The 72,089-nt window shown below is 44.5% G+C and overlaps 2 protein-coding genes across 3 annotated transcripts; both read right to left on the bottom strand.

The window, feature by feature from the left end:
• Positions 1-5,232: 5,232 nt before the first annotated feature.
• LOC138802418 (uncharacterized) lies at positions 5,233-11,068 on the bottom strand. 2 transcript variants are annotated; one of them, XM_069985697.1, is made up of 2 exons: positions 10,034-11,068; positions 5,233-7,658 (listed from the first exon to the last, which is right to left on the bottom strand). In XM_069985697.1, the coding sequence occupies exons 1-2, from the start codon at positions 10,491-10,493 to the stop codon at positions 6,688-6,690; spliced, it is 1,431 nt and encodes a 476-aa protein (XP_069841798.1). In that variant the 5' UTR covers positions 10,494-11,068; the 3' UTR covers positions 5,233-6,687. The 2 variants fall into 2 exon arrangements, with proteins under 2 accessions (XP_069841798.1, XP_069841799.1); XM_069985698.1 differs by having other exon boundaries at positions 5,233-6,664; positions 10,034-11,067.
• Positions 11,069-16,602: 5,534 nt separating this feature from the next.
• APLN (apelin) lies at positions 16,603-36,541 on the bottom strand. Its single transcript, XM_069985699.1, has 3 exons — positions 36,292-36,541; positions 20,775-20,938; positions 16,603-20,373 (listed from the first exon to the last, which is right to left on the bottom strand). Exons 1-2 carry the CDS (start codon positions 36,356-36,358, stop codon positions 20,775-20,777), a joined length of 231 nt encoding a protein of 76 aa, XP_069841800.1. The 5' UTR covers positions 36,359-36,541; the 3' UTR covers positions 16,603-20,373.
• Positions 36,542-72,089: the final 35,548 nt, after the last annotated feature.

Genomic DNA, 72,089 nt, shown 5'->3' with positions numbered 1-72,089 from the left:
TTGGGGTCTATATCATAGGGAGGGAATGCGGGGTTGTATGGTTGGGGTCCGTCTAATAGGGAGGGGGGTGGCAGGTTGTATGGTTGGGGTCTATATGATAGGGAGGGAATGGGGGGTTGTATGGTTGGGGTCCATCTGATAGGGAGTGGGGTGGCAGGTTGTATGGTTGGGGGCCGTCCGATAGGGAGGGGTGTTGTATGGTTGGGGTCTATATCATAGGGAGGGAATGCAGGGTTGTATGGTTGGGGTCCGTCTAATAGGGAGGGGGGTGGGGGGTTGTATGGTTGGGGTCCGTCTGATAGGAAGGGGGGGGTTGTATGGTTGGGGTCCGCTGCTTTCATCGGATCAGAAAATTATAAAGATTTGTAAATTACTTCAATTTTAAAATCTCCAGTACTTCCATTACTTATCAGTGCTGTATGTCCTGCAGGAAGTGGTGTATTCTCTCCAGTCTGACACAGTGCTCTCTGCTGCCACCTCTGTCCATGTCAGGAACTGCCCAGAGCAGCAGCAAATCCCCATAGAAAACCTCTCCTGCTCTGGACAGTTCTGCCTCCATATTCAGCTTTTATTAATGGAACCAAACTATATAGATATAAGAGGCCTGTATCAGATTTATTCATTTCCACCATAATTTGTTGGGGGGTAATGGTGGGAATGAGTAATATTACACAGTGGAGGACCAGCAGTCCCTGGTGCCCAGAGGGGCAGCTGCTTTCCAGTAGTGCAGAATATTTGGCGTCTTATACCTGTATACACTTAATGTGTTTCTGTCCTTGAGTGCATGAGAGTTCCTTCCAGTTGGGGGTCTCCCTGGGGTCAGGCAGAAAATGGTCCCTGTATTATACTGACATAGATTTATGAATATACAGGTTATTCTTTATAGTATTATAGAGAGGAGCCAGGCTGGAGATGGGTCACTATATATATATATATATATATATATATATATATATATATATATCTATATCATAAAAATCAATGTCTGTCTGTCTGTCCTCTATAGACTTCCAAACGCCTGAACCGTGTGACCCCAAATTTGGCCCACAGATACATTGGTGCCCGGGAAGGTTATTGCGAAGGTCCCGTCCCCGCCAGATGTACAGGAGGGGAGGGGGAGGGGAAAGAGAGGCGCCCCATAGAGATGAATGGGAAAATCTCCTCACTGCAAACACAGGTGATATAATTAGCTGCAGCAGACACGGCAGTTGGAGCCTTAGCAACCAATAGGATTACTGCTTTCATTTTCACAGGGAGCAATGGTTGCTAGGGAAGCTGCCTCACAACATCCACAGTAATAACTGGTAGACCCCCTACTCCATCTATACAGTACATGTATACAGGACCCCCTACTCCATCTATACAGTACATGTATATACAGGGCCCCCTACTCCATCTATACAGTACAGGTATACAGGGCCCCCTACTCCATCTATACAGTACATGTATATACAGGACCCCTACTTCATCTATACAGTACATGTATACAGGACCCCCTACTCCATCTATACAGTACATGTATACAGGACCCCCTACTCCATCTATACAGTACATGTATATACAGGGCCCCCTACTCCATCTATACAGTACATGTATATACAGGATCCCCTACTCCATCTATACAGTACATGTATATACAGGACCCCCTACTCCATCTATACAGTACATGTATACAGGGCCCCCTACTCCATCTATACAGTACATGTATATACAGGGCCCCCTACTCCATCTATACAGTACATGTATATACAGGACCCCCTACTCCATCTATACAGTACATGTATACAGGACCCCCTACTCCATCTATACAGTACATGTATATACAGGGCCCCCTACTCCATCTATACAGTACATGTATATACAGGACCCCCTACTCCATCTATACAGTACATGTATATACAGGGCCCCCTACTCCATCTATACAGTACATGTATATACAGGGCCCCCTACTCCATCTATACAGTACATGTATACAGGACCCCCTACTCCATCTATACAGTACATATATATACAGGACCCCCTACTCCATCTATACAGTACATGTATATACAGGACCCCCTACTCCATCTATACAGTACATGTATATACAGGACCCCCTACTCCATCCATACAGTACATGTATACAGGACCCCCTACTCCATCTATACAGTACATGTATATACAGGACCCCCTACTCCATCTATACAGTACATGTTTATACAGGACCCCCTACTCCATCTATACAGTACAGGTATACAGGACCCCCGACTCCATCTATACAGTACATGTATATACAGGACCCCCTACTCCATCTATACAGTACATGTATATACAGGACCCCCTACTCCATCCATACAGTACATGTATATACAGGGCCCCCTACTCCATCCATACAGTACATGTATATACAGGGCACAACAGGTATACCAAACTGTGACTGGGTAACACTGCTACACCAGACCTGACCAATACCGCCATACTGTGACTGGATAATACTGCCAGACCTGACCAATACCGCCATACTGTGACTGGATAACACCTCCATACCAGACCTGACCAATACCGCCATACTGTGACTGGATAACACTGTCATACCAGACCTGACCAATACCGCCATACTGTGACTGGATAATACTGCCAGACCTGACCAATACCGCCATACTGTGACTGGATAACACCTCCATACCAGACCTGACCAATACCGCCATACTGTGACTGGATAACACTGCCATACCAGACCTGACCAATACCGGCAAACTGTGACTGGGTAACACCGCCACACCAGTCCTGACCAATACCACCATACTGTGACTGGATAACACCATCATATCAGACATGACCAATACTGCCATACTGTGACTGGATAACACCGCTATACCAGACCTGACCAATACCACCATACCGTGACTGGATAACACCGCCACATCAGACCTGACCAATACCGCCATACTGTGACTGGATAACACCCCCATACCAGACATGACCAATACCGACACACTGTGACGGAATAACACTGCCATACGGGTAAATACATCCCTGCAGGTATACAGGACACTACAGGTATACAGGACCCCAAAACTATACACTACAAGTGCACGGGACCTCCACAAAACTATATACTACAGGTATACAGGACCCCAAAACTATATACTACAGGTATACAGGACCTCCACCAACTATATACTTCAGGTATACAGGACCTCCACCAACTATATACTACAGGTATACAGGACCCCAAACTATACACTACAGGTATACAGGACCCCAAAACTATACACTACAGGTATACAGGAACTCCACCAACTATATACTACAGGTATATAGGACCCCAAACTATACACTACAGGTATACAGGACCTCAAAACTATACACTATAGGTATAAAGGTCCTACACCAACTGTATAATACTGGTATACAGCACCTTCACCAACTCTATACTACAAGTATACAGGACCCCAAATATACTACAGGTATACAGGGACTCCACCAGCTATATACTACAGGTATATAGGACCACAAACTATACACTACAGGTATACAGGACCTCCACCAACTCTATACTATAGTTATACAGGACCCTCAAACTATTTACTACAGGTATACAGGACCCCCGAACTATATACTACAGGTATACAAGACCTCCACCAATTATACACTACAGGTATCCAGGACCCTCAAACTATAAACTACAGGTATACAAGACCTCCACCAACTATACATTACAGGTATACAGCACCAACTATATACTACAGGTATACAGGACCCCCAAACTATACAGTACAGGTATACAGGACCTTCACCAACTGTACACTGCAGGTATACAGGACCTCCCTCAACTATACACTATAGGTATACAGCCCCCCCAACTATGCACTACAGATATGCGAGACCCCTAAAAACTATACATTGTGGGTATACAGAACCCCTCCAACTATGCACTACAGGTATACACTAATTCCACTGATTAACTCAGATGAAACAATACCTTTAGCTTGGCCTCCTGGGCACCTTAGAACAAATCTAATTAACACACTGACACTTTACACCCAGGCAGCGCCGGGTACATTTTCTAGTATATATATATACATACACACACACACACACACCATAGCAGGGGGTTACTATAGCAACACCAGCTGCCTCCTCAGTGTACTACACCAACTAGGAGAAAGCTCCAGAAAGAGGGCGGAGCTATTTTAATGAGCTCCCTATAAGAGGCAGCTGTGGCAGAAATTCCCTGGTTAGTGGAGTGCAGCTGTGGTAGAAGGAGTAACATCATTACCTGAGGAGACTACAGCCTGGGAGGTGACTGCAGCCAGTAAGGAGACTACAGCCTGTGAGAAGATCTCTGTGAGGACACTACAGCCTGTGAGGTGACTGCAGCCTGTGAGGAGATGTCTGTGAGGAGACAACAGCCTGTGAGAAGATCTCTGTGAGGACACTACAGCCTGTGAGGTGACTGCAGCCTGTGAGGAGATTTCTGTGAGGAGACTACAGCCTGTGAGGAGATCTCTGTGAGGAGACTACAGCCTGTGAGGAGATGTCTGTGAGGAGACTACAGCCTGTGAGGAGATGTCTGTGAGGAGACTACAGCCTGTGAGGAGATGTCTGTGAGGAGACTACAGCCTGTGAGGAGATGTCTGTGAGGGGATTACAGCCTGTGAGGAGATGTCTGTGAGGAGACTACAGCCTGTGAGGAGATGTCTGTGAGGGGACTACAGCCTGTGAGGAGATGTCTGTGAGGAGACTACAGCCTGTGAGGAGATGTCTGTGAGGAGACTACAGCCTGTGAGGAGATTACAGCCTGTGAGGAGGCTACAGCCTGTGAGGAGATGTCTGTGAGGGGACTACAGCCTGTGAGGAGATTACAGCCTGTGAGGAGGCTACAGCCTGTGAGGAGATTTCTGTGAGGAGACTACAGCCTGTGAGGAGATGTCTGTGAGGAGACTACAGCCTGTGAGGAGATGTCTGTGAGGAGACTACAGCCTGTGAGGAGATCTCTGTGAGGAGACTACAGCCTGTGAGGAGATGTCTGTGAGGAGACTACAGCCTGTGAGGAGATGTCTGTGAGGAGACTACAGCCTGTGAGGAGATGTCTGTGAGGAGACTACAGCCTGTGAGGAGATTACAGCCTGTGAGGAGGCTACAGCCTGTGAGGAGATGTCTGTGAGGGGACTACAGCCTGTGAGGAGATTACAGCCTGTGAGGAGGCTACAGCCTGTGAGGAGATTTCTGTGAGGAGACTACACGGAAATGCAGCCCCCACACCCCTAAATAATGAAGGACAACAGTTGGAATAAAAAGGCCGTGGCACTTTATTATGGGTAAACACAATAACAATGTTAAGCCCAATCAATAAATAAATAAATAAATAATAAATAAATAAGTAATAAATACCATACTCAGGGCTTAACGATAAAACCATGTCCGCCCGAAGGCAGGGCGACAATACCCCCCACTAGTAAAGTGCCACGACAAACTTGACTTTAATAAATAAGGGAGGGAGGGCGGGAGCAGCAATCTTCTTCTCTCACTCCACGCCGACTGAGCAGCGCAGGGCAGGTTCCCATATAAGTACTGCTTGAATTCTCCCTCACAAACTTAAGAGCCAATCACAAGCGCGGGCAGATAGTTATTTTTAGCTCTCCCTTTTCCCGCACATTTCCCATGGCCAATCACAGTAGGGTCTGTTGCTGGCCAGAAGTCCACACACACCTGAAAGATAAAAAAGGGGGGGGAGGGGAAGAGAGCACAAACCTGACAAGAACAACCGTACCTAATCTAACACTAACAACAATAACTTTACCATAAGGGGATGAGGGGCGCAATTCCGTGTGTCCCCCTTTGATAAAGGGGGGCCCTTTCACGGAAATGCAGCCCCCACACCCCTAAATAATGAAGGACAACAGTTGGAATAAAAAGGCCGTGGCACTTTATTATGGGTAAACACAATAACAATGTTAAGCCCAATCAATAAATAAATAAATAAATAATAAATAAATAAGTAATAAATACCATACTCAGGGCTTAACGATAAAACCATGTCCGCCCGAAGGCAGGGCGACAATACCCCCAAAAGCCCGGTCAGTTTACTGACCGGGCCCCCCTTCCAATCGTGCCACGGCACCCAAATCCACCATGGACTGGAAATGGGCATTTAAAATATCTGACCCAATGCAAGATAGATGCACTGAGTCAGACCAATAAAAGCCAGGGACATATCCTTCCAACTCTAAATGCCTGAAGGATAAACCTCCTAACGAGGTGATGAATCTGGATACAGCATAGTTAATTCTCTTTCTGATTTTCTCATGGAAGTACAGTCCTCTCTTTATCCAAGCCAGACGGGGGATAATTTCAGAAAAAATTAGAATACATTTAGGAAAAATGCACTTGAATAGAGATAGGTCCCTCTTTATTTCACATAGCAAATCAAGAGTCTTAACCTTTCCTATGTCATTACCCCCGGCATGTATAATTAAGATGTCCGGAGGAGGCAGAGCAGCGGCTAAATTCTGAAGGATGCAATATAAATCCCTCCACCGGAGGCCGCTATATCCAAACCATTGAATCTCGAATTCATCTCTGTTAAAACTGAGGTTAGCCCCATATGTGCGCTGCTCCGCTCTTTTAGCAGCCCATACTACAAACGAGTGGCCCAGAATCCAGACCTGTTTTTTACCGCCTAGGAGAGAAAAGAGAAATTAACTACAAAACTAAAGCTGGCCTAATATACAACTTAAAACGATTAGAATCCCAACGGCCCAACCTCCTGATCAACTGTTCATCTAACCCTGCAGAAGCAGCCTCAGTAGCTGCACCTATGCGAAAAGAGTGACTGGTGAAGCGCAGATTACCCAAACCCAAATTAACTAAACATAATCTAAGTACTCTGTTGAATTGATACCGGGTTACAAAAGACAGGTCCTCATGAATAAAAAGCACACCATCAATAGCAGGTCTGATTGCTAGATATGAACTTAGACACTTGATAGGACATACCTCAGAACCAGAAAAAGCATTAATACGCAGAACAGAACCCCTACCCAGCTGATCTGTCTTAGAAAACCTAATCAAAACACTCAAAATACCAGAGGAAATAGAAACATCCGACAACAATAAACCAGAAGGGGAGATTTTGCTAAAAGATACCAACTCACCCAACCTAAAAGCACCGAAAAAGGCCAGAGAGAACAATGCTTGAAATAAAACGACTTCAAAGTCAGAAGAACAGACTGACACCAAACTACCATGTAATTTTAACAGAAGATCAACAGTAATAGGACGACGAGCGTCAGGTGAAACCCGCCCTTTCTTATATCCCTTTAAAACCTGCTTGACAATGAAAAAACCAGAAACACTGCTGAAGCCAAATAATTTAAGGAAGAAAGAAACACCAGCCAACATTTTTACAATAGCAGAATGTGAAAGATGTTTACTAATCAGCATATTAACAAATGCTAAAGTCAACCAGACATCGTGCTGCAGATAATGCTCCTGTAAGGACAAGCAAAATACCTTCCATTGAGACCATGCGGCTGAGTAAGCAGCCCATGTGCGCGGAGCTACTGCGCTTCTAATGAGCTGAGCTGTTACTCCAAGATCAGGGACCACAGATGACTTGGACACGCTATGCCCTCCACTTCTGCCTCCGGCGCCAGACGCCTGAAATCTGTGAACTGACCACGAGACAGTGCATCAGCTATGGTATTTTTAGACCCTTGCAAATGTACAGCTTTAAGCCAAATATTGCATGACATACAATACAATACTATATGCCGTAATAACTTTACCACCATAGGTGATTTAGATGACAAACAATTGATTGCGTAGATTACACCTTTGTTGTCAGATCTCAACAGAATACTTCTATTACTGAACTCTCTACCCCAAATGACTAAGGCCACTAACACAGGGAACAGTTCCAACAAAACGATATTAGAACAAACACCTGCCTGAACCCATGCATCAGGCCACGGTTCAGCAGACCATTTACCAGCAAAGAAGGCGCCATAGCCATGCGCGCCAGCAGCGTCAGTGTATAATGACAACGCATCCGCTTCCACAAATTCGGGTAAAAACACAGTATGCCCATTAAAAGAGGACACGAACTCTAACCACATGCTCAGGTCCTCTTTTAAAGGTTTAGTAAGACGGACATGAGCACGGGGGGACTCCAGACCCGCAGTAGCTGCGTACAACCTTTTAGAGAAAACCCGCCCCATGGGAATAACCCGCACAGTAAAGTTCAGGAGCCCTAAAAGAGACTGTAATTCCTTCAATGTCACCTTGCTTTTTAATAACATACGCTCCAGTACACCCTTCAGTTTGAACAATTTCTCAGGTGGCAAACGGAACTCCATTTTTAAAGAGTCCAGAGTGATGCCCAGAAACTCCAAACAGTGACATGGACCAACCGTTTTGTCCTCCGCCAGTGGGATACCAAAAACCTTGGAAAACCAATTAAAATTAGACAGCAAATCCGCACAAGCGGAGGAGTCAGAACGGCCAATAAACAAAAAATCATCTAAATAGTGCACGACAGCGCCCTCTGGTACGCTGTCGCTCACTACCCAATGAAGAAAAGAAGCAAATGTCTCAAAATAATAACATGATAAAGTAAAATGGGTAAACAGCAATCGAAGTAAAACATATTATCAAAATAAAAACCGAGGGAGTTAAAACCGTCTGGATTAACAGGGAGCAAACGAAATGCAGATTTAATATCACACTTGGCTAAGTATGAGCCCACACCAAACAATCGTAGCACTTTGACAGCATCAGATAGAGAAGCATAAGAGACAGAGGCTAGAGATTTATCCGCATCATCATTCAAAGAATAATGCAACGGATAAGATAAGTGGTGAATCAATCTAAAAGTCCCGGGTTCTCTCTTAGGGACCAAACCCAAGGGGGAGATACGAAAGTCAGGAAAGGGGGGTGCGGAAAAGGGGCCCGCCACCCTCCCCTCCAAAACTTCCTTTCTTATTTTTTTCCTGACTATATCCTCATGTATAGAAACTGACTTTAGATTATTGATAATAATACAACCTTTCCCAGAATATGGTGGGACATCAAAACCTATAGCGAAACCCTGAACAATTAAATTAGCCTTCTGTCTGTCTGGATATTTGTCTAGGTACGGTAACATTTTTTCCAGTTTCACTGGAGTCGATGCTTTTGGCCAGCAATTCTTTTGTAGAGGGCAGCCCCTGTCCAGCTTGTGCAGCTCGCTTGAAACATCGTGACATGGAGTGCTGACCGCCACAAAAGGAACACTCGTGGCGATAGCGACAGTTGGAGGCCCATTTACAGGATCCCTCATTAAAGGCAAAACAAGTGCCCTTACGAAAAGTACCCTGCACAGAGGCCGGTGGTTTGGAGGCAGCGCTCCTCTGGGGTAACATCAAACTCAGCCATAGGCCTACATCTTTGTTTCCCCATCTAAGATTAGGGTGTACAGTAAGCTTCTGTCTAAATGCCTCATCGTAATAAAACCAGGCCATACCGCCGAAGCTGCGGTACGCCTCTAGAATGTTGTCCATATGTTGAAATAATGCAGAGCATAACTCTGGACGTTTCTCACCCATGACTGCACAGTATATAGCAAAGGCATGTAACCAATTAAATATGTACCGGGGTGGTTTCTTTCTATCATCTTCAGACTTATCCTCAGTTTTTTTAACCGCTACTTCTCTATTAGACGGTAACAATGACAATAAATCAATGAAGTCACCACGCCATATTTTATCCTTTACATTTTGCTGCAAATGAAAACCCAGTGGGGAAACTTCGCAGGCTAGAGCCTCTTTAACACAACATTCTGGCACACCAGCACTCTTTTCTATCACTGGCGTTACATTAGAAGCAGAGCACTCTAAGCCTGACACACTCACATTAGGGGCAGCACTTGAACTCTGAGACCACACATTTAAGAGAGATGGGTTACTAGGCAAACCCTTTGCCACTAGGGCGCAAAACTGTCTCACTGCATCATTGTTAACTAAGGCAGACATACTAACAGAAGGGACAGGACCCACATGAAGATTCTCACCCACAGCTGCTGACTCTGCTGCACCTCCGTGCTGTGGTGTATGGCTGTCACTGCTGGGCTGCTGTGATGACTCATCTCTGTGTGCTGGAGATCTGTGCCGCCTCCTGCTGGAGCTGCTGCCATGACGACGATCCCCACGGGCCCGAGACTCTTCAGGAGGGGGGGGAGGGACGGGAGCTGAGCCAGTTCTCTTACTGCTGCTCCTCCTCCTCTTCTCAGGACGTTCCCCATGTCTGTTCCTGGATCGATGATGCCTCTCAGCAGGGGCATCCGCTTCCTGCTCAGCCGGATCTCTAGGAGGCAGTATCCGACAGATGACCCTTCTCGATGGCCCCGCCTCTTCCTCTTCTGGTCTGGCCTCAGCAACTGTAGGCACCGGTTCCTGAAGGCATCTACGCAGCCATGCCTCTCCGCCTGCTCCCTCAGCCTTCCTCAGCAACTCAGCCAGAAGATTCTCCATCCCGGCGATTACTATCTCTTGCAGCCAGAACCGACAGGTAAGACTGCTGCCCCGCCGCTGCCCGGAGCCTGCTCTTTCTCAGTGAACTGGCTATGCTAATAAGCACCACACCGTCACAAGTTAGCTCCTTTACAGTGAGCTGCGCTATGCTAATAAGCACCACACAGACACAGGTCAGCTCCTTCACAGGCAGACAGCAGCAGCAGCAGCAATCTTCTTCTCTCACTCCACGCCGACTGAGCAGCGCAGGGCAGGTTCCCATATAAGTACTGCTTGAATTCTCCCTCACAAACTTAAGAGCCAATCACAAGCGCGGGCAGATAGTTATTTTTAGCTCTCCCTTTTCCCGCACATTTCCCATGGCCAATCACAGTAGGGTCTGTTGCTGGCCAGAAGTCCACACACACCTGAAAGATAAAAAAGGGGGGGGAGGGGAAGAGAGCACAAACCTGACAAGAACAACCGTACCTAATCTAACACTAACAACAATAACTTTACCATAAGGGGATGAGGGGCGCAATTCCGTGTGTCCCCCTTTGATAAAGGGGGGCCCTTTCAGCCTGTGAGGAGATGTCTGTGAGGAGACTACAGCCTGTGAGGAGATCTCTGTGAGGAGACTACAGCCTGTGAGGAGATGTCTGTGAGGAGACTACAGCCTGTGAGGAGATGTCTGTGAGGAGACTACAGCCTGTGAGGAGATGTCTGTGAGGAGACTACAGCCTGTGAGGAGATTACAGCCTGTGAGGAGGCTACAGCCTGTGAGGAGATGTCTGTGAGGGGACTACGGCCTGTGAGGAGATGTCTGTGAGGGGACTACAGCCTGTGAGGAGATGTCTGTGAGGGGACTACGGACTGTGAGGAGATGTCTGTGAGGGGACTACGGCCTGTGAGGAGACTACAGCCTGTGAGGAGATGTCTGTGAGGAGGCTACAGCCTGTGAGATGTCTGTGAGGGGACTACGGCCTGTGAGGAGACTACAGCCTGTGAGGAGATCTCTGTGAGGAGACTACAGCCTGTGAGGAGATCTCTGTGAGGAGACTACAGCCTGTGAGGAGATGTCTGTGAGGGGACTACGGCCTGTGAGGAGATTTCTGTGAGGACATTTACTGCAGTCTGTATACCAACTAATGGAGATAGTGTGACCTATGGGAGTTGTGGAGCCAAGGAGCTTATATTACTGGAGAACTTACCAAGACAACAAGCCTGATCTACTAAAGGCCCTATTCCACGTAACGATTATCGGCCGTATTCGACCGATATCGGACGTTACGGACGATAATCGTCCCGCGGAATAAGAGGCAACAATTAGCCAACATCGTTCTTGTCGGCTGATCGTTGAAGTCATTTGTCTTTTAACATGTTGAAAGACAAACGAGTTATATAGCAACGATCTGCTGCCGTTGCTCCGTGGAATAGGAGCGACAGCAGCAGACCGCCACTATATCCTATGGGCTGCCCAGACGATCAGCGATTACCCGGGCAGCTCCCCCTGGCACTCCCCAGACTCAACCAGGGAACTAGGAGCAAACGAGTGCTGACATCGCTCGTTTGCTCCTCACTGTCGGCCCGTGGAATACGGCCTTTACTCATCAAGGTATCACACTGAGGGGCAACTCCTCCACATACCCTTATGTATTCTGGGATCTGAAATGTTGTGGCTTACAGCTGCCAGATACCATTGTAACATCAGTGACACATCTCTGGCAGTCGGCCATTTTATAGAGATATTAAAACAAAGAAACTGTTCAAGTTATATGCTTCTTATGCTTTAACTTTAAGTAAAAGTCACTGTTGCACCTCACTGCCTCCACTCCCTGTTGTCTGATTGTCTCTGCACCTCATCATTATCAAGGGCTTCTCCATTATCACCTCAGAAAGCAGTAATAGAGAAGCCCCAGGGAGAACTACAAGTACCGTCACCACCATCTATAACACCCCAGGGGGAACTACAAGTACCATCACCACCATCTATAACACCCCAGGGGGAACTACAAGTACCATCATCACAACCAATAACACCCCAGGGGGAACTACAAGTACCGTCACCACCATCTATAACACCCCAGGGAAAACTACAAGTATTATCATCACCATCTATAACACCCCAGGGGGAACTACAAGTACCATCATCACAACCAATAACACCCAGGGAGAACTACAAGTACCATCATCACCAAAGACCTACTGTAGGTGCAGTCCCTTCCATAACCTCTGTGGCAGTATTTACCTTAGGAAGAGGGAGAGAGTTATTAGCTCTTGGCCTGTGACAGGATATTTCTCTGATTTAATAATCATACAATGCTACATATTCTCTCAATCTCCGGGGGAGGATCAGAACTGGGCTGTTTCCTCTGAACTTTGCTCAGAGATGAGGAAGAAGCTTGACTTACCTAGTGAACAGTGCTGATCATCTCCAGCAGGCAGACTGGCTCACAGATTGCAGGCACTCAGCCCAGGTTCTCTCCCTTTCTCCTGCACAGAGCACAATCTAAGCCCCGCCCCCGGTTCCTGTGTTCTGTACTTGATGTAGCTGTTACTAGAGGCAAATCTCCCCTGACTACAGATTGCAGAAAAGTGAGACACCTGGTAGCCAAGAATGTTGAGCTGTATATATATATATATATATATATATATATATATATATATACTGTATATATATATATCTTCACACTTTACATTCAGTCTCCAGCAGATGACACATTTTCTCATAATTGTTTCACTCTTCATTTCTTTTATTATCGCACACACACCACATAATGCAAACACATCGCAGACACCACACAACCCGGCTGATAATACGGATATAAGTGAGTGGCCTGGAAAGCTGCGGGCGATTATCGTACCCCTCACATGCCGTTATTTGTGGTCGGCGTTCGCGGTCGGCAATGATTTGGACGTCACGTAATTTGCAGTTAGATTTATTCGCTTTGCGTTTGTGTTTTCTCTCTATTGTTTGAGTAAATCAGAAACACCACATGTGCGGTGAGGATCCCAGTGAGGGGCGGCCGTGGCGGTCAGGGAGTAATGGTCGGCAGATGCTGTGATTATAGAGGGCGACGTGTCGGAAAGCCTCACATGTTCTTCTGAAGTTTCTCCGTGTGTGGAGATCCGCGTCTCTCCTTCTAATGGATAATTATACCGAGTGAAATGAATAAGATGACGGTAACTGGCTATAATGTATCGAAAACGTTATAATGAGAGGTTGGGTTTACAGTAAGGACGATGGTCATGATAACCACTTAGTGACCACAAAACTTGGGTTCTGAAAATGAGCATATCCCGCCGATGTGCTGAGGCAGAGAGTGAAGGAGATCTCACACATGTGGCATTGAGTACAGATACTATGTAAACATCATGTTTCACCCTCACATTTATCATATATGCCAGAGCAGCAATACATATATTCTGTATTAACATACATGTTGGGTGTCTGTCAGCAGTACCGCCACTCTGCAGGAGGCTCCAGAAGAGAAGAAGGTTCACTGACACCCCTAGGAAAGCTCTGATTATGTAATTGCCCATATATGGTAACTGCCCATGTATGGAAGTTTCATCATCAGACCCTCCCCAGGGCTTCCCGTCTTTGAGTAGGGAATTCCATTAGAGGTCTATACTAGATCCTCCCACCCCCAACATGGATGTTCCCCGGAGGGTTAAAATGTGATGTGAACAGAAGATTTTCTTTTAATAATAGGATGGAAAGGAAATAAGAACTTCCTGTATCTTTCTTGTTGAAGCCCCACCCATGAGGATCACTTCTATTGATTTAGGAGAATTGTCATGGATTATTGATAACTGTGGACTCTCTAGTCTTTATCACTGCTATAGTAAAAGTCCAATCCTTCACACTGAGCTCTATGACTACCCATAATCCTGTGGTGGAGGAGAAAATGTCTCATACCTTAGGAGATAATAGTTGTTTCCATATAAAGTTGGAAATGTAAATCCACCACTCCTTTTTCTGGGGAACACTGCATTAGTAACCCCGTCCTTCACTTTGACATAATATATCAGGAGCCTGAGGCTCAATGTTCTGTAATGTGATATGGAGCATGACCACTACATGATCACATTGTGCACTCTCATTCTCACTGCTTGGATTGGGGAATATTATATTAGTCAATTAGTCCTTATTACCTTTTTGTTTGTTCTTTTATTACCTTTTAGTTGGTCTATAGACTAATACAGAGTCACAGCTTCAGCCTCCGCGTGAACTTTCCTTGCACTTTCCGACATCAGCTCCTCTGGAGCCAACATTGTGGCTGTCATTCTCCGCGGCCCTGTCCAAGTGCTTTTATGGGGTGTGTGACATATGTTATAAGTTCCTTCTAGCCGGGTTATGTCATACCATAGATGCTATGGGAAACTGGAGCTCTGAGAACGACTGCTGCTTTCCTTATTATTAGAGTCCCCTGTAAATACATTGGGTTTGATTTCCCAGGTTATATAAGAAGTATTGTCAGGTCAGAGACGGTCTCAGCTTTTCGTGCTGAGAAGACAGGGTATTTGCTCCAGCCTGGCTTACACCACGACATTACTTTCCCTGCACACTCTTATGTTTCTCTATAGCTTTGGATGATTTTGGCCTCCATATTGTCCATCATTCCCCAAGTGTGATCCTCTTTAAAGGGTCACCTCAGTTTCTTCTCTCCATGTGATCTTTTATGTGATTTCTAACAATTTAGTAAATCACTTCATTTAGCAAAAATGACTTCTTACCCCTAGAAAAAAAACACGTCTTGGCCACTAGGTGTCTCACTTATTTGCAGACTCCTATCCACTGCCTGTTGTCGGAGAAAATTTGTCTCTAGTAACAAATTGAACAAGACAGATTCCAGAAAAAAGGGGTAGGGGCATACCATGTGAGAGAGAGAGCCTCCAGAGGATATGCACTCTGCACTCAAGTAAAGGCTACCCTCTCTTCTCTTTCCAACCCTTTCATTGCTTTACTGCTGATGTTTCTTTTATTTCTGCTCATAAAGCACACTGCAAATCCAGCAAACCAGTCACCTCTTCTCCACCACATGCTATCTATACTACTATTGTGTATAAATCATCCCCCGGCATAGTGCAGCATGCCCAGTGCCCAGGGCTTAGTAATTGCTGTGATGTTGCTGTTTCTTGCACTTCTGCTTTTACTGCACCTTGTGAACCCAGTGCATCAGTAACCCCTTCTACCCCAAACTTGAAAGCTGACTATCAGGGGTTCGAGGAGCCGGACCTGTGACATGTCGCCAAGAACTGGTCTCCAGAGGAGGCAACTCCATCCATTTGTAGCCTTTATCACCCTGCGGAAGCCCGCCCAGTTTAACCCTGTCTTCTTCCAACCAAGATCAAACTCCTTGTATCTTTACTGGCTAAGCGGGGGTGGGGTATTATCACTTGATTATTCGGGGGTGGAGCATATCGTGCAGTATAGAATTCTCTTAATCTTATAATTATTTGATGAACATATAACACCGAACAATGTTATTTGTAGATTCAACGATATCATTTTATTCTATATATTTCTTAGTATCAGTCATTAGTTACAGTGATGTGACATCGGGGATTACACAGAATTATTATTATTATTTTTTTGTCATTATAAAATGTGTTTCCACCGCAAGAGATAAAGTCTGATAAATGTTCAGAAATGATCAACCTAGACCTGATCAATGGTCTATATCAATGCTCCAATTAGATCAATGACCTTTTATAAGGAAGTGATGGTTTTACAGGGGTACTCTGGTGAAAATCTTTTTCTTTTAAATCAGCTGGTTTCAGAAAGTAATATAGATTTGTAATTTTCTTCTATTTAAAAATTTCCAGTCTTCCAGTACTTATCAGCTGCTGTATGTCCTGCAGGTAGTGGTGTATTCTCTCCAGTCTGACACAGTGCTCTTTGCTGCCACCTCTGTCCATGTCAGGAACTGTCCAGAGCAGCAGCAAATCCCCATTGAAAACCTCTCTGGCTCTGGACAGTTCCTGACATGGACAGAGGTGGCAGCAGAGAGCACTGTGTCAGACTGGAGAGAATACACCACTTCCTGCAGGACATACAGCAAGTGATAAGTACTTGAAGACTGGAGGTTTTTATATAGCAGCATATTACAAATCTATATATTCAGTTGATTTGAAAGAAAAAGATTTTCGCTGGAGTACCCCTTTATTAGAAAGGAAGAAGAAAAAGAACAAGATAAAGTAAAGTCTTAGTACATCCCATATTTCCCACTGATAGTGAGTGGTCAGGAAAGGATTTGGGGGGTCCAGGTGATTCCATCATTTAGACCAAGAACACTGCCATGGACCCCTTTCACCAGGAGCTTATGTAGGTGCGTGGGAATGGATAAGCGTTAATAAAAGTAATTATTATACAGGATAGAGAACCCCTCTTCTTTCCCCTAGAAAAGGCCCCACATCTGGTCACATCTGGTATTGCAGCTCAGCTTATTAGACATAAATGGGTCTCAGCTGCAATACCAGGCACAACCTGTGAGCTGATGTGGCGCTGTTTTGCTTGTCTAATCCTGTACATCCCCTCAAAAGCTTAAGGAAAAGAATAAGAAGCAGTGTGGCTCCCTAGACTGGCCGACTCTCTCTGTGACTTCTCTCTGTCGCCCAGTAAAAGCCTCTCAATATATTTTACAAGCAGCCAAAGCATTGTAATAAGAGGTAATGGGATTCCTGTGCTGGCTAATGGGTTCCTCCATACACATGGGGGCTGGGTGAGCTCATTGTACATTACAGCATAGACCCCCACCAGATGCATTATACCCCATTATATACAGAGCACTACCGTATATGCAGATCATTTAAAGCTTATAATATATTGGCTATAATGGTGTACAGTATCTCTGCCGCTCTATCAATGGCCGCTCTGGGTTATAGGATTGGATTACACTAAGCGTGTGAGGGTAACGCGATCCCGGTGTCTGGACGGCGTCTTGTGATAATCTGGAAACTCCTGTATCAGGAATAATTCAGATGATATAATGTCAGACATGTCTGCACCATGGAAGCCGTCCAGTCATTGCATAACGCTGTGCAGATCTGCCATCCTCACCCGAGCAAAGCCAAATTACCACCAATACCCTTCCAGTCCACCCCACCCCCCGGGGCTGCAGCGATCACACGACTATATACCCAATGACTGGCACCAGTGGCCACATACTAATAAGACTAAAACAGCAAATTGAAGATAACTCAGACAACCCCTCTTATAGGAATCAGTCTGAGCTGTCAAGGAAAATTCTGATCTGTTTTCATTAGAAACCAGAAGAATTAGGATTGCAGCTCTGGAGCATGTCATAGGGTGTTGCTAATGTAACGAATTTACATAGTGAGTCAGCGTTTTACATGGATCGCTGTAGTTACGTGGATCATACCCTTTTTTACTCATTTGACGTCCATCATTTTGAGCCCAAATAACGGCCGTTATTTCAAAACAACAGCAGTTATTGTGTTATTTTTTTAAATAACATCCATTATTTGGCCTTGAAATGAGGCTCGTCCAAATAAAACTGCCATAATCTGCTCTTATTCTTGGCTTCATAGGTGATGATCTAGGAGAGCAAAAACTATACGGAAATGTTCTTTATTTGGACTTGGCAATGTCTACCATGGCGTCAACTGGTAAGCCAGGACTCCCAGACGGATAGAAGTTTTCAAAAGCAAATCTAGTTTCATGGGTATCCTAACATTTTCGTCATCAGACAGAAGCCGATCCTATACATGAGCTGTGGGTCCAACAATCTCTCCACCATCACCATGCGTCAAGCCCATTACAATGCGGAGAGGGGATAGCTAAATATCCAGGGACTCAGGGCGACAAGTCGACCTGACAAATATAAGAACCCGGCAATGGAGAAAATTCTGGGTTAATATTTTATTGATTATAAAAACAACATACAATCTTCTCCATTGCAGTTGAAGTGGTTGACGCGGCACGTATATCCGACAGTTTACATTGTAATACTGACATTCCTAGCGTTAGTTTCTATTATATAATAGCTGAGAACTATTTTGGTCATTCAAAAAAAAAATTGAATAATTTTTGTCAGATTTTTTTTTCCAGTATATTTTTCTAAAACAATGCAAAAAGTCCAAGAACCACAAATCCTTAACAATCGCTTTAAATTAAAATATCACAAAATAAATAGAATACAGCCATTTAAAAAAAATAAGAATTTTTCTTTCGAAGAGATACATACACATATATATACATATACACATATAAATCCATTTGCTTAAAGGAAGGGAAGGAAGGAATAACTTTTTTTTTATATATATATATATAAAGACAATACTGTTTCCTTTGTACTATATGACTCTGTAGGGGTATAGGCTTTTTCTTATAGAAAGTGCTATTATGAAAGGTTCGTCATTAATACGTTGTGCTCTTGAGGGCATTGAAGAGTTAACAAAGAACATGTACACACAACAATGATAAGTCCGTGATGAGATTTTCCCCTCTCGGGAAGGTCCCTGGTATCTGGTTTAATGGACGTTGGATGAGAAATGTTTGTCCTTTAGGATCTGGGCAAAGATGAAGAACTTCCAGTGGCCTAGGTGTGTTCTGGGTCTACTCCCAATGACTTCGCTGTGTAGACAATAAGCTGTGAGGAACGAGGAAAGTATCATTTTGTAGTCAAGATCTTATGTCCTACATAATCTAGTGGAAGATGATGTCCTACATTTTTGCACCGATGGTCTGAACTTGGCTGCAATAGGTCTTTTTGCTAGTACATTAGTAGATTTTATTCCGATCTGGTGGAAGCTGAAGGAAGTCTGTGACAACAAGTTAGAATAAATTGGCTGGTTGTCCTCCAGGTCTTCAAAAAATTGACTTGGCTGTGATGACAGAGCTGAGAAGAATAAGGTTACGACAGTTTTCTAGAGAAGACCTGATGTCCTACATGATTTTGATGAATAATTTTGGCACTGATGGCCTGGCCTTGGCTGTTATAAGTAATTCTGCTTAGTAGATGTTTTTGTTTTTTAGGACCTGGTGGAAGCTGAGGGTCCAATGTTAGATATGCAAGCTGTCTTCTGGTAGAGAACGTCTTATGTTATACATGATTTGTACAATACCAATGGATGTCCAACATATTTTGCACTGATAGACTGGTCTTAGCTTTGTATTTTTGCTTAGTAGATGTTTTGTCCTTTAGGATCTGGATCTGCGTTGGGGGGTGTTAGTCCTTTGTCATCTAGTGTTATGAATATTTTTTTTATTGATGGACCAGCCTTATCTGGGATAGTTTATGGGTAGAAAATGGTTTTGTCATTGGAATCTGGTAGAAGGTAAAGGGCTACCAATGTATTTTGGCTTTGGTTGGATTAAGTGTCTATCAGGGTCTTCAGGGCTGTCAAGGCAGTGAGCTCAGACGTATAAGGCAAAGACACTTGCATTGAGAAGATGTTAGCAAATTTTATTGTCTCATGAAAACCGATAGACCTCAATTTTTTTTTTTTGACTGGCCTACCATTGTTGGAAGCGATAAAAACTTCCAGATCTTCTGCAGTAGGCACAACCATAGAGATAGTGAGTTGGAGAGTATAAGGCAAAGACGTGGCATAGAGAAGACCTTAGTGCAATAGCATCTGAGCCGGTCTTGATCCAGTGGTAATAAAACAAACTTTCCTGAGGAAACAACAAAGACCAACTTAATTCATGAGAACAGATGAATGGCCTGGATCCTAGAAGTCAGACAATCCTTTTCCTGGAGCCACATCCCAAAATCCATCGACTTGTCCAGTGACCACCAAACACAGACGGATCGGAGAGACACAAGACAGGGGAACGGCTTTTCTTTAATGGTTTTCATTTCACCTCAGGGTCCATAGTCGCACAAACCAAATATTGCAGTGGAAAGGGACAAAGTTCATTCCAAGCCAACTGGAAAAAATCCAAAGCAAATGGTTTAGTCAGGATCACATAACAGAAAGGATGTTTTACATTCAACTCAACGTCGGTCTTCAGGGTTTATATATAGAAATTATATTAACGTCTTGACCTCTGAGCTGCAGACATGACAAGACTCACACAACATTAGCCTCTTTAAGTGACCATCTCAGTCCTGGAAAGAACAAACCTATTGAACGTTTCCCTCCCCAAAACCCAAACATGACCTAGGGCCACGTTGGGGCAGATTTACCAACACTAAGAAGAAGGTGAACCAACTTTACTAGAGGGGCTCAGGATATTTGGTAATCTTGCCACATCTCTAGTCTGTTAGTCTAATCTGTAGTCTGCAGTTTTAAGGTTATCTAAGGCAATGAACAGTTCTCTCTCCTTACCTAGAATGGCATGGGGCCCTTGTGGGACAGTCGCGGCCTTTGGCGTCTCAGTTTCCTGTAGGCTCCTTGACGCTGGGGCATTGCATGACGAGTGTTCTTTGGGTTGACCAACGTCCTTATATTCTGCTCTTCATCCTTTCTGTCTGATCCTTCAGCCAATGGAGCTAAAAAAAGAAAGATATCATAAAGATGAGATTCCAAGCCCTACTGGAAAACCATTTTGGACGCCTTAAAGGATTGTCTACTGTAAGCATGACAACTATTGTGCTCATTTCCAGAAGAAATCACAACTAATGTTGAGCAGAGAGATCGAACTGTCACTAGTGTCGAGCGGAGCAGTGGAACTTTTTGGGTTCGGAAATGTTCTCTAAAAACCCAACGCTCCCTATTTGACTCCATGCAGTTGCAGAAGTTGGATGCCACCCTAGGGAGTCCTGGAAAACATGGATACAGCCTATGGCAGTGAACAATTGAGCCTCTCTGCTCAACACTACTTGTCACCAGTGACCGATAAGGATTAATAGGATGGATGTCATCTGACCACATTGTCATTGGAATGCAACCTCCAATAGAGATCGAAGTTGCATGAAGGTATCTGCTCATATAGAGAAAGCAAAGGAACCTCAGAGCTCCTCTGACATAGCTTTAAACATATTGGTTTATAAGGGGTTAACACTTAACACCCTGCCCCCCCCCCCTCCATCCGCAGTAAATGAGGCAGGTCTAATACTTTCGAGTATTTTAATCCACTGCAAAAACCTTTACTTTGAAACATTGAATCGCTCCCACATATTGTCAGGACTTCAGACGGGGCAATTACTCTAATGACATTCGTTTTCCTGCGCTGAATCGGCTTTGTGAGCTGCAGTTTATAAGACTTCATGTAGTTACAATGGGAGCGGAACAGATACTTTATTTCTTACATTGTAACATATTGTAAACAGATGCAACCTCAATATATCACAGACATTGTTTGTTCCGCCCTGTGGCTAAATAAAAGGGTCTGGAGCTGGAATCTGGGGGGGCGGGTGGGGGATGCTAATCCTGTCTCATTCATTCAGATTTTCTCATAAATAATTCTTCCTCAGTTATCTGGGTGAGACGACCCCGTCCTGCACCCTCTCATTAGAACTGTAGCCTGTCTACATCTATTGTTGCACCGATCACTACAGATCAGGAGCTTTGCTCTACTTTCCGCTTTTGTTTATTATTTTAACAAAGAATTATAGAATAAAAACTATTCCAAAGAGTTAAAAAAAAGTTTTTCCCTTATGATAAATTGTGCATTAATTGTTGTGGTGCAGATATTAATTTGCATCTATTGGAATAGGAAGAACAAATTGCAACCACCAAGGGAAGGCTATGGGGTTTACCATAGGGCATATGCTTCTGCAAGAATTCTTGTTTTCAGAATCAATGCAATTTATAGATTCTGCCGAGTGTTTTTTTATATTTTATGGCACCATTGTATGAACATGGTGATAAAGCCCTTATGGGACACCCAGCTCTAAGTGCAAGGCTTGTCAATATGTCACAATCAATAGATGTACCTCACACCTTACTAATAGCAACAGCTCATGAGCTAAAGGGCCTGTATAGTTATCCCCAGCTATGGACATCCTATGTCTTCTGGACACTATGGGCCTCCAATCCTATATACTTCATTGTCCAATTTTTATATTTAACAGAATTAAAAAAAATTCAAAGGATACTGATAATCATCCAAAATTATACCACTAATGTAAAGTATACCACTAATAAAAAAAACCTACAAAGTGAGGATTATTAACCCACATGGTTAATAAATAAAAATCAGGCTTTGCAAGAATACTTTGTAGTCTTTGGATAACGCGCTTACGTAACGTAGAGCGGAGTAAGAGACTTGCATCTTACATAAGTGAGCGCTTCCTCTCCTCTTGTAAAATGTAAGATTTTTAATCTGCTCCCCCACCCCTCGCATTGTATAGGGATTACACAATGCCGGCAATTGAAGTCAGTTGTCGGCACAGCAGGACTTGCTTCCAATGATTGGGATCACAACCTTATGGCATGCAGCCTATATATGTAAACTGAGTTATTGTACACAATGGCACGCATAATCCTTCCACATATGTTGGCCTGTGCAGTTTTTTCTCCCCCTACATAAGACTTTTCCATGGAGATTTTCATTAATTATTCTTTTCAAAAGGGCACTTATACTACAAGCCGGGCCGGCAGAGCTCTGAAGCCCCCTTATGTTAGAGGATGTGGATTTAAGGCTTGCAGTCTGGTTGCTGTCATCTTATGTCTCATAAGGACGTGGGAATGAAAAATCTATTCTATTGTGCTCTGTAATGATTTCTGTAATGTGGAGGTGCACAGATTCTACTATAGACCCTATGAATATAGAATATTGCCTGTTAAGCATTAGATCTATATTGCCACTTGCCCCTAAGGGCAATAAATATTGTCCAATACCACTACAACCCAACAAAAGCATCTAAGCTCCATTGTATCCGTTCTGTGGGGTTGAAAAAGACCCCATTGCGGTACCAAACACCATCTATTACTATGGTAATTGTACATCTTAAGTTTCTAAGAGGCCATAAATAATTCCAATTGATTATGAAATACAATTGTAACTATTTATGGCCTCTTGGGAACGTCTAGAAGTATTCATTGTATTGGTCGGGATAGTGAAGAGTATACGCATCTTATCTCTGCTCTTTATTTGAATCTTTTTAACATGTTGAGCAATTTTGCAAATATAATTAGACATTAAGCAACAGCATTGCATGTTTCCTCCAGCTAGGCCCAGAGCTGCACTCACAATTCTTCCCAAACTGCTGTGAATTGATAAATGTGACTAGCAGAGCTCTGGCCATGCGTCCCTCGCTGACTGCACCACATATGTGACTGTATTGCTGGGTGTAACTGTAGTGTAAGACATACAAGACATACTCAGAGATAAAGTACAGTAAAGAGTGTGTATAGCTAGGCTTGTATGCGTCACCGCAGACTGTGAGCAGAACCTTATTCATCGCCATGTGGAAACATGATCATAAAACTTGTTTTCGCCCCTAGAATCTTCTGTTCCTCCAGCACTGACACTGAACACCGCCAGCCTGCCCGCTTTTTACGCTTTCCAGGAATCGAGCTCCAGTGACATGAGCGTTCAGTCCAGAGTTATTTTTGTGGCATTCGAGTAAGGAAATGAGATGGAGGGCGTCCCAGTATATTGCTCATTTTCCTGGATTACTCCAGTAATAGTGCTAATGATTGTCGGGCAACACAAGAGACATTTTCAGGTTTATTTTGCAGCCAAGAGGAAAGATCATTTGCGCTTTTGTATCATTTCTGGAAGCAAACTTTGTGAATTAGTGAGGAATCTGCTGTCAGTGCATGGAGGGGCCTGGCATGGCGCCAGCCTGGCACTGAGCGCTTGTATTGGAGCAGACAACCTAATTGTCATTACCCAGGCAGGAGTCTAATGGAGGGTTTTGTCTTGTGCCGAGGGCTTTGTATTTTACAATTATTTGGAGAGATGTTTTAACTTCGACTAAACTCTAATGACGCTTTCAACTTCCTATTCACTTTTCCGATTTAATTGACAGTGCGCTCCGAAACCCAAATTCCCAGTTGCGTTCACTTTGTTCATTGTATGAATACCTTTATGTAGGACAAAGGTCAGGTCCTAATTTCCTGTAACCATGCATCACGTCTTTCTATGCCTTCCACCGTACATGCCAAGCAGGGACCTAGATTAGCTGCTATTCGGGAGCGAAGAAGCTTTAGGCGATGTGTCGGGGAGAAAATAAAGGAAACTATCAATGAATCATAGATTTTTATTAGTCCATCTCCAAGTTCCTACAATGTTTGAAGTGGCTCCAGAGACCTTGGTCCTGAATATCTCCATGCCCACAACGTCCAACATGTGGAATCCATTTTCAATGTAAAAAAACTCTTGTCAGGGAAGTGTGGTCTGAGGTTATCCCCATTCACTACCCAATGGCATCAATGGGTCATTATTGAGCACTCAGGGGGTCTACCTTCTAGATGCATCAGACCTCTCTTTCAGGAAAGCAGATGACTTCCATCTTTGTTCTTCGACACTAAATATCTGACACAGAGTCTACCTGCACAGATGTGGATCCTCCGAATTGCTACATTGAGGATCAGAGTCTAAAGCGACATCTGAGGATAGAAGATTCTAAAGCAGATTCTAAGAACCAACATTTAGGATCAGAAGTGGATTTAGACAAGACAAAGTCAGGACAGGCACAGTTCACTCACAAACCATAGATGGGAAAGGTCAGGACAGACAGAGTTCTCCTATGGCAGTAAGCAGTCAAGAGGTCGGAATAGGCAGTATACAGACAGATGAGGTTAGGGAGGTTAAAGTAGAAGTGGGGGCCATGACTGCGAGTGACCACAACATTATACAGTGTAGCCATCTAGAAAAAAAAAAAATCTAAATGTATCAACTAACTTTTCAGTCATCTTCCACTTTTGGGTCATTATGGCCCCTTTTGCCCCTATTATTTGCCTAAATAAGCAAGTCCATATGAGGACAACCTTGTAGAGTAGATAGTAATATACTTGGGGTATAGTTACTGATTTATATAATATGAAATAGCAGAAGGCCCATAAATGTCTCCCGCGGCCTGGAGGATCAATGAGCCGCCGCGCTCCACCAGATCTGTGCCGGACCTTTAGTATTTCCAGGCTATGTGATATATCATCTCGCTCCAATGTAAATTATCATTACAAGAAATCACAGCAAGACTTCTGATCCAAGGAACTTCAAAGAGAAGCCGGCAGCGTAACCTTTCTCCAAGATCTGACATTTACTCCTCTATTTACTGATGATCCTGATTTGTGCTCAATAAAAGTTAAAAAAAAAAATAAAGAGAAAACCTTTCTGCCTCTGGTAACATTTGTTCTTAGAACATAAATATCCTGCTTGATCTTTGTGACTTTGTGAAGTTTGGAAGTTTACAGGTGTCTCAGATTAAGATGGAGGAGCGTCTGTCATTGAGCTCCTTGAGGAGCTGCTGGTGCGGAGGCACTGGTCTGAGCCCGCATACTGGTGTTTCTGTACTGGAGTCATGCTGGGCCAGGTGACAGAGGCTGGAATTCTGAGACAGGCGGCAGGTACCTGTGTTTACTGAAGACTTCAATGGGGTTGTCCATGCTGGGCTTTCTGGACTGGAATCTGAATGATGCTGAGAGATCTGGAGAGCGAATCCTTCGGCATCCCATCCATGTATCATATCTGCTTCTCAGACATTTACACACTGAAACTTCCAGACAAGAAAATGCAACACAACCCATTGATGTGAATGGGGGTTGTGTAATGCTTGATCTCACCAGTGGTGGCGCTGCAGGAAAACTGAACACTTACTGCTTGTTTCCTGATCACTGGTGGATACTTAGCGATCAGAATATTATCAAGGAACCCCGGTAACAAAATCGAGAACTCTGTGGGAATTATAATTCAATAGAAACGAGAGGAAACAAACGTTACCTCCAAGGTTAGAGATTCTGTATCTCCTACATTGCGTACGATTGTGCATCTCAATGCTTCAATGAAGCAAACACCAGACTTCTTCAATGCTCTGTTAAGCAGAATCCTATCACAGGTCACTGGTCTGGAACTTGTTGGAAGTCACTGAAACCAAGTAAGACCCCTGGCCAGATGTATCTTACAGCATAGGCTTATCGTCAGGTGTTCTGCTCTAATAGAAGGACCTTTCTGTAACCACAGTTGGGCTTCATATCTTGGCTTCTTCCTCAAGAACTCTGAGGTCATAAAGATCATCCAGTGGGTACTGCAGTACAGGCTGGGATGGCCGGTCTCTTATTACGTGTGAACATAGCCCTAGACAACCCATCCCCGTTATGTTGCACCATAGATGTAAAGATGACATGAAGCTTACTACTACTACTAGTAATAAAATATATTCTATCCCACTTCTCCTCTATCAGCAAGGCCCAGGGGGATCGCGTATAGAGAGAAGTTTTGGAGTTTCCATCTAATTTTGCATGTAATGAAAGGATGAGGTGGTGGATGTAACAGTGGGCGGTCTGTGCCACCGCCGGGTATCATCACCATCCTGCTCTTTGCTCTGTACTGGAATAACCAGACAAAATGAGTTTTGTTAGTGGAGTGAATGAGCCATTGTCTCCCAAGTGGGACAGGAAAAGCCGTGCATCACGTTTCTGTCCTCAGTCGCCCATCTCTTCTTTAACCCTGCGTCCCTGAAGTGTTCTCCATTCACAGCAGAGTCCCGAAAAGCGAGATCCATGAAGTGTCAGACTCCATCGACAATAAGAGAAGGGGGGGTTACATATAGTAGTAATTTATAATTCACCAGATGATGTTCACAACTATAGACCACACAGGGATGAAAGAAAGCCATAAAACGCCATTGATTATAAGGGGAAGCCGTTAGGTTTGTGTCCCGGCTACAACCAAAGACAATGGGGGCTCCAAGTGGCCTCATCCCCCTTCAGTCTGATGGAAGAACAATGAAACCTTTCATCATAATATTTATTAGATTCCGATACATTTAGTTACATTTCTCTATCACAGTAAACTTTCACAGGGAGTTCCCCTTTAAGCCTCTTGGTGTATGGCATCCCTCTCCCCTGCACTGTACGGTATTATTGGAGCGCTGCAGGTCGGTATATCTCAGCTCCATTTCTTCTGTAAACTTTCTGTTTGAGATGACTGATTACATTAAACAAACAGCAGAGTTCCTGCCATGGGTGTACAGTATATGTGAGTATCCGCACGTCCCGGCTGTAGGTACAAAGACTGAAGGGTATCCTATCCTCAAGGTCACTCCTGTATCTAAGCCGAAAATGTAACCAGGAGGCCCAATGACAGGTGTCAGCTCTGGCGGCAATGGCCTGACATAGGATATAACTCCGCTACAGGACTGTAATGTGCTGCTGAAAGACATGGAAGAATCCTCAGCCTCAGAAATGATTCACTCTGCGTGGATCCTATTATTATTCCACTGATGTTATTGTATATAGGGGGCAGTATTATAGTAGTTATATCCCTGTATATAGGGAGCAGTATTATAGTATTATATTCCTGTATATAGGAGCAGTATTATAGTAGTTATATTCCTGTATATAGGAGCAGTATTATAGTAGTTATATCCCTGTATATAGGAGCAGTATTATAGTAGTTATATTCCTGTATATAGGAGCAGTATTATAGTAGTTATATTCCTGTATATAGGAGCAGTATTATAGTAGGTATTTCCCTGTATATAGGAGCAGTATTATAGTAGTTATATTCCTGTATATAGGGAGCAGTATTATAGTAGTTATATTCCTGTATATAGGAGCGGTATTATAGTAGTTATATTCCTGTATATAGGAGCAGTATTATAGTAGTATATTCCTGTATATAGGAGCAGTATTATAGTAGTTATATTCCTGTATATAGGAGCAGTATTATAGTAGTTATATTCCTGTATATAGGGGCAGTATTATAGTAGTTATATCCCTGTATATAGGAGCAGTATTATAGTAGTTATATTCCTGTATACAGGAGCAATATTATAGTAGTTATATCCCTGTATATAGGAGCAGTATTATAGTAGTTATACGAACTGGAGAGAGTGGAACGGCTGCACATCCCATCTATGGCTGATACTAATGCCGCTAGGCCTATATTAAAAATCAACACCAGAGTGTCTGTATATGAATTGATCAAGCCATATTGCCCCGTGTACCACCGCGCAGGTCCTCTGGTCCACACGGGTCCCTACGCTAACTCCACACCGTGTCGGTCAGCGACCGCCAACCCCGCAAAGCGTGCACGTGCAGGGAAGGGAGGCCATGGAACGGCCCTGCAACCCCAATGTCACAGGACCAGACCCAAAAAGCCCCACCAAAACCCAGCCAGCACCACCGGCGGGGAAGGCTGCCCCCAAACGACACAAGTATGGATATGGTATTACACTTACCATTGCTGCTCTCACAGAATGGGGAAGACATAGGGTCCAGACATGTGAGCACAGACATATCCTGCTAATTTTGGTCATGTGGGTCTTATAAAGGAGTGCTAGCTGTTCAGAGAGGGAGAATTGTGAAACACGAACTGGAGAGAGTGGAACGGCTGCACATCCCATCTATGGCTGATACTAATGCCGCCAGGCCTATATTAAAAATCAACACCAGAGTGTCTGTATATTTTTTCCCATTCTGTTTGCTGCAGCTATGGTGAGCGCAATACCTTATCCAGACTTGTGCTGCTTGGGGGCGACCTTCTCCGCCGGCGGTGCTGGCCGGGTTCTGGTGTGGTGTTTTTGGGTCTGGTCCTGTGGCATGGGGGTCGCAGGGCCGTCCCATGGCCCCCGTTCCCTGGCTGTGCACGCCTGCGGGGTTGGTGGCCGCTGACTGGCACGGTGTGGACTTAGTGTAGGGACCCATGTGTATCAGATACCGGCACGAGGTACATGGGGCAGTATGGCTTGATCAATTCATACACAAAATTCTGATGTGTTTTTTATTTAGCCAAGCGGCACTAGTATCAGCCATAGGTGTGATGTGCAGCACTCTGTTTCTTCCCTGAGCCACATTATAGTAGTTATATTCCTGTATATAGGAGCAGTATTATAGTAGTATATTCCTGTATATAGGAGCAGTATTATAGCAGTTATATTCCTGTATATAGGGAGCAGTATTATAGTAGTTATATTCCTGTATATAGGAGCAGTATTATAGTAGTTATATCCCTGTATATAGGAGCAGTATTATAGTAGTTATATTCCTGTATACAGGAGCAATATTATAGTAGTTATATCCCTGTATATAGGAGCAGTATTATAGTAGTATATTCCTGTATATAGGAGCAGTATTATAGTAGTATATTCCTGTATATAGGGAGCAGTATTATAGTAGTTATATTCCTGTATATAGGAGCAGTATTATAGTAGTTATATCCCTGTATATAGGAGCAGTATTATAGTAGTTATATTCCTGTATACAGAAGCAGTATTATAGTAGTTATATCCCTGCTGTGAGCGCGTATGGCGTCCTCTCACTGTTTGTAACCAGTCTGTATTCCTATTTTGGATGAAATAAAGTGTATGCTATATGAAGACATCTATTGGTGAGTGCCATATCTCTTTATACCTCTCTTGGACAAGATATATTACTACTACATATAGATATAGAGCACCACCGATGTCAAGCAGTTTTTGCATCCACATAGTCCGTGTCCCCAGTACCTCTGATATCACAGCCGTAGTGCCGATTTCTCCTTCTACCCTGCTTGCTTGCTATAGTAGTTATATCCCTGTATATAGGGAGCAGTATTATAGTAGTTATATTCCAATATATGGGAGAAGTATTATAGTAGTTATATCCCTGTATATAGGAGCAGTATTATAGTAGTTATATTCATGTATATAGGAGCAGTATTATAGTAGTTATACTCCTGTATATAGGAGCAGTATTATAGTAGTTATATTCCTGTATATAGGGGGCAGTATTATAGTAGTTATATCCCTGTATATAGGAGCAGTATTATAGTAGTTATATTCCTGTATATAGGAGCAGTATTATAGTAGTTATATTCCTGTATATAGGAGCAGTATTATAGTAGTTATATTCCTGTATATAGGAGCAGTATTATAGTAGTTATATCCATGTATATAGGAGCAGTATTATAGTAGTTATATTCCTGTATATAGGAGCAGTATTATAGTAATATTCCTGTATATAGGAGCAGTATTATAGTAGTATATTCCTGTATATAGGAGCAGTATTATAGTAGTTATATTCTTGTATATAGGAGCAGTATTATAGTAGTTATATCCATGTATATAGGAGCAGTATTATAGTAGTTATATCCATGTATATAGGAGCAGTATTATAGTAGTTATATCCCTGTATATAGGAGCAGTATTATAGTAGTATATTCCTGTATATAGGAGCAGTATTATAGTAGTTATATCCTTGTATATAGGGAGCAGTATTATAGTAGTATATTCCTGTATATAGGAGCAGTATTATAGTAGTTATATTCCTGTATATATGGGCAGTATTATAGTAGTTATATTCTTGTATATAGGAGCAGTATTATAGTAGTATATTCCTGTATATAGGAGCAGTATTATAGTAGTTATATTCCTGTATATAGGAGCAGTATTATAGTAGTTATATTCCTGTATATAGGGGGCGGTATTATAGTAGTATATTCTTGTATATAGGAGCAGTATTATAGTAGTTATATTCCTGTATATAGGAGTAGTATTATAGCAGTTATATCCCTGTATATAGGAGCAGTATTATAGTAGTTATATTCCTGTATATAGGGGCAGTATTATAGAAATTATATTTTTGTACATTCAAGTTAATTTACATTTTATAAGCCATAGCAGATCTCAGACTGCCGCTGTAATAGCGTGAGTAAACCATTCAGTTAGATTAAAGTGTCTTGCAGTATTTAGGTTTTGATAGATAAGCATCCAGAATGTGGCTGATTCTCACTCATGATATGGGGCTGGAGCTCTTCTGCATTCGTCCTATGGCACGCACTAGTGATACTATCTGCCCATAATCCTTCCTGGTGTGTGAGCGCTGGCTCTACCTCTATATTACCTGACTTAGTTGGGTAAACAACCCATGAAGGAGATAAAGTCGAGGTCAGACGCGGTGTCAGGGGGGCATCTCCTATAGACCCTCGGGGTGTGTTCCCTGACTGATCTCGCTGTGTGTCTTCACTAATGGGATTTGTGGAGATCTCGGTATAAGTGGGAATTTTAAGTTGCTGCTGGTAGTAAACAAGGTTTTAGGAAAAGACGCTGAAGGTTTCATATGATGGAGACGTCAGTAGTCACACATGGATGAGTCAACTGGCATCCTGACGTCTTCTCCTTGTTTCGGGCTTTTCCCACCATCATCCATCACTATCTAGAGTATAAGGGATAAGTGACTGATCAGTGGGGTGATGGCTGCTGATCATAGGAATGGGATCCTGCTCCATTCCACTATATAGGCCCAATGAAAAGAGTTGAGGACTGTACTTATCCATCTTTCTCAGACCCAAAGGGTTGAATGAAGCAGCAATGCACATGCTCCACCACAGCTCCATTCAGGGGAACACCAGACCCCCATTGTCTTGGGTGGTAGGACCTCCACGTATCAGACACTGGTGGTGGGAAAACCTTAGATAAATTAATGGGGTACTCGAGAGAAAAAAATATTCTTTTAAATCAACTGATGTCAGAAAGTTATACAGATTTGTAATTTACTTCTATGTAAAAATCTCCTGTCTGCCAGTACTTATAAGCTGCTGTATGTCCTGCAGGAAGGGGTGTATTCTCTCCAGTCTGACACAGTGCTCTCTGCTGCCACCTCTGTCCATGTCAGGAACTGTCCAGAGCAGGAGAGGTTTTCTATGGAGATTTGGTGCTGTATTGGACAGTTCCTGACATGGACAGAGGTGGCAGCAGAGAGCACTGTAAGACTGGAGAGAATACACCACTTCCTGCAGGACATACAGCAGCTGATAAGTTCTGGAAGACTAGTTTTACATAGAAGTTAATTACAAATCTGTATAACTTTCTGACACCAGTTACTTTGAAAATAAATAAATAAATGGAGTACCCAAAAGAAGTAATATCAGATGGGGCTGGGTTCACACTTTGCAGTAGAGTTTTGCTGTGACTTCGGAAAGTTATGACAAAACCGTGACTTAACCTATCACATCCGAAACATGTGAACACAGCCTAATGTTCTATAAAAGTGATGGGGAACCTTGTCTCTCCAGCTGTTGCAAAACTACAACTCCCATCATGCCTGGAGAGCCAAAGATAAAGCTTTACCTATCCAGGCATGATGGGAGTTGTAGTTTTACAACAGCTGGAGAGACGAGATTCCCCATCCCGGGTCTATAACTTTCCAGACCAGAAACGTAAAGAAACTCCCAGCATCTGAGGCCAATCCTGAGGGAGTGCTGCGGTTCTCTCCCGGTAATCCGCACTGTCTGACCCCGGCTGGAGATTCTATTACTGCACCCAGCTGTGCGGACATCGGGGAGAGGAGGACCAGGAAATTCCAGCCTGATGGAACTGAGGGAATCTTCTCTGGTCACGTCTGACACCTGGACGGGAAACAATCTTACAGTAGTCGCTGACTTCCCTTTGGAACAACTTTCTTACATGTTTGCCAGAAGCTGAAGGGGGATTCCTGGGGGAAGGAAGGAACGACGTGTAACAAGAGGGATGGAGGAAGGACACAACTCTGATGGTTCCCCCATCCGGCAGGGTCCTGGCCTCCAGCAATGTCTGCCCCTTATGGGGGATACTACTGGGATGGTTCACATGATCAGATCTCCAGCCAGTCCTGTACATATAGTATCCAGTCCACCCAGTCCTCAGATACATTGTAGCGGGGGGATAGATGCTGTGGTATATAGATGGATAATTGGACTGAGACCCCCCCCCCCCCCTATGGATATGACTTCTTATAACCCTTATAGTAACTCTATATTTAGGCCTCGTGCGGTGGTGACGACTCGACTTGGCCGTCACCCAGAATAAGTTATAGCAACAATAGCTGCAACTTCATACAGATGTACAGCACCGCGCAGGGAGACGGACGCACGCTTTGTTTATTACAGGAGATTAACAGATCACAGACTAGTAAATGCGGTTTATACCCCGGACAACAAGTCCCAGGAATGGGGGATTAGCAGTTCAGCACTTTAAGCCAATGGTACATGCTTGCAAAGCTCCTTCTATGCAGATGCATTAGCTCATATGGGGGTGATAGGGAGGGGCCCCCAGCTCTGGGCCCTTTATTAGCAGCTAGATAGACATTGATGGGCACCATGTTCACCAGTGGCAGTTTTCCAAAGTGGACATGCCCTTTAAGGTCTCGCTGTGAGGTAACATTACTCTCTATGGAAGGAGATGACAATATGTCAGTAGGAGTGTGAGGAAAACCGTCCAGACAGCCATCAGGCTGAAAACCTGTCCGAGCTGCCAGAAACGTCTTATTCTCAGGCCGTTGGGTCTGACGGATGGAGGACGAAGCTTCTTCTATATTCAGCAGATCAGATTTCAGCATCTTCCAGGTGGTGACAATCTCCCTTATCAAGAGCTTCATCTGATCTGCTCCCATTCTAATGAATTGTCACCCCGAGCTGCGGATTAGAGGCTGGATGGGAAGCCGCACTATTATCCGCAGTAAGGAATACATTATAACCACCGCCGTCTTCAGACATTGCAAAACTACAACTCCCACCATGCATAGACAACTGCTAGGAAGCCACAGTACTGCATTATAGCTGGTATGTACTTCAGAGCTGTAATCAGAATGCATTCCCAATATAGCTCACAATACAAATTATAGGGATGGGTTGTGAATATACAAAGAGAAGGAACCTCCACAATGTTCCCCATTTCTCCGGAGGCCATTTGACCTGTTTGCCCCATTCCCATTATTCATAAGCAATGGCACAGTTATGGAGCCCCCCACAGGTTTATAACACCCAATAGGGGGATAAAGAAGCCAAGCAAGCTGGGGCATCTACTTCAATGGCATGACAGTCAACCCATGCATATCTCTGGAGGCATCTAATGGACGCATAGGTAACTCCGGTGTGAAGATACAACTAAATACAGGTGTCACCATCATCAACCCATGATGAGCGATACCGACCAATGCCGACCATAACCTCTAGACCTCATAACCCCATGGATTGTGGTGGCCAGATGTCCACCATATCAGATCCTTCCCACTATCCAGGGTAAACAGGTGAGATCCTGTGATTTATTAACTCCTAATATTGACCCAACCGCTATCTGATCTTTCCAAGAAACCTCAACAAAGTTTACAGGGGGGTTAAAAAAAACCAACAAGTGCACGTTATCTGCAAAAGTAAACCGAGCATGCTCAAACAACTTAAAGGGACGTTACAGAAAACACCCAGCTCTTCAGTCTCTATTTAGTGGAGTATTTATCCAACATCACGGCCAAAATATTTACATTTAGGATGGACGGATAATTAGGACGACAGCTACATATTACTGAAGTGCTATGACGGCTTGTGACCACTAGGAGCAGTGTTTATTAAAATATATATATATATGAATGATAGAAGAATTATTTCCCTTCTTTGCTCAGTAACTCAAAATGCAAATGCTAAATGTCCAACAAATTATCTTAATACAATTACAGATTCCCGTCTTTTTTGCATAGTTAGGCACGCAACCAGTGCTTGTCATGAGAAATCCATTGCTATCATCCCATCCCATAGAGTATACATTGTGCCCATCACTGGGTGAATCTGACATTAATGCACCTATTATCTGCAATCACTTTCTCCCTTTGATACGTCTGGTACTATAGTTTGTGTAGCAGATGGGCTCATACAACCAACTGTGACATCATTCCGTGCACACCGCTATAGGTTACGGCAGAAGCTTAATGCACATGTTACCATGATACGTAATTGTGCAGCCATAGAAATAGATGGAGCCCATTGTGAAGTCTGATGGTTTAATTATTGGGCATCTTCATGCATGAATAATGGATGCCCTCCATACAAAGTCCTAGAGCTCGCACCCAGCATGCCGCAGCACTCTCACACTCTACATTGGGAAAATCACACTTTGCAATAAAAAAAAAATATACATATTTAAAAAATATATATGTATATTAAAAAGTTGCAAAAAATTAACTCATAAATCATGCAAATTTTTAGAATTTCCATTAATTGTAACATCAATCAATGAATGACTTGTAATCAATATGTGATACATTATAGTCTAATAAAGAAGAAGCGTAAAAAGTCTCCATTTCACGCTGCGCCCCCCTGAGCGGTCACTGAACCACAGTGGTTGATGATTAACGCTGCCCGTAACGTCTTTCCCTACAGAATAACCAGTAAATCTGGATGGCAAGCTCCTGTGTCCATAGACTGCGCTCTCTAGTAACAATCTCCATGGAAACTGATCAGAGGACTGAATGAAACTTTGTTACTTTTTGGGCAATAATAGTTTGGGGAGAAGTAAAAGGGGGGAACCCCAGCGAACCCCAACCCGATCAATAAATCACCACTAATCCCATCCACAATATTGGCCATTCATTGGTGGGTGGATGGTCCGGACTGGCAGGATTGGATACAATCTTATTTGCAAAAATCTAATTTGCAAGCAAAAAGTTGGTTGAAGCCATTATAACCGAGACTTTAGGTGCAATAAGATTGGATACAATATAATTTATGGAGTTCATACGCACATAGGGTTGATGGCCATGGATAGGATCTACCTTGCAATCTCCCCTGTGCAATATGATTGGATACAATATAATTTATGGAGTTCATACGCACATAGGGTTGATGGCCATGAATAGGATCTACCTTGCAATCTCCCCTGTGCAATATGATTGGATACAATATAATTTGCAAAACTTGAATGAAACGGTTTACGATACCAAAAAAATTCTACAAAAATTGCAACCTAGTGTCCAGCAGATGAGGACAAGAGGCCAGAAGACTCACCTCCAAAGGCTGAAGTGAAGGTGACCAGCAGCAGAGCAAGTGCCAGGAGCCAGAGGCTGAGCTTCATGTTTCCTGTGAGTGAGCAGTGAGGACTCTGAGAGCGCAGATCCCTGCTGATCCCTGCTGTACAAGCTGCTGCTGTCACTTGGAGGGAGGGAGGGCTCCTTGCAGCGGGGGCTTCTGCCAAGAACTCTTGCAGTCTCTGTTCTCCCCTCCAGGAGAGGGCTGCGTTTTGTATTGGTATGGCAGTGTTGGATGGGAGCCAGGGTGGTCATGTGGTCAGCAGCATTGCCCTCAGGCTCCGCCCCTTCTTCTTTTCCCTTTTTTTTAGCGCCCATAATGAATTGAACCCACAGCAAAGAAACAAAGGACTTGGCTTTGACAAACATATCCAGATTGGACGTCTGCCAGATGCGTCGCAGCCACTTGGATTCAATGGACAAATATTCGGAATATTGTCATTTCCATTAACCCCTAATTAGCCTCCTTTATTCCGAAGCTTTTAGGGGGGGGAGGTTCGGCCGTCGTGAAATAAAAAAAATTGTGTAAAAATATTCAACACTTTTTCCAAGTTTCCAAATCAAGAGTAATAAATCTATAGAGACGTCATTCATACAAGTGTGAGATTCCTGGAAAATCATCTACATATGCCCGGCGCAATCTGCAATGTGGATGTAGCAGAGCTGAACCTGTACGTATCCCTATGGTAGGTGAGATGCTGTAAGGTTGTCACCAGGCGTTATACCCCGTAACAGACTCAGCTCTGCTACATATGCCCGGCGCAATCTACAGTGCGGATGTAGCAGAGCTGAACTTCTATGTATCCCTATGGTAGGTGAGATGCTGTAAGGTTGTCACCAGGCGTTATACCCCGTAACAGACTCAGCTCTGCTACATATGCCCGGCGCAATCTACAATGCGGATGTAGCAGAGCTGAACCTGTATGTATCCCTATGGTAGGTTAGATGCTGTAAGGTTGTCACCAGGCGTTATACCCCGTAACAGACTCAGCTCTGCTACATATGCCGGGCGCAATCTACAGTGCGGATGTAGCAGAGCTGAACTTGTATGTATCCCTATGGTAGGTTAGATGGTGGAAGGTTGTCACCAGGCGTTATACCCCGTAACAGACTCAGCTCTGCTACATATGCCCGGCGCAATCTGCAATGTGGATGTAGCAGAGCTGAACCTGTATGTATCCCTATGGTAGGTTAGATGCTGTAAGGTTGTCATCAGGCGTTATACCCCGTAACAGACTCAGCTCTGCTACATATGCCCAGCGCAATCTACAATGCGGATGTAGCAGAGCTGAACCTTTATGTATCCCTATGGTAGGTTAGATGCTGTAAGGTTGCCACCAGGCGTTATACCCCGTAATAGACTCAGCTCTGATACATATGCCCGGTGCAATCTACAGTGCGGATGTAGCAGAGCTGAACCTGTATGTATCCCTATGGTAGGTTAGATGCTGTAAGGTTGCCACCAGGCGTTATACCCCGTAACAGACTCAGCTCTGCTACATATGCCCGGTGCAATCTACAGTGCGGATGTAGCAGAGCTGAACCTGTACGTATCCCTATGGTAGGTTAGATGCTGTAAGGTTGTCACCAGGCGTTATACCCCGTAACAGACTCAGCTCTGCTACATATGCCCGGTGCAATCTACAGTGCGGATGTAGCAGAGCTGAACCTGTATGTATCCCTATGGTAGGTTAGATGCTGTAAGATAATCACCAGGCGTTATACCCCGTAACAGACTCAGCTCTGCTACTTATACTCCAGCACAATCTACAATGTGGATGTAGCAGAGCTGAACCTGTATGTATCCCTATGGTAGGTTAGATGCTGTAAGATAATCACCAGGCGTTATACCCCGTAACAGACTCAGCTCTGCTACATATACTCCAGCACATGATCATCATCTGTGGACAAACTCCCTGGCTGCTTCCATTAGGACATATGGAGTTAATGGAGAAGGTCACTCACCTATTCTGGCAGCCCGGTCAGAGTCAGCTGTAATGAGGGAGACGACCGCTGGCACCTATGTCATATACAGAGACCCATCAATCATGGGGGTGAATGGCAGATCTGAGGTGACATATAATGAGAGGACGGTCCATAACCCACCGAGTGAGCGGCACAAAAGTAACATGTCATTCACAATACTAGACAACCTCTAGTGTCATGCAGCACTGTATGGGGGTATTAGCACTATATGGCACTATTATTCACCATTGTGCAGCGTGGTTTTGAAAGTATGTAGCAGTACTGTTGTTTAGCATTGTATGGCACTACTATATTCACACTGTGTAACATAATTGTGTAGGTATGTAGCAGTACTGTTGTTTAGCATTGTATGGCACTACTATATTCACACTGTGTAACATAATTGTGTAGGTATGTAGTACTGTTGTTTAGCACTGTATGGCACTACTATATTCACACTGTGTAACATAATTGTGTAGGTATGTAACTGTACTGTTGTTTAGCATTGTATGGCACTACTATATTCACACTGTGTAACATAATTGTGTAGGTATGTAACTGTACTGTTGTTTAGCACTATATGGCACTACTATATTCACACTGTGTAACATAATTGTGTAGGTATGTAACTGTACTGTTGTTTAGCACTATATGGCACTACTATATTCACACTGTGTAACATAATTGTGTAGGTATGTAACTGTACTGTTGTTTAGCACTATATGGCGCTAGTATAATCACAATGAGTAACATAATTTTGTGGGTATGTAGCAGTACTGTTGTTTAGCACTGTAAAGCACTACTACGTTCTTAATGTATAATATGATTTTGCAGATATATAACTGTACTGTTTAGCACGGTATGGCACTACTATGTATAACATAATTGTGAGGGTATGTAGCGGTACTGTATTTTGCAGCATTATTTTCTAGATATGTAACAGCACTTTGGCACCATATGATACTGTTATGTGCTCACTGTACAGCACCTTACAGCCATGTAACAGTACTGCAGTTTGGCACTGTATGGCACTACTATAGTCATACTGTATAACATAATTGTGAGTATGTAACTAGTATATACAGTATATAGTACCTGACCGGTATAGTATGTACAGTATATATTGCCTGACCCTGTATAGTATATACACTATAAATTACCTGACCTGTATGGTATATACAATATATATTACCTGACCCATATAGTATATACAGTATATATTACCTGACCCGTATAGTATATACCTGACCTGTATAGTGTATACAGTATATATTACCTGACCTTTATAGTCTGTACAGTATATATTACCTGACCTGTATAGTATATACAGTACATATTGCCTGACCTGTATAGTATATTCAGTATATATTACCTGACCCATATAGTATATACAGTATATATTGCCTGACCTGTATAGTATATTCAGTATATATTACCTGACCTGTATAGTATATTCAGTATATATTACCTGACCCATATAGTATATACAGTATATATTGCCTGACCTGTATAGTATATTCAGTATATATTACCTGACCTGTATAGTATATTCAGTATATATTACCTGACCCATATAGTATATACAGTATATATTGCCTGACCTGTATAGTTTATCAGCTCCACCAGTCCCCAGTTGCCCTGGTTGGGAAATACTGAAGAGCCCCATGGTTGGGAACACTTGAGAGCCATTGGTTGGGGAACACTGAAGATCCTCCTGATAGGGAACACCGGCGAGCCTTTGGTTAAGAAACACTGCAGATCCCCTGGATGGGAAATACTGGAGATCCCCTGGTTGGGGACACTGGGGAGCCCCTGGTTGGGGACACTGGGGAGCCCCTGGTTGGGGACACTGGGGAGCCCCTGGATGGGAAATACTGGAGATCCCCTGGTTGGGGACACTGGGGAGCCCCTGGTTGGGGATACTGGGGTGCCCCTGGATGGGAAATACTGGAGATCCCCTGGTTGGGGACACTGGGGAGCCCCTGGTTGGGGACACTGGGGAGCCCCTGGTTGGGGACACTGGGGAGCCCCTGGTTGGGGATACTGGGGAGCCCCTGGTTGGGGACACTGGGGAGCCCCTGGTTGGGGAACACTCATGAGCTCCCAGTTAGGGAACACTACTTCAGACAATGCAAACAAGGCAGAATATATAATATCCTATTTCGATACAAAGAACAATATAAACTAGTTCAGACACAACAACTGTGACCTGTAGGTGTGAGGAGCGGAGGGACGGGGCTGGCAGAACTAGGAGCCAAATCCTTACAGTCCAGACACAACAACGTCTCCACAGTTTACAGAGCTGAGCTGCATTATTAGATGATATTAGATGTGTAGCTGAGGTAACAGATCATCACTCAGGCGGTGATGGAGAACGCTGAAGACGATATTAAAGGAATTTACTGTACAGACAATAACATTGTTATAATGGAGAATGACAGTCATAGAGGAGCCTGGAGGTGTACTAGCTGAATAACCACAGAGTACCGATGACTCTTTACCTCAGAGCAATGGTGGCTCTTTACCTCAGATCGCTGCTGGCTCTTTACCTCATAGCACTGCTGACTCTTTACCCCAAAACATGTTCTTAATTCTTGGCCACTAGGTGTCTCCCTTCTCTGCAATCTTCTACCCACTGCCTGTTGTTAGGAGAAATCTGTCTCTAGTAACAGCCTGAGCCAGTGTCAGGATGGTATCTCTGCAGAGCATTATGCGCCCCTCGGCTCGTGCTATTCGGCCGAGAAGGCACTGATTTTCTTGTATCCTGTTTCTGTGTTTTGTTTGCAGTGTGTGAACACTGGTTTATTTGCTCACCTTTGTTGGGAGTCACACCCGACTTCACCTGCTGAATTCTGTCTGGCCATGTCATGGTTAATCTGTGTTCTGGTTCTGCTGTGACTGACAGGTCATCCTGCCAGTGGATCTGTCTTGTTCTCAGGTGTCTGTGCTTGGAGATCAGGGGGATGGTCCAATTACGTTCTGGACCAGAATCCTGGCCTCCTATATAACTAACCCAGTCTGTGCTCTCATTGCCGGATATTGAGCTTGTCTCTGCCTGGTTCTGTGTTTCTATTCTTGCGCTGTTGATTCTGACCCTGCTTTGCCTTTCTGACCATTCTTGTTTGCTGCCTGCCCCTGACCATACTGCCTGTTTTTTGACCTTGCCTTTGGATTGTGATTTTGTACTTTTGCTGCCCGATTGTTGTGACCCGGACTGTCGACCATTCTTTATTGTGTTTTGTCTGTCTGTCTTGTCCTTGTGTCCCACCTAGCCAGTGCAGGGACTGCCGCCCAGTTGCTCGCCGCCATTTTAGGGCGGATTGTGGCAAATAGGTAGAGGACAGTGGGCGGGGCTGAGCTTAGGGCTCACTGTTTGTCTTGTCCTGCTGTCCGGTTCCTGACAGAATATCCGGCCTTACTTTTTTTTTTTCTTTCTCTTCTCTCTCTCCACCTTGCTATGGACCCCATGAAAGCTCTGGTTGAGCAAATGCAAAGTCTCAACCAGCTTGTTCTGGACCTTACGCAACGGGTGCAGCAGGTAGAGTCTTTCCTGGGCCAAAATGCCATGCTATCTGCTGCTGTTCCCCCAGAACCTCCAGTGCAGCTTCCTGATAGGTTCAAGGGTGAGAGAAGGGCCTTTCGGATCTTCAGAGAGGGATGTAAGTTGTTTTTCAGACTTTGTCCCCGGTCCTCTGGGGATGAGAGCCAGAGAGTGGGCATAGTTATGTCACTCTTACAAGGACCTCCACAGGAGTGGGCCTTTTCTTTGCCTCCAGATGCCACTGAGTTATCTTCTGTGGATCAGTTTTTCTCCGCATTGGAATTACTGTATGATGACCCTGACAGGGCAGCAGCAGCTGAGAGGCAGTTGACAGTTTTGAGACAGGGCAAGCGACCGGTGGAGGAGTATTGTGCCGAGTTCCGCCAGTGGTGCGTTCCATCCGGATGGAATGATCCTGCGCTTAGATGCAAATTTAAGCAGGGGTTATCTGATGGCATTAAGGATGCCTGGACAGGACACCCAGATCCTTCCACCCTAAAGCAGGCCATGAATTTGGCTATTCGCATAGACCGTAGGCTCCGTGACAGACATAGGGAGAAAGTAGGCTCTGACCCTTCTAAGACCTCTGTCCCATGCTCTGTCAAACACTCTGTTGTTATCCCTGATATACATGAGGACGAGCCCATGCAGCTGGGACAATTGGACGCCAGGACCAGGCGAGAACACCGGAGACACAACGGTCTGTGTTATTACTGTGGTGACAGTAGCCACTTCATCAGTTTCTGCCACAAGCGTCCCAAGCGGCAAGAAAACCTGCACCCAGATCATCGGCGTCCAGGTGACTCCCAGGAAGGTCACTTGGGCGCACAGGTACCCTCCGGCGAAATAAACATTGCTAGTTCTACTGTAACTGATTTGCCTGTATCTGATGCCAATTTATTATGTTCTTCTGCTCGTCCTGTCAGTAAGCCTGTTCTCCATGCCATGGACTCTTCTTCTGATGAATGGGAGTCAGATGGCAATTTTCTAAGTGAGGTTGAGTCCTGTGAGGGTCCTGAGGCCCCTCGTAAAAGGGGGGGTACTGTCAGGATGGTATCTCTGCAGAGCATTATGCGCCCCTCGGCTCGTGCTATTCGGCCGAGAAGGCACTGATTTTCTTGTATCCTGTTTCTGTGTTTTGTTTGCAGTGTGTGAACACTGGTTTATTTGCTCACCTTTGTTGGGAGTCACACCCGACTTCACCTGCTGAATTCTGTCTGGCCATGTCATGGTTAATCTGTGTTTTGGTTCTGCTGTGACTGACAGGTCTTCCTGCCAGTGGATCTGTCTTGTTCTCAGGTGTCTGTGCTTGGAGATCAGGGGGATGGTCCAATTACGTTCTGGACCAGAATCCTGGCCTCCTATATAACTAACCCAGTCTGTGCTCTCATTGCCGGATATTGAGCTTGTCTCTGCCTGGTTCTGTGTTTCTATTCTTGCGCTGTTGATTCTGACCCTGCTTTGCCTTTCTGACCATTCTTGTTTGCTGCCTGCCCCTGACCATACTGCCTGTTTTTTGACCTTGCCTTTGGATTGTGATTTTGTACTTTTGCTGCCCGATTGTTGTGACCCGGACTGTCGACCATTCTTTATTGTGTTTTGTCTGTCTGTCTTGTCCTTGTGTCCCACCTAGCCAGTGCAGGGACCGCCGCCCAGTTGCTCGCCGCCATTTTAGGGCGGATTGTGGCAAATAGGTAGAGGACAGTGGGCGGGGCTGAGCTTAGGGCTCACTGTTTGTCTTGTCCTGCTGTCCGGTTCCTGACAGCCAGACAGAACAAAGAGATGGGGTTGGGCTTAGCATGTGTTTTTTGCAGAAGAGAGGGGAGAGCCCGAGTAAGCCTGGGCTGTGTACCTACACACTGAGCCTGTCTGCCTGCTGAGGATGATGATCCTGAAAGGTAAATCAAGGCCTCCACTTACTCTCACCAGCCACCCCCCCCCCCCCCTCAGGGCAGCTGTCCCATGTGAATATTCTAGTGTACATATCAGGGAACCTGCTAGTGTATTCCCGCAGAGCTGAAGTGTAATCTCCCACCACCACCACCAGTAGCTTTTGATTCTTAGCTGCAGTTCAGAGCTTAGTGTAACCCTTTCCTTGCTGCTGTTTCTTTCCTATCTGCTGACATATCACTTTACAATATTGCATCAATAACCCCGTCTCCCTCCACAAGCATCTATAGTATTGTGCAATGTAATCCCTCAGCACAGTGCACACGTCCTGATCTTTTAACATCTTAGGCCCCTGTTACCCAGGACGATTATTGTGCAAATTATTGTTATATCGTTCGAATTTAAACGATAATCGTTTTGTGTTAATTTAGATCAAACAACCAACGAGAAAACGTTCATTGTCATCGTTAATCATTCAGTGTAATTCCACATCATTCCTTCATTTCCTTCAGATGGAGGAAACAATTATAACTAACGACTATTGTTCTGTGTAATATGGGTTACCGACAAACAATCTCGTTTTCGTTAATCATTAAAGATTGTTTTCTCTAATACAACCCTCGCACCAAGAGAAGATCAACCTGAATGGCTGGTAATCCGCCCGGCAAAGGTACTGATCGTTCAGTGTAATGCGGTCCTTGGACTAAGGACTCTATTACACAGGACAATTATCGTTTGAAAACAATCAAAGGACTAACGAGAAATCGTTGATTGCTTGTTTAGACCTGAGCCTAAATTTATTATTGATCATTCGGTGTAATAACACGTTGTTCAGACGTTCCTTTAGGTTCAGCGAGGTCAGGACGGCCACAAGAATGATCACAAGTAACGTTCAACGATCCGTGTAATTGTGTAAACGATTCCAGGTCATTCGCTACAGCGGTCGTATTAGAACGTTTATCGTTAATTGTCGAAAAATCGCTTTGTCTAATGGGACCCTAAAGCAATGGCCAAAACCAAGCACACCATGGGGTAAAAGCCCTCCAAGATACAAAGCAGAGCTCCCTATAAGAGTTACCCTATAGTGCAGAGACTACACCGCAGCTGCCGCCCTGCCGGGGAAACCAGGATCTGTATCCAGGAGAAGCCGGATGGTGGAGACAACCTGCTCAGTGCTCGGATCAGTGGTGACCGGGGAGGAAGCATCCACCGCGCTGCGGGGTCACAGACATCAACCCGCTCAGACCGATGGAGATAAGAAGATTCCTCATCTATAGTCTCAATAACGACGCGTTTTAGGGTTCATGGGGAGAGATGTCTCTGGAACCTAAGACGGGGCCGAAACGCGTTGTTATTGACACTCTAGATAAAGAATCTTCTTATCTTCATCGGTCTGAGAGGATCGATGTATGTGACACCGCAGGGCGGCGGATGCGTTTTTTTTTTTCATTCGTTTTATGCAAACAACAGATTTTTGTGCATCCGTTTTTCCAGTTATTTCCATTATAAAAAGAAACGGATCAAAACGCATTCCTCTTTCATAGCGTGTACAAAAACGTGGTCAACCAAAACGGATGCGTTCTGATCCACTAGTTCATAATGGAAGTCAGTGGAAAAACGGATGTACACAAATGCATCTATTTTTTCATCCGTTTTTTGCATAAAATGGATGGGAAAAAAAAACGATAGCAAAAACGCAGTGTAAGGCTAAGTTCACACAACGTATTAGACTGGCTGTTCCGGCCGGATGAGCTTTCTGGCCGCAGTGTTCTGATGCGGGCGCATCAGCGCGCGCCCGCATCAGAACCTCCCGCAGCACACAATGAAGCAAGCGGTTGGAGCCGCTTGCTTCATTGTGTGAAATGACAGGGTTTCCTACGGCCGCAATACATTGAATTGCGGCCGCAGAAAACTGAAATGTCAGTTAATTGCGACGACGCACGGGATCCCGGCCGGAGCATATACGATGTGTATACGCTCCGGCCGGGATCCCATAGAACAAGAGGCAATGTTCCACACTGCATAAAGCACGGCCATTGTTGTCAATGGCAGCAACGGCCATACTTTTACGTAGTGTGAACATAGCCTAAACCCGTCCTAAATCTAAGGTCAAATAAACCCATCAGGCGACCTTATAATCCACATTAGATGTCGAGGGATAAGGGGCATGGTGATTCTTCTACCTGGATTACATAAGTTTTATCTCAATGTAAAGGCGTTCCCGTGCCTGAAATGTTCTATTTATATCGCTTTGTATTATAAATTCATGACTCCTGGGGGCGCCGCGCTCAGATCTCCTGGAAATAGTGAGCGTGCACGGTGCGGCGCTCTCTGCAGGCAATTCCAGGATTTTATAGGAACAATTAGGATTATTGTGAACAGGAAAGCATTAGGTTTATTGCTGCTGAGCGAATACACGAACACGTGCAACAGCCGCCCAAACATATAAACATGTACAGTCCCTGGCCGCCTCCCAACCATGTCACGTACAGATGCAGCAGAGCCGAGAGGAGCTGCAGTGCTTCAGTATAGTGATCGCCTGCAGTCCTATGTAAAATAACAGATAGGAGTGCGCTGAATGACAAACTCCGCCCTGCCATATCTGTAGATCTCCTCTGCTATAATAAGCCGCAGGCGTCAGACAATAACGTCTACGTGATTATCCTGAGGTTTGGAGGCTGCCCGGGGCGCACGTTACCAAGGGAATGGGAATATTCATAAAAAGAATAGATTCCATCCGTATGTGGGATAAATGGCGGCAGAAGAAGAGGAAAAGACGTTGGTAAAATTCCCATAAAGGAAAAGACGATTATCGTTCTATGTGGCGACTGCTGAATAAGAGATTATTTGAATAAACATTAAAGAGGCACTCTGGTCGAAAAACTTTTTCTTTTAAGTCAACTGGTGTCAGAAAGTTATACAGATGTGTAATTTACTTCTATATAAAAATCTCCACTTTTCCCGTAGTTACCAGCTGCTGCATGTCCTGCAGGAAGTGGTGTATTCTCTCCAGTCTGACACAGTGCGCTCTGCTGCCACCTCTGTCCATGTCAGGAACTGTCCAGAACAAGAGAGGTTTTCTATGGGGATTTGCTGCTGCTGTGGGCAGTTCCTGACATGGACAGAGGTGGCAGCAGAGAGCACTGTGTCAGACTGGAGAGAATACACCACTTCCTGTAGAACATACAGCAGCTGATAAGTACTGGAAGACTGGAGATTTTTATATAGAAGCAAGTTATAAATCTATATAACTTTTTGACACCAGTGCATTTGAAAGAAAAATATTTTCCCAGAGTATTCCTTTAATTATATTTCACACATTCATTTTTCTTTAATTGTCCCCCCCCCTAAAATATATATATACAGTTTTCTAATGATTTTTTTTTAACTTTCATTTTTGCTTTTTCTATAATGTTTCAAGGTTAATGCTCCCCAAACCCTGAGTAATCAGGGTGACTGTAGTGAACCCCAACTTCCCACCTTTAGGAAGCTGAAATTAGTGGAGCTGTTTGCACGCTGGGGAGCTGCCTGTGACATGGAGGGGACATTATGGGAATCTTTATTCCCTAAATAACACAATAGCAGCTCAGAGGGGCCAACAAAATCCGAAGATTTATATTTGGGGACTATTAAAGGGGTCCACATGGGGGTCGGGGCTTCCTGATAAATACTTCTCCATAGAGAATGGCTGGCTGTATTCCCCAAAATAATCGGTAACCTGCCGGGTTGTCGTGGGTCCCCTGGGCTCCTGTCATGGCAACTAACCCACCTGGACTATCGGTATCGCCATCCACAGAGAAGGGGAAAGATAACCCAAGGTGTGCGGTGGTGTGTGTATAGGTGTGTGCGTAGTAGAAATCTTGTTACAGACTTTAGTGCTGAACTTAGTGCTCGAGGTAGGTGCTTGGGAAGAGTAAAAGAAGGAGTTGTAGTGGTGCTTGTAGAGAGGAGAGGCGTTTGCCAGAGGAGCCCTAACTCAATGTAGCCTTGTACTCTACTGGAATCCTGATAAATATACTTTAGTGAAGTGATACTCGTACCCCTCCCAGTAGGGTACTACAAGCCCCAGCCGTGCTTATCTGGGTGTAGCTAGGTGTCCAAGTCTTCCCATTTACCTGCACTGTGCAGTAGGATACATAGACCTTTGTATACTGGTTGCTTTGTCTTACTGAGGCCAGTTCCTATTCTTTCATGATACTGCCCTGCACTTTAATACTCTCCCTCTCTTCTCATTCCCATAGATAACGCTCCCTCACTCCTTATTCCCATAGATTACGCTCCCTCACTCCTTATTCCCATAGATTACGCTCCCTCTCTCCTCTTTCTTAAAGATAAAACTCCCCTCTCCTCATTCCCATAGATAACGTTCCCCTTCTTCTCTTTCCCATGAATAACATTTCCCCCTCTCTTCTCATTCCCACATATAACGCTCCCTCTCTCCTCATTCCGATATATATCGCTCCCCCTCTCTCCTCATTCCCATATATAATGCTCCCCCTCTCTCCTCATTCCTATAGATAAGTTTTTCCCTTCTCCTCATTCCGATATATAACGCTCCCCCTCTCTCCTCATTCTGATATATAACGCTCCCCCTCTCCCCATTCTGATATATAACGCTCCCCCTCTCCTCATTCCGATATATAATGCTCCTCCTCTCCTCATTCCGATATATAACGCTCCTCCTCTCCTCATTCCGATATATAATGCTCCCTCTCTCCTCATTCTGATATATAACGCTCCCCTCACTCCTCATTTCCATACATAATGCTCCCCCTCTCTTCTCATTCCTATAGATAAGTTTTTCCCTTCTCCTCATTCCTATATATAACGCTCCCCCCCTCACTCCTCATTCCGATATATATCGCTCCGCCTCTCTCCTCATTCCTATAGATAAGTTTTTCCCTACTCCTCATTCCGATATTTAATGCCCCCCCCCCTTATTCTGATATATAACGCTCCCCCCCTTATTCTGATATATAACGCTCCCCCCCCCCTTATTCTGATATATAACGCTCCCCCTCTCTCCTCATTCTGATATATAACGCTCCCCCTCTCTCCCCATTCTGATATATAACGCTCCCCCTCTCCTCATTCCGATATATAACGCTCCCCCCTCTCTCCTCATTCTGATATATAACGCTCCCCCCCTCTCCTCATTCCGATATATAACGCTCCCCCTCTCTCCTCATTTCCATACATAATGCTCCCCCTCTCTTCTCATTCCTATAGATAAGTTTTTCCCTCTCTCCTCATTCCGATATATAACGCTCCCCCCCTCCTCATTCCGATATATAATGCTCCCCCCCCCTCCTCATTCCGATATATAACGCTCCCCCCTCCTCATTCCGATATATAGTGCTCCCCCCCTCCTCATTCCGATATATAACGCTCCCCCCCTCCTCATTCTGATATATAACGCTCCCCCCTCCTCATTCCGATATATAACGCTCCTTCTCTCTCCTCATTCTGATATATAACGCTCCCCCCCTCTCCTCATTCTGATATATAACGCTCCCCCTCTCTCCTCATTCTGATATATAACGCTCCCCCCTCCTCATTCCGATATATAACGCTCCCCCCCTCTCCTCATTCTGATATATAACGCTCCCCCCCTCTCCTCATTCTGATATATAACGCTCCCCCTCTCTCCTCATTCTGATATATAACGCTCCCCCCTCCTCATTCCGATATATAACGCTCCCCCCCTCTCCTCATTCTGATATATAACGCTCCCCCTCTCTCCTTATTCCGATATATAACGCTCCCCCCCTCCTCATTCCGATATATAACGCTCCCCCCCTCCTCATTCCGATATATAACGCTCCCCTCCTCCTCATTCCGATATATAATGCTCCCCTCTCCTCATTCCGATATATAACGCTCCCCCCTCCTCATTCTGATATATAACGCTCCCCCTCTCTCCTCATTCCTATATATAACGCTCCCCCTCTCTCCTCATTCCTATATATAACGCTCCCCCTCTCTCCTCATTCCGATATATAACGCTCCCCCCCTCCTCATTCCGATATATAACGCTCCCCCCTCCTCATTCCGATATATAACGCTCCCCCCTCTCTCCTCATTCCGATATATAACGTTCCCCCCTCCTCATTCCGATATATAACGCTCCTCCTCTCTCCTCATTCCGATATATAACGCTCCCCCCCTCCTCATTCTGATATATAACGCTCCCCCCCCTCCTCATTCTGATATATAACGCTCCCCCCCTCCTCATTCCGATATATAACGCTCCCCCCCCTCCTCATTCCGATATATAACGCTCCCCCCCTCCTCATTCTGATATATAGTGCTCCCCCTCTCTCCTCATTCTGATATATAACGCTCCCCCTCTATCCTCATTCCGATATATAACGCTCCCCCCCCTCCTCATTCTGATATATAACGCTCCCCCTCTCTCCTCATTCCGATATATAACGTTCCCCCCTCCTCATTCCGATATATAACGCTCCTCCTCTCTCCTCATTCCGATATATAACGCTCCCCCCCTCCTCATTCTGATATATAACGCTCCCCCCCTCCTCATTCTGATATATAACGCTCCCCCCCTCCTCATTCTGATATATAACGCTCCCCCCCCTCCTCATTCTGATATATAACGCTCCCCCCCCCCTCCTCATTCTGATATATAACGCTCCCCCCTCCTCATTCCGATATATAACGCTCCTTCTCTCTCCTCTGCCTTCTTCTTCCCTCCTGGTGGTTTATTTGAGGCTTGTTGAGTCCTTCATACTGATTTGCATTTGAAAGTCGGGATCAATGGGCAGGTTGTGTGTATTTTCCCAGGTGAGGGTGTCGGGTTTCTCAGTATTAGACGTATTATGCGGGAAGCTTTACTTAAACTTGCAATTAACCTCAATCCAAAACAATGGTCAGAAAGGCAGGTGATGTGTACACAGAGCTCACATTGCACGAAGGGCGAGAGAGGCCCAAGAACAAAGACCCTGGGGATGAAGAGGAAGGAATGGATTCTGCAGAGTTTAAGAGCAATTCCACCTTAAATCCACCCCAATCTCACCTTAGATCCACAACATTTCCACCTTAAATTCACACCAATGCCTCCTTAATGGGGCTTTTCCTATGATTAAGATTGAACTTAAATAAGCAGAGAAGCATAACCCTATCTAATCCCAGAAGATCCCACACTGAGTGCATGTCATCCATGGTCAATGGGTGGGCTCACAGCCAATGAATCACAGCAGCCCCACCACAATGGGAAATCCACCCAGACAGGTTGTTATATTGTTACACTAAGTTCTTTATTGCTTCCTATGCAGCTTCTATATGGGGATTCATTGAGCAGAAGACAATGGAGACCAAAGCGATGGGAAGAACTAGAACCTGCAAAGTCCCAACCAATAAGACACTGAATCCTCCACAAATTACATAGGATAACAGAACCATTATAAATATTTTCAGGTTTGGGATATAAGAATGGCGCCGTCCATCAGTAAGACGACTTTGGGAGCATCTGGCTCCATGAGATGTTGAGTTGAGGAGGAGCAGCTCTCCATACGGTCACCATGTTGTGTGAAGCTGCCCGGACGCCCTGGACACATTGCTCAAGAGGGGCTGAGTATCTGTTTCAGTGTCTTCTCGAGGTCAGTGACCCCCCCTTAAATCTCAGCCACTGGCTGCAGCCTAGAGTCACAGTCTGACCCATGACCCACCGAAAACAACCAGATGGAGGAGAGAAGCCAGCAGGGATGGAGGACAATGGATGTCACACCTACTGCAAAGAAACCAGCAGAACTGAAGGAACATCTGTAAAAGTATTCGGGAAGCCAGTGCACCATGCCGGGGAATGTCTTACATCTGGGGCTTCTATGTTACCTGGTTATGGTGCCGATGGGGCGTAGAGACAACTCTCCATAGTTTATTATCATGGGCGGGGGTCAGTGAATTCCCTGCTGTAGCCTTGTACCCAGTGCAGTATTATTGGCCATAAATGTTAGATATAAATTGGGCAACCAGTCGTTTCCATAGCTGTCATGTAATATTTCAGCTTCCCATAACAATTACCCTGACATCCTGATGGGAATTCTGGGCCACTGTCCACATATATCCACATATACCCATGTGTATCCAAGTATATCCACATATACCCACATTTATCTAGGTATACACCCGTATACCCACATTACCCACATATATCCACGTATACCCACATATATCCACGTATACCCACATATATCCACGTATACCCACATATATCCACATATATCTACATATACCCACGTGTATCCAAGTATATCCACATACATCTACATATACCCACGTGTATCCAAGTATATCCACATATACCCACATATATCTATATATACCCACGTGTATCCAAGTATATCCACATACATCTACATATACCCACGTGTATCCAAGTATATCCACATACATCTACATATACCCACGTGTATCCAAGTATATCCACATATACCCACATATATCTATATATACCCACGTGTATCCAATTATATCCACATACATCTACATATACCCACGTGTATCCAAGTATATCCACATATACCCACATTTATCTAGGTATACACCCGTATACCCACATATATCCACGTATACCCACATATATCTACGTATACACCCATATACCCACATAAATCCTCATACATCCACATATATCACATATATCCACTTATATACCCACATACATCCATGAATGTCCACATATATCAATGAACCCTGCATTTTCAGCAGGACCATCTGACCATCTATTTTTGTGTAATTCTAAACAATTGGCAGAAAATCTCCAGGATTTTTTGGAGATTTTCTTTCTGGAGACGCGAAGAACAAGTTTTAGATTTCCCCACTGGTCTATAGAGTAGCAGTATACACGTCTCCCATCACTCCAGCAGCCGCTGCTTCTCCTGCTGACAGAATCATATCTGAAAGTGAGGAGTTATCTCCAGGGCTCCTTGTGTGATGATTGTGTGCTCAAGTGAGGAGATAGTGGCGGTAGGGGGGGGGGGCACTGGTGAGGAGATAGTGGGGGGGGGGGGGGGCACTGGTGAGGAGATAGTGGTGGTGGTGGGGGCACTGGTGAGGAGATAGTGGTGGGGGTCCAGGGGGGGGGGAGTGCACTGGTGAGGAGATAGTGGTGGGGGTCCAGGGGGGGGGGGTGCACTGGTGAGGAGATAGTGGTGGGGGTCCAGGGGGGGGGGAGTGCACTGGTGAGGAGATAGTGGTGGGGGTCCAGGGGGGGGGGGGGAGTGCACTGGTGAGGAGATAGTGGTGGGGGTCTGGGTGCGGGGGGCACTGGTGAGGAGATAGTGGTGGTGGTGGGGGCACTGGTGAGGAGATAGTGATGGGGGCAGGGTGCGGGGGGCACTGGTGAGGAGATAGTGGTGGGGGGCTGGGTGCAGGGGGCACTGGTGAGGAGATAGTGGTGGGGGTCCGGGGGGGGGCACTGGTGAGGAGATAGTGGTGAGGGGGGCTGGGTGCAGGGGGCACTGGTGAGGAGATAGTGGTGGGGGTCCGGGGGGGGCACTGGTGAGGAGATAGTGGTGGGGGTCAGGGTGCAGGGGGCACTGGTGAGGAGATAGTGGTGGTGCGGGGGCTGGGTGCAGGGGGCACTGGTGAGGAGATAGTGGTGGTAGGGGGGGGGCACTGGTGAGGAGATAGTGGTGGGGGTCAGGGTGCGGGGGGCACTGGTGAGGAGATAGTGGTGGTGGTGGGGGGCTGGGTGCAGGGGGCACTGGTGAGGATATAGTGGTGGGGGTCCGGGGGGGGGCACTGGTGAGGAGATAGTGTGGGGGGGGGGGGCACTGGTGAGTGGAGGGGGACACTGATAATATGGCTTTCCGGAGGTCACTTATGCTATTTTCAGTAGTCGGATAATGTCAACATTAAAAGTATCAGTAGTTGACGCAAATCTGGGGTCAGGCAGGGGGGCAGCGATCACACAGATTAATGGCAGAGAGGCCGATATACAGAGCACAGCCCGGAACAATACAGTCATAATTCACAGCGGACGTGTTTACTGCCATTGTGCTGTCCTGGGGGATTATCAATCCTCAAACTGCATGAAGAGATGCGTCCTCCTGACATCCCGAAGACCAGAAGGAAAGGAAAGTCTAGATTATAAAGCATAAACAAATACAAGATAAATATTTACTGTATAACACGAACATAAAATGACAAATGCATATAAATAAAACCAAACTGCCCCCTATTCTGCACTGATGAGGGGCAAGAACCCCCAACCAGACCCCTAATCTGTAATGACAAGAGGCAATGACCCCAAACAGCCCCTAATCTGTAATGACGAGGGGAAAGGACCCCCAACCAGACCCCTAATCTGTAATGACCAAGGGCAAAAAACCCCAAGCAGCCCCCTAAACTGTAATGACCAGAGGAAATAACCCCAAAACAGCCCCCGAATCTGTACTGACCAAGGGCAAGAACCCCCAAAAAGCTCTCTAAAATGTACTGACAAGCGGCAAGAATACCCCCTCCCCACTCTAAACTATGTCAAGGGCATCTTTCAAACCAATCAGCCCAAGCAGCCGCCTACAGGCGATTTACAAGAGATTTTCTCGTCACTAAAATCCCTAGGCTATTTGTTGAGTCAGACGCTGACATACACCGCAGCTAACTTCTTTAGGCGGCAGAAGAAGCAGGGTTCTTCCTTTTAGAAGTTTTCTTTGTTTTTTAACTAATTTGCATATCTTTGTTTCCAGGGATCTTAGCCAGTAAGGACGGAGTGTGTCAGTAAATGAGCGACAATCTCGGTGATCAGCGCTGGGTTATAGAACCTTCACAAGGCTGGATCAGTTGTGCTGCACTTTGCAGCTGTCAGCTACACTTACACCCTATCACACAGGGAGATGTGGGGCTGACAGCCAATGATTTTTCAATGGTTTGAAACTGACTGATTGCTTGTTCATTGGTTGATCTTTAGCTTCTAGGCTCTCATACACCATGCACTATGCACTGTGCAGAAAAGAGTGTGGGGAGGATGGCCGCTTAGAGGTCTGATCACAGCTGCGACCCCCTATTGCTATAGCATTGCTTCTTTTCTCTACAATGGCTGCAGTAGGTAGAGGTATCATTATAGTGTTTAAACGCACTGATCATTGATCTCCTCCGGGGACGTCGTCTATGTAATGTTACATGATGGACGAGAATTGCCTCAAAGTTGTGATGATCAATAGAACAATCATGGTGTAAGATGATGAGAGTTAATATCGGGTTGGTTTTATAGCTCGGTGTATATAGGGCTGGATCATCCAATCAGACAGATGTATAATATACAGTGCTTACCAGTAAGAAGATACAGCAATTACCATGATTACGCGGAGGGCGCGGCGCCCAATGATGTAAACTGCGACAGTCAGCTGTGATATCGGATCCGCATGGACATCTACAGCCCGGAGCGACTCCTGATTACACATCAGGATCTGCCTCTCATGTATTATATATCCTCCTCCTGATTGATGGTGGTTTATGGAGTAGTGTGGCCATACAGCCAAGTCCTCCAAAATCTGAGACTTTACTAATGTGGGAATCTAGGTTACAAATTGTGTAAAAATGTTCTTGTTAATCTGCTTTTTATTTCCATCAGAATGATGTCCTCGGGTTCAGTGAGCATGCTCTGGAGCTGGTACTGGGGTATAGTGGTCGTGCGACACCAGGACCAGGACCCCAATCCTATTCACTAAAGATCTGAAGTGATAGGGGCATCAGATGGGGTGAATATTCTCATGAGCAAAAAAGTTTAATCCTTGAGGTTTATTTATTCTGATTTCTGTTCTTATATCTCACTAACATTCACAATAGTCAATGCGGGAGATTTGCAGCCACATCTGCTCGGATCTTCCTCCTCTCCAATCTCCCTTACTTGTCTGCACCTGGATCCATTTAGGATACTTGTTTTGTATGTATCTACTTAAAATCAAAATACCTTCATATGTATCCTCTCTATTCTCTCTGTATCCTCTCTATTCTCTCTGTATCCTCTCTATTCTCTCTGTATCCTCTCTATTCTCTCTGTATCCTCTCTGTATTCTCTCTGTATATTCTCTATTCTCTCTGTATTCTCACTTGTATACTCTCTATCCTCTCTATTCTCTCTGTATCCTCTCTATTCTCTCTGTATCCTCTCTATTCTCTCTGTATCCTCTCTGTATTCTCTCTATTCTCTCTGTATACTCTCTATTCTCTCTGTATCCTCTCTGTATTCTCTCTGTATCCTCTCTATTCTCTCTGTATCCTCTCTATTCTCTCTGTATTCTCTCTGTATACTCTCTATTCTCTCTGTATTCTCACTGTATACTCTATATTCTCTTTGTATACTCTCTATTCTCTCTGTATACTCTCCATTCTATCTATCTCCTATCTCCTATCTATCTCCTATCTATGTATCTCCTATCTATCTATCTATCTATCTATCTATCTATCTATCTCTCTCTCTCTCTCTCTCTCTCTCTCTCTCTATCTCCTATCTATCTATCTATCTCTCTCTCTCTCTCTCTCTCTCTCTCTATCTATCTTCTATCTATCTATCTATCTATCTATCTATCTCCTATCTATCTCCTATCTATCTATCTATCTCCTATCTATCTATCTATCTATCTATCTATCTCTCTCTCTCTCTCTCTCTTTGTGCTGTTACACCATGCAATAAACCACGTTTGTTTTTGCCAACTCGGAGTGCTGTGGGGATTCCTGCATATCTATCTATCTATCTATCTATCTATCTATCTCCTATCTATCTATCTATCTATCTATCTATCTATCTCCTATCTATCTATCTATCTATCTATCTATCTATCTCCTATCTATCTATCTATCTATCTATCTATCTATCTCCTATCTATCTATCTATCTATCTATCTATCTAAAAATAGCAATATAAAGCAGCACTCCAATAACAGTATGTGGTGCCAGCGGGTAATCCCGACCAAGGATCCAGATAACTAATTCAATAATATATGTGCCGCAGCACACAAAGTTCATTGAAAAAACTAGTGCAATTTATTCCATCAGTGAAGTAACATAACACGGCATAAGAAGTGACGCGATGTTTCGATGATCTCCATCATCATTTTAAGCTCGAAAATGATGATGGAGATCATCGAAACGTCGCGTCACTTCTTATGCTGTTATGTTACTTCACTGATGGAATAAATTGCACTAGTTTTTTCAATGAACTTTGTGTGCTGCGGGACATATATTATTGAATTATCTATCTATCTCCTATCTATCTATCTATCTATCTATCTATCTATCTATCTATCTCCTATCTATCTATCTCCTATCTATCTATCTATCTGCTATCTATCTATATATCGGGGCAATTAGCCGGGTCCGGGGTAAAGTTATACCCACCATGGCTTTATGTCTGCTAATTCCTAGATCCAGGATGTGAGGCATTATATAAGACCCCTATAGATAAGATGGTACATATACAATATATAAGAAGCCTATAGATCAGGTGTTACATACACATTATATAAGACCCCTATAGATCAGGTGTTACATACACATTATATAAGAGCCCTATAGATCAGGTGTTACATACACATTATATAAGAGCCCTATAGATCAGGTGTTACATACACATTATATAATTGCCTATAGATCAGGTGTTACATACACATTATATAAGACCCCTATAGATCAGGTGGTGCATATACATTATATAAGACCCCTATAGATCAGGTGTTACATACACATTATATAAGAGCCCTATAGATCAGGTGTTACATACACATTATATAATTGCCTATAGATCAGGTGTTACATACACATTATATAAGACCCCTATAGATCAGGTGGTGCATATACATTATATAAGACCCCTATAGATCAGGTGTTACATACACATTATATAAGACCCCTATAGATCAGGTGTTACATACACATTATATAAGAGCCTTATAGATCAGGTGTTACATACACATTATATAAGAGCCCTATAGATTAGGTGTTACATACACATTATATAATTGCCTATAGATCAGGTGTTACATACACATTATATAAGACCCCTATAGATCAGGTGGTGCATATACATTATATAAGAGCCCTATAGATCAGGTGTTACATACACATTATATAATTGCCTATAGATCAGGTGTTACATACACATTATATAAGAGCCCTATAGATCAGGTGGTGCATATACATTATATAAGAGCCCTATAGATCAGGTGTTACATACACATTATATAAGACCCCTATAGATCAGGTGTTACATACACATTATATAAGAGCCTTATAGATCAGGTGTTACATATACATTATATGAGACCCTTATAGATCAGGTGTTACATATACATTATATAATCGCCTATAGATCAGGTGTTACATACACATTATAAAAGACCCCTATAGATCCGGTGTTACATACACATTATATAAGAGCCCTATACATTAGGTGTTACATACACATTATATAAGAGCCCTATAGATCAGGTGTTACATATACATTATATAAGACCCCTATAGATCAGGTGTTACATACACATTATATAAGAAGCCTATAGATCAGGTGTTACATATACATTATATAAGACCCCTATAGATCCGGTGTTACATACACATTATATAAGAGCCCTATACATTAGGTGTTACATACACATTATATAAGAGCCCTATAGATCAGGTGTTACATATACATTATATAAGACCCCTATAGATCAGGTGTTACATACACATTATATAAGAAGCCTATAGATCAGGTGTTACATACACATTATATAATCGCCTATAGATTAGGTGTTACATACACATTATATAATCGCCTATAGATTAGGTGTTACATACACATTATATAAGCCCCCTATAGATCAGGTGTTACATACACATTATATAATCGCCTATAGATCAGGTGTTACATATACATTATATAAGCCCCCTATAGATCCGGTGTTACATACACATTATATAAAACCCCTATAGATCAGGTGTTACATACACATTATATAAGAGCCCTATAGATCAGGTGTTACATATACATTATATAATCACCTATAGATCAGGTGTTACATACACATTATATAAGACCCCTATAGATCAGGTGTTACATACACATTATATAAGACCCCTATAGATCAGGTGTTACATACACATTATAAAAGACTCCTATAGATCAGGTGGTGCAAATACAATATATAAGACCCCTATAGATCAGGTGTTACATACACATTATATAAGAAGCCTATAGATCAGGTGTTACATACACATTATATAAGACCCCTATAGATCAGGTATTACATAAACATTATATAAGACGCCTATAGATCAGGTGTTACATACACATTATATAATCGCCTATAGATTAGGTGTTACATACACATTATATAAGAGCCCTATAGATCAGGTTGTGCATATACATTATATAAGACCCCTATAGATCAGGAGTTACATATACATTATATAAGAGCCCTATAAATTAGGTGTTACATACACATTATATAAGAGCCCTATAGATCAGGTGTTACATACACATTATATAAGAGCCCTATAGATCAGGTGTTACATACACATTATATAATCGCCTATAGATCAGGTGTTACATACACATTATATAAGAAGCCTATAGATCAGGTGTTACATACACATTATATAAGACCCCTATAGATCAGGTATTACATAAACATTATATAAGACGCCTATAGATCAGGTGTTACATACACATTATATAATCGCCTATAGATTAGGTGTTACATACACATTATATAAGAGCCCTATAGATCAGGTTGTGCATATACATTATATAAGACCCCTATAGATCAGGTCGTGCATATACATTATATAAGAGCCCTATAGATTAGGTTTTACATACACATTATATAAGAGCCCTATAGATCAGGTGTTACATACACATTATATAAGACCCCTATAGATCAGGTGTTACATACACATTATATAAGACCCCTATAAGAAGCTTTTATAGTAAAACGGATTGTTAGACATTCTTATTTTATGGGAGGCAGTTAGAAGCTTATAACCCGGATCACATTACTGATATAGAGATTTATACTTCCCTTTGATTGGAAGAGGATGGGAATTGCCTTCTCCTTGTCCCTTCCAAGTATCTTCTCAATGTGTCTGCCAGTCATAAAAGGGAATAGACCACATAACAACCAGATTAGACACGGACCTGAAAACACTGGGAGGCTGTTTTCTTACTGAATATTTGTCCTTATAATAAACTAATATACCAAGTATAGCAAACACATCTGTGCTGAAAGGCAAACTAACAAAGTATGTTATTTTTTTCTAATATCACCTATGGACAATATACAGAATATAACAACTAAATTATTATCCCTATATACAGGAATATAACTACTATAATACACGGACTGGAAAGAGTGGAACGGCTGCACATCCCATCTATGGCTGATACTAATGCCGCTAGGCCTATATTAAAAATCAACACCAGAGTGTCTGTATATGAATTGATCAAGCCATATTGCCCCGTGTACCACCGCGCAGGTCCTCTGGTCCACACGGGTCCCTACGCTAACTCCACACCGTGTCAGTCAGCGACCGCCAACCCCGCAAAGCGTGCACGTGCAGGGAGGGGAGGCCATGGAACGGCCCTGCAACCCCAATGTCACAGGACCAGACCCAAAAAGCCCCACCAAAACCCAGCCAGCACCACCGGCGGGGAAGGCTGCCCCCAAACGACACAAGTATGGATATGGTATTACACTTACCATTGCTGCTCTCACAGAATGGGGAAGACATAGGGTCCAGACATGTGAGGGTCCAGACATATAACTACTATAATACTGCTCCCTATATACAGGAATATAACTACTATAATACTGCTCCCTATATACAGGAATATAACTACTATAATACTGTTCCTATATACAGGAATATACTACTATAATACTGCTCCTATATACAGGAATATACTACTATAACACTGCTCCTATATACAGGAATATAACTACTATAATACTGCTCCTATATACAGAAATATAACTACTATAATACTGCTCCCTATATACAGGGATATAACTACTATAGTACTGCTCCTATATACAGGGATATAACTACTATAATACTGCCCCTATATACAGGAATATAACTACTATAATACTGCCCCTATATACAGGGATGTAACTACTATAATACTGCTCCTATATACAAGAATATAACTACTATAATACTTCTCCTATATACAGGAATATAACTACTATAATACTGCTCCTATATACAGGAATATAACTACTATAATACTGCTCCTATATACAGGGATATAACTACTATAATACTGCTCCCTATATACAGGAATATAACTACTATAATACTGCTCCTATATACAGGGATATAACTACTATAATACTGCTCCTATATACAGGAATATAACTACTATAATACTGCTCCTATATACAGGAATATAACTACTATAATACTGCTCCTATATACAGGAATATAACTACTATAATACTGCTCCTATATACAGGGATATAACTACTATAATACTGCTCCTATATACAGGAATATAACTACTATAATACTGCTCCTATATACAGGAATATAACTACTATAATACTGCTCCTATATACAGGGATATAACTACTATAATACTGCTCCTATATACAGGGATATAACTACTATAATACTGCTCCTATATACAGGAATATAACTACTATAATACTGCTCCCTATATACAAGAATATAACTACTATAATACTGCTCCCTATATACAGGAATATACTACTATAATACTGCTCCCTATATACAGGAATATAACTACTATAATACTGCTCCTATATACAGGAATATAACTACTATAATACTGCTCCTATATACAGGAATATATCTAATACTTTATTGCTCTAGTTTTCTCTATAAGTAATCTATAATACCGTATTACAATCTCTCGCCCTTTGGCGGTTCTTTTCCTGGAATTTACACCCTCCGCATTACATTCAGCGACCTGTAACATCTCGCTCTTTAGTGCTGATCCCTGTAATGGCGGTTTATTGACTCTCTGGGTATATATAGAGCGGCGGCCTCTTTCAGGGTATTTACTGTCAGAGTGATAACACTTTCTTTAGGTTGATTGTTTGCGGGGAAGTCGCCTCTTATCTGGAGTGTGTGTGTTCTCGGGAACATTTCCAGGGTTTGTCTTGGTTGTTTTCATGAGATAAATGAGTAAACAGTGATCATTGGGGGATTTAGGGATTTAGGAGGGGTATATAAGAGGAGGGGGGGAGCACTGACACTGGGGGGGGGGGGGTAATCTGCCGTAATGTCGGCCTCTTATCTCCGGCTTTGTTCCTGCTCGGCCTCTTCAGGTGCAGGATTAGCTGCCTCCTCTTCTATCCTCCGGGATTTCACGGACATGTTCCTTTGTTTATATACATGTCGCCCGATCACCAAGAAAAGTTCTGAAACTTCTGGAAGCATGTCCGCCGAACAGAACACTAGGACATGCAGCTGGGATACTTTTTAGCTCACTGCCGTTGTCTCCTACCTTCACCATCAAGAGGCCCATCTCCTGCCGCCATCCCTGTTGTTCCCTACAGCCAGATGTAGAGATGCACACAGTCTGACGTTATCCTGATGCCTGCTGCTATACTGTTCCTGCTGTGCTGTACGAGTGTACTGTGGTGAACTACCCCTGGGGGCTGGAAGCACCATACCTTACACTGTTCCTGCTGTGCTGTATGACTGTGCTGTGGTGAGCTCCCCCTGGTGGCCAGAAGCAGTCAAACCGTATGCTGTCCCTGCTGTGCTGTATGACTGTGCTGTGGTGAGCTTGCCCTGGTGGAGAAGTCCTCCATACTGTACACTGCCCTTGTTGTGCTGTACGAGTGTGCTGTGGTGAGCCCCCCCTTGGTGACAGGAAGCCGCCGTACTGTACGCTGCTCCTGCTGTGATGTACACGTGTCTGTGGTGAGCTCCCCCTGATGGCCAGATTCTCCAAACCGTACGCTGTCCCTGCTGTGCTCTATGAGTTAGCTGTGGTGAGCTCCCCCTGGGGTCCGGAAGCCGCCATACTATATGCTGTCCCTGCTGTGCTGTACAAGTGTGCTGTGGTGAGCTCCCCCTGTTGGCCGGAAAATAAGACAAAGCACATCTATGAATTATGCAACTGAATGTTTGGGTGTGTTCACACGCTGGAGTTTCTTTACAGTAACACAATGAAGGACGGCTGGACAGCAAGCCTCAAGGAAAGGAGAAGTATAACAGAGGATTGCTTCTCTGACACACTGTAACAGACCTTCAGCTGTGGGAACACGTGCAGCGATCTTACTGATGTCACATTGTATTCGGGAGCAGCTGGTTCTGTGTTTCCTTCAGGTTTCAGATATGATGCAGATTACAGAACATGGGAATGAGATTCTAGATGTTTATTTTATCATTGTGCATTTTAGTCGATTTTATGTAGAAAAAAAATCAGATGTCACATGACCAGGAATCGCCATACTGCCAAGTTCTAGCGAATGAAGCCAAGCTGTAATACCACACACAACCTGAGAACAGGGGTGGCGCTATAAAAAGTCTCCGCCTTGCTCTAGCCTCGGCCTCATTTATATTTTCTTGAAACAAATCTGCTTCATGTGGACTTGAAGAGGCCACATAATAATACCGCCATATAGAGTACGTCTCTGCAGCTAAATACTACTATGTTTCATTTGCTCCTGGGGTCCTGTCATCCGGCGAGTCCTGGGGGAGACTGACACGTCTGCTGTGCTTGCTGCTGGTTTGTTTTTGTGTTTGATCATTTCTTTCTATTAATTTCCAGGTATGAAATCCGCAGCAAATACCGTACATGTGAACACGTCCCTAGACTCCAGAACCTGAGCAGCCGCAGTGTATATAATCAGCCTCCACAGTAGAATGTGTGACACCCCCCCCCCCCAGTATTGCTATACAGTATAATGTCCTCCCCTCCCCCCAGTGGTATAATGTGTGTCTTCCCATCACCACCACCCCCACAGTATACTACATGTGTCCCATCCCCCCACAGTATAATCCGCATCCCCCAGCAGTGTAATGTGTACGCCCCCCCCCCCCCCGGCAGTATAATCTGTGTGTCCCGTCTCCTCCCCAGTATAATGTGTTTGTATGTCCCCCCCTCAGTATAATGTGTGTGCCCCCCCCCACAGTATAATCTGTTTATGTGTCCCCCCCCCCACAGTATAATGTGTTTATGTGCCCCCCCCCCCCGCAGTATAATGTGTTTATGTGTCCCCCCCCCCCGCAGTAAATGTGTGGTCCCCCTAAGTATAATGTGTGTGCCCCCCCAGTATAATGTGTGTGCCCCCCCAGTATAATGTGTGTGCCCCCCCCAGTATAATGTGTGTGCCCCCCCCAGTATAATGTGTTTGTGTCTTCCCCCCCCCCCCCCCCGCAGGATAATGTGTGTCCCTCTCCCCCCCAGTATAATGTGTGTGTCCCCAGTGCAATGTGTCCCTCTCCCCCCCAGTATAATGTGTGTGCCCCCCAGTATAATGTGTGTGCCCCCCCACAGTATAATGTGTTTGTGTCTTCCCCCCCCCCGCAGTATAATGTGTGTCCCTCTCCCCCCCCCCCCAGTATAATGTGTTTGTGTCTCCCCCCCCCCCCCAGTATAATGTGTGTGCCCCCCCCAGTATAATGTGTTTGTGTCTTCCCCCCCCCCCCGCAGTATAATGTGTGTCCCTCTCCCCCCACCCCAGTATAATGTGTGTGCCCCCCAGTATAATGTGTGTGCCCCCCCCAGTATAATGTGTGTGTCCCCAGTGCAATGTGTCCCTCTCCCCCCCAGTATAATGTGTGTGCCTCCCAGTATAATGTGTTTGTGTCTCCCCCCCCCCCAGTATAATGTGTGTGTCCCCAGTGCAATGTGTCCCCCCCCCCGCAGGATAATGTGTGTGCCCCCCAGTTTAATATGTGCTCCCCAGTATAATGTGTTTGTGCCTCCCCTGCAGTATAATGTGTTTCCCCCCCCCAGTATAATGTGTTTGTGTGTCCCCCTGCAGTATGTGTGTGCCCCCCCCAGTATAATGTGTCTCCCCCCCCCCCCCCCCCGCAGGATAATGTGTGTCCCTCTCCCCCCCAGTATAATGAGACACATGACCAGAGCCAACCTCCAGGAGAAGCCTCTGTCCCTGGTAGTCACGTCCCGCTGAGGCCAAAAATCAATGATTCATCCGGAATGAGACGATTTATCTTCATCACTGAGCGTGAAACCATTTATTATCCGATAAACCTGAACGTAATAAATCTATAGGAGCCGCAGCGCGGACTGGTGTGTGACCTACAGCCGCAGCCCCTGACCATGATGGGATTGTAGTCCTCAGACTGGTGTGTGAGCTACAGAACAGCCGCAGCCCTGACAATGATGGGATTGTAGTCCTCAGACTGGTGTGTGAGCTACAGAACAGCCGCAGCCCTGACCATGATGGGATTGTAGTCCTCAGACTGGTGTGTGACCTACAGCCGCAGCCCTGACCATGATGGGATTGTAGTCCTCAGACTGGTGTGTGAGCTACAGAACAGCCGCAGCCCCTGACCATGATGGGATTGTAGTCCTCAGACTGGTGTGTGACCTACAGAATAGCCGCAGCCCTGACCATGATGGGATTGTAGTCCTCAGAGTGCCCGCAAAGCACTTAGGATCAGAGATGAAAAAGAATAAAGGAGGAAAAATGTAAAACATTATCAAGAATTCAGAGACGGAGATGATTGTTAAAGGGGTATTCCACCTAAGAGCTAAATGAGATGCTCCCAACCCCAGCTGCTCTTCCTCACCAAGTCCCCCTGAGTATTTCTCTCTCCTGTCTTTCTAGCTGCTGCTCTTCCTGAGTTACAAGTTTTTCTAAAAGACATGTGGACATGTGTCTTTTTTCAACCGTATTAACTATGTAACAATCTATAACCAAGATGGCGCCAGCTAGGTCTACGTATTCTATCATATTCTATCGTATTCTATCTAAGAAACCAGAAGGTCTACGTATTCTATCCCGCAGTGCAAGTAACCCCAGGCTTGGGCTAGTATCACCCTAGTAGGACGAGTAGCCTAAACACGGGTATACTTGTATCTCTCTCACTCTCAAGTATTTCTCTAACGTTCCAGCAGAGCACAGTATTACATTGGGTTAGGAAAACTTTGACAAACTCCTCTACGCTGCTGTACTCTAAACTCTCCAAGCACCGCTACATCTACCTCTACTCTACTCTCCCCTCTCAAGTATCTCCGCAGCACAAACCAAGTTGAACAGTGAAATCTGTACAGAGATTATCTGTTTTCTGCCAAAGTGTTTTATACTATTCAGAGTCTGTACAGTAAAGCTGTTGTATTTATATCACTGGGACTCAGTCATCTTTCATCAGCACCTATACACACTAGCCGCACAGCTTGGCTTGTTTATCCCCTTTCTGTGGGTGCTGGTACCGATAGTCCAGGTGGGTCAATTGCCGCTCAGGACTACTGTGACAAGAGCCCAAGGGACCCATCACAGCCCGGCAGACTGTGCACATCTGGCTCCTAGTAGTCATAGATTTCCCCCTCTTCTCAGGATCAGGTAAGTATATTAGTTGGTGTGAGATCCCCGTTGTGAGAATCATTTCCCCCCTGGGCCTTGGTTTTGGTGAGAAGCCCTCTGGCACAGCTGGGGCTTGTAGTGCCCTCATGTAGCATTGGCCAAATATAGCCGCGTGTTGTCCGCTCCGGGTCAGGAATGTGATGGATCATTTCCGCATTCCGAGCTGTTCGTTCTTGAGGAATTTGCACAGGATGCAGATGAGAGAGTCTGCAGATGTGACGCGCTCGGCCTCTTCCTCGGCCTCTTCCTCGGCTCTTCCTGGATTGCAGACGTCTTGGACATCCATGAGGAAAGGATTCTTCCGAGCTGAGCACCTGCTGAGGAGGCTTCCCTGCCTCATCCGCACTGGAGCTTCCATCCCCGAATTCCGAGATAAGGAGCGTGTTCCTCTGCGCGGCGGCTCCGGCCTATGGCGGTGATAATGAGTCAGGACTCCGCATTGTTAGACGCCTCATCTTCTGCCAGGGCAGCTCCAGCTTCATCCGGTGGAGATTTCAGGATAGAATAAAACAATGAGGAACCTCAAAACTCCTCAGATTTGCAAAATAATTTTAAAAAAAATTCACTGGAAGATGTTTCCTTCTCTGCTGCCGTATAATGTCCAAGGGAAGTGCCAAAAAACGAAGGAAACATCTACAGAGAACGAGGTTACTCCTGATGTGGGGAAACACCAACTACACCTCCACCATAGGACTACTCCACCCAGCAGCTGATAGGACTACTCCACCCCGCAGCTGATAGGACTACTCCACCCCGCAGCTGATAGGACTACTCCACCCCACAGCTGATAGGACTACTCCACCCCACAGCTGATAGGACTACTCCACCCCACAGCTGATAGGACTACTCCACCCCGCAGCTGATAGGACTACTCCACCCCGCAGCTGATAGGACTACTCCACCCCGCAGCTGATAGGACTACTCCACCCCGCAGCTGATAGGACTACTCCACCCCGCAGCTGATAGGACTACTCCACCCCGCAACTGATAGGACTACTCCACCCCGCAGCTGATAGGACTACTCCACCCCACAGCTGATAGGACTACTCCACCACACAGCAGATATGACTACTCCACCACACAGCTGATAGGACTACTCCACCACACAGCTGATAGGACTACTCCACCACACAGCTGATAGGACTACTCCACCACACAGCTGATAGGACTACTCCACCACACAGCTGATAGGACTACTCCACCACACAGCTGATAGGACTACTCCACCCCGCAGATGATAGGACTACTCCCCCCTCACAGCTGTTAGGACTACTCCACCCCACTGATCATAGGACTACTCCACCCCACAGCTGATAGGACTACTCCACCCCGCAGCTGATAGGACTACTCCACCCCACAGATGATAGGAGGACTACTTCACCCCACAGCTGATAGGACTACTCCCCCCTCACAGCTGATAGGACTACTCCACCAGACAGATCATAGGACTACTCCACCCCACAGATCATAGGACTACTCCACCCCACAGATCATAGGACTACTCCCCCCTCACAGCTGATAGGAGGACTACTCCACCCCACAGATCGTAGGACTACTTCACCCCACAGCTGATAGGACTACTCCCCCCTCACAGCTGATAGGAGGACTACTCCACCCCACAGATCATAGGACTACTCCACCCCACAGCTGATAGGACTACTTGCAGTTACCCTTCATACACTAGGATGTTGTGTATTCATCACTGTGTGACGTCACTACCATGGTGGTTGGTCGGAGTATAGCTCAGCCAGATGGTATACTGTTGTGACACCAGTGCTGGTTGGACACAGAAGTATGGAGGCACACCTGCTTTTAGATTAAAGAGGCTGGCTATACCCTTTCCCCTTGGGTGCTTATCATGGTGGGCCGGAGTGGAGTTGTGACCCTCCCGGACTATTGGTACCGCCACCCACAGAAAGGGTAGATGACCCAAGGACAGTACAATTGCTGTGTCGGTGTTAAAGTAATAATCACAGAGTCCCGTTACCATAAATAAAACCTTCTTTACTCTAGGAACATTTAATACAGTAGGAGACAATAAACTTTTGACTTGACTGACAAGATTTTTGCTGAGAGATTGAGAGGTAGAATAGCTGTGCTGGCTGGGTTGTGTGCTGAGAAGTAGAGTGTGTACAGAGAAGTGGAGAGGAGTAGGTTGTGAGAGGCCCAACACAAGTAGTACTGTGCTCTGCCGGAACTTTAGTAGTAGAAGTAGAATACTTGAGAATAGAGAGAATACTTGTGCCCGTGTTTTGACTTCTGTCTTGATACCACCTATTGTCCTACAGTGTCGGGTGACCCATCCTCCTAGGGTGATACAAGCCCCAGACCTTGTTACCTGGGTTGAGCAGAGTGGTCAGGGTTTCCTGGTTACATCCGAGCTGTGAGATAGAGCAAAGTTGCTACAAGCCTACGTACTCTATCTGGATTAGTTCCTTTTGCTTCAGGATACTGTCCTGCACCCGGAAAAGACTAACTAGAGTACGTAGTCTTGTAGCAACTTTGCTCTATCTGGATTAGTTCCTCTTGCTTCAGGATACTGTCCTGCACCCAGAAAAGACTAACTAGGGTGTACCTACATTTCCTCTCCCCCATGTGACAACTTCCTACAGGGTATGTAATACCTCTTGAGAGTGGGTGAGAAGAGAGTGCAAAAGAAGAAGGAGAATAGAGATAGGCAGAGAAGAGTAAAGAGCCCTCATTGGTGCACAAATTACAAACAACAATAACCCCTCGAGTACTACAGCTGTGCAATACTTGGATACAAGATATACATACTAGCGACATCTAGTGGCAAAACTTAGGTACAACTTCATTACCACTTTTACTTAGAGTTCAGGCTTTTGCGAGGGGTGTATAAACCGGTAACACCCATGGTAGGACACCACAATAGGACTTATTAGTTTAAAAGACAAGACCTTAAAGGGATATTCCCATGTGTATGAAACCAAACTGCGGCCTGCTGGGGCTCTAAAATAATAAACTGGACAATAATCAATAATCGTGGTCTGCCCGGATCCCTAATTCCAATGATAGCAGCTTGTCCAACTGATGAATCTAATACAGTGAGTGACTGCAGAGGGTTCAGAACGTCATCAGTGAGAAAACCGGGAAAGACAGGGTTAAGGAATATGCTTAAATTTGCTAAATGACGGCCGCATGTGCTGAGGTCCGTGGCTGCTGGTACTGATGTCGGATGTAGATAGTAGATAGGTAGGTTGATAGAAGAAACAACAAAGGAGATAGGGACCGGATAGGAGGGCCTATGACTAATGTACTAGGTACTCCACCGGGATGGGGTGAAAAGTGGAGAAGTGTTTGAAGAAATCCTCATTCTCACGTATGGATGAGTCCCAGTTATCTCACCTAACCACCTTCTTCCCCACAGTGTCGGGTGACCCGTCCTCTAAGGTAGTACAAGTCCCAGGTCCCTGCTCTGGGTGGAGCTGGCTTGTAGTGACCTTCCTACAAAGCTGAGTATATCAATATCTGAGGAAATCCTCAGTGTAATACCGTTTTACCTGAAGGTTTTAAAATTTAACTTTTATTGATTTGTCTTAAAAGATATCGCATAAATAGGAGAAAATCTAATTGGGAGAAAATTTTAAATGCTGCTGTTCCTGCTGTGGGGTCGACCGTTCCGGAATGAATTATCGGCTCGTAGTATACGTGCCATTAGTGGTATAGGGGTCGATCAGTTCTGCTGGGTGCAGTGGTGCTATTTCGCTCCGCTATAGGTGGAGGCTTAGATACAGTTAAGAGTCTCACGCTGGAGCACTCCGCTTCACTGAATCTCTTGGCTTGTGGTGCGGGTCTGGAGATAGAGTATACAGTACGGGATGGCCCTAGAGTACTAATCCTGCCTGTATGAGCGATTTTGTATACACTCTCTGAATCCCATTTTCCTCTATGCCATTGGCTCTATCACCGTACTGTATAGCGTTATAGTAGGGAACGCCGCAGTTACTCTCCTTATATAAGACGCGTTCATCTCCTTCTGATTATTTGTCGCTGATTATCTTCCCTCCGACCTGACTTATCCTCAGCAAAGCATTGTCAGCGCTATAATACAGAGGAAGAGATCTGCGGAAGGCGAAGCGATGGAGGACGTCGGCCAAGACTCATAATAAGGGTCATGTGATCGGCAGGCATGTGTTTCCTTCCTATCAGCCCTGATGGTTGTGATCTGCCCCTGGGGTATAAGCCGGGGCTGCGTTTTATCTGGAGGTGGCAGAAATTCAGCGAATGTAATCGGAGGGAGCGCGTGGCGGGGTTCTCTCTGATCCCCCGCCTCTTCTCTGTATACACAGGAGATATATGGGTAATATCACCCAGGATAATGATACCGCTGTGTTGACCTCAGAAGTTTTGGGTCATGGACGTTGTTGTACAGATGAAGGAAATGGTCGGTTCTGGGCCACTGACTGCCCTGGTATGTGTCGTCAAACACCCCAAATTGTAGCTCGTGCCATAATGAGGATAATTACCCCCCAATCTCCTGGGATCATCCATGTAGAGACACAGGGAGGGGTCGTTTATATCTAATTAACATGATATTGTTTAGTTTAATTATATTGTTTATATCTGATCCAAGGAAAGCTGAGTGACAACTAATGTGGACTCCTGGACTGCAGTTATGGCGGTTGTCAGACAGTTATATGGTTATTGGGAATCATTCTGCTATTCTGTCACCAAAAGTAAAAGGGGTCGTTCACCCCCCAAAAATTCTTGCAAATCAACTGGTGCCAGAGATTTGTATTTTACTTTTATTTTTTATTTTTTTTAAATCTCCAGTCTTCCAGTACTTATCAGCTGCTGTATGTCCTGCAGGAAGTGGTGTATTCTCTCTAGTCTGACACAGTGCTCTCTGCTGCCACCTCTGTCCATGTCAGGAACTGTCCAGAGCAGCAGCAAATCCCCATAGAAACCTCTCCTGCTCTGGACAGTTCCTGACATGGACAGAGGTGGCAGCAGAGAGCAATGTGTCAGACTGGAAAGAATACACCACTTCCTGCAGGACATACAGCAGCTGATAAGTACTGAAAGACTTTTTTATATGTAACAGATTTTTATATAGAAAGAAATTACAAATCTGTAGAACTTTCTTGATTTGAAAGAAAAACATTTTCCGCTGGAGTTCCCCTTTCATTTATGTTATTTCAGTTCTTTTTACTTTTTGAGGTTCCAAGAGCAATAAATGTACAATCCTACAGAATCAGCTGCACAGAGAGGTCCTGGCGGCATGTGGCAAACACTGGGATGTTGGCGCTGATCTGGGACGGGACTTGGCACACGGATAGGCACGTATAAGCCGCTAACATTACAGCGCTGAGCTGCCAGGAGTTGCGGTTCACACAATAAGCCACTTTTAATGGATTACAAAACGACAAAAACATTCCACATGGTGCAGAGGAAGAGTCCTGGCTCTGGGCTAAAGGAGGCCGGAAATGTGAAATCCTCGGCCTGTGGGTTTATAGCTTTGGTATTTTGTGGTATATTCGGGGAGAGCATGTCTGTCTATTACAGGAACCTCTATCAGTTACAGGAGAGGGGAGACGCAGCTGCAGGGAACTGCGGGTCCACAAGTCTTTATTGCACCTGAGTAAGGTAACTCCCTCGGGTTCACACAAGTGGGATGAGGTATCCACTGCAGTTAGTGTCACTACTGTGTTTGATTGTAACTTATTTCTATGCACAGCTGAAGTCTTCCAAGGGTTAACTATTGTGTGTCACATGTTGTTTTTTGCCCACCCACAGGTGCAGGTGCTTTCCCTCCTTTCTTCACCCTATCTTCTGCTCTCTCTCTCTCTTTCTACACGCACAGCCCCACCAATCCCAGGCAGGGTT

This window comes from Dendropsophus ebraccatus, chromosome 10 (genome assembly GCF_027789765.1).
Source record: "Dendropsophus ebraccatus isolate aDenEbr1 chromosome 10, aDenEbr1.pat, whole genome shotgun sequence".
Taxonomy (NCBI): Eukaryota; Metazoa; Chordata; class Amphibia; order Anura; family Hylidae; genus Dendropsophus; species Dendropsophus ebraccatus.
Note: the sequence above shows the minus strand (reverse complement) of the source record. Positions and strands in the feature narration are given on the sequence as shown.

Coding starts and splice junctions, on each gene's coding strand:
- LOC138802418 (XM_069985697.1), bottom strand. CDS start 10,493: ATGGAGAATCTTCTGGCTGAGTTGCTGAGGAAGGCTGAGGGAGCAGGC. Junction 7,659..10,033: donor AGCAGAGTCAGCAGCTGTGG/GTGAGAATCTTC, acceptor TCTCGTGGTCAG/TTCACAGATTTCAGGCGTCT.
- APLN (XM_069985699.1), bottom strand. CDS start 36,358: ATGAAGCTCAGCCTCTGGCTCCTGGCACTTGCTCTGCTGCTGGTCACC. Junction 20,939..36,291: donor CTTCACTTCAGCCTTTGGAG/GTGAGTCTTCTG, acceptor TTCTTTTTTTAG/CTCCATTGGCTGAAGGATCA.